We start from the raw sequence: 72,089 nt of genomic DNA, 5'->3' as shown, positions 1-72,089 counted from the left end.
AGGCAATTTGGCAAACGCTGCGTCTAACTTCACAGAGGATATAACAGTACCACCTCCAGGCTGGCTCTCAGTTACCCCTTGATATAGCAAGTCCCGTTCTTCGGTCCTCTTGCCATCCAAATCTAAACATGTAAGCTTTAACTACAATTCATTAACCAAAGACCCAATTCGACAGTTAGTTTTTATGATGATCTTCCAAACCTAACATGCCTAAATCCGCTATCTGATTAGTTAAATGCACTAACTGTGCCCGCACCCTATCCAATTGACTATCAGTAGGTTGAGTGCCTTCCAAAACACAAATGGTGTCCTCCAGGCCCCTAACGGCCTTAAACAAAAATTCCAAGGGTGCATCTGTCTCACCCACCACCGCCGGTGTGACGTCAACCGGGTGAAGAACGGTAGCACGAAGACGGGCCACTAAGCCCGGAACACTGCCCTCAATAGGCTGGCGCCTTATCGACAACTCATAAACAAGGTGGTCCTTCCTCAACAGGCCGATCTCTGGGCACTACCTGACCGCAATTTCAATAGGCTCAATCAACAACCAAAACAATATGATGCAACACTAACAGAAATAAAATTCAAACTAACAGTAACTGGAATGGCACTATCACAAACGTATTCACGCTCTGCTACCAGTTGAAATCTGGATTTGCAGGACAGAGAGGATCAGGTTATAGTTGTGGAAAGGGGTTAAAATCAATTACTCTCAGCTGCACAAAACATACAAACTTTATTTTCCTAAAACACTTAATCACACATACCATTAAGAGCATTCAAAAACAATACGACTGAAGGCCGAACACAAGTTATTAAAATTGCATTAAGGAATTCACAGGGCTGAATGCTTTAGTTACAAAATTTTACATAAAATTTCGGCTTAAGGTCTAGATAACAAGAATTTCAGATAGAGAAGAAAATTTGAAAAGGTTTTAAACAAGTCATTTTTCAAATTTTAATTTAAGGTGGCTGAAGGCCTTATCTTAACATTAAAACAAACTAAATTAATATACAGCTGAAGGACTCGCACAGTACTTGAGACTAAAAGAAAATCGCAATCTAAAACAACAGAACAGTGGTGCTCAGGCGTGCTCCAAGGGTCGGCCTGAGGAGGTAACTCTAACATAAGTTTAGGTAAGACACGCAGCCAAGCATAATACTAAACAATCGTATGGCAACCCGATTCAGGGACAGCTGAAGATTCGACCAACAACCTAATCAATTCTCTTCCGCCCGACAAACAGCATGGCAACGGAAAAATCAGCGAGTACAAAGATACCAGCAGCACTACGTCTTGAAAATTGGCGTCTAAATACAGTTAAAACATAATAACCACTCAAGAAAAGGCTGTCGAAGTACTCGCCATGCCGGACAGCACCAACACGGTGAGGAAAAACACACAGCCGGAAAACGATGTTAATAACCAGGGCAGGTAACTGGAATGTTAACGGCCACAAGGTAGAAGATACCGTTGGTGCACTTTACTAATAAATATCAACCAATTCAATAGTTAAACACCATATAGGAAGACGGCTGCAAAATTTCGCCAACTCCAACACACTATACGTTGCTGCTTGCGGTAACGGCCCAGAAAGCAACAACCGGCAATGAACGAAGAGATGTCACAGCAGTTGAGGTTTCATAACAGGTTAACTGATCACTCAACTTCTGTGTCCAGGTTCGGTGGGCGACGAACTTTGTAGCTCTCGCAGCTAGCGCCTCACAAATCTGACCACGCGTGCACACCACCAGCGACCCCGGCCTGACCCCGCGTCGTGGGTACTTCCTCGCTGTTCTGTCCCAGCCGACCGACTGCCACACACACCACATATGGAAATATAACGGTCACACCAAAGATGGTACAGCAGTACTAGTATCGATAAGCGCTGCTTCTGTCACTGACAGAGCAAGTCAGCAACTCGTTATGGCAGTAACTCAGGGAGAAATAACGCTACTAGATTGTGACAAATGCCAAAGAACAAGGCATCAACACGAGCCGGCTACGGCTCACTCTGATGTAACATAATTGTTTGGGGAGCGAAGGCAGCATTGACTCACGTTTCCACTCTCGCTGAAAGCCAGATTTTTATCAGTTTTATGACAGCGATACAGACAGCCAGACCTAAAATCAATAACGAATCAAACTTATTTATTTATGAACTGACACATTTCTATACTACTTTAGAGTGACCCTATAGACTCTTCATTGAAAGAAGTATATAGGGAACTACAGGCAGTTTGTTCGAAACTGAATTCGTGGCTAATGTTGTTAGCGGACAAATGAGTAGATCTTGAGGTCACAATCATGTGTGCGCACTCTGAAATTAAACTTGCATTGTTTAAATGAGTGAGATTTGTAAATGGCAACGTTTAGAATCTTGGATCGAGCACGGTAGAAACTACATACAGGGTGTTCGGAAATTCCCGTTACAAATTTCTTAGGCTTGTAGAGGTGACTGAGTACATGATATTTGGTATAGGAATCCATGTCTGGAAACCTCATCCAACGACGCTACATAGTGTCAAAGTTATAGGCACTGACACCTGTAAATGTATGCATACACAGGGTGATTTGGTAATGATGAGTTTCAGAGGTGATAGTACAGTCCAAAACAAGAAGAAATGTACATGGGCTCTAAAAAGCATACCTTAAGAACTGCGAGCACTACTTCAATATAGGAGATGTGTTTCACACTAGCGAAGATCAAGTGCCCATAGCTCCTCAGGTATGCATCCTAGAGTCTATGTTTACTGGACATTTTTTTCTTCCTTTGGTCCATACTATAACCCCTGAATATGACCTACTCTACATTCTTAACAACAACAGTATCAGTACATGTACAGGGCTATTACAAATGTTTGAAGCGATTTCATAAATTCACTGTAGCTCCATTCATTGACATATGATCACGACACACTACAGATACGTAGAAAAACTCATAAAGTTTTTTTCGGCTGAAGCCACACTTCAGGTTTCTGCCGCCAGAGCGCTGGAGAGCGCAGTGAGACAAAATGGCGACAGGAGCCGAGAAAGCGTATGTCGTGCTTGAAATGCACTCACATCAGTCAGTCATAACAGTGCAACGACACTTCAGGACGAAGTTCAACAAAGATCCACCAACTGCTAACTCGATTCGGCGATGGTATGCGCAGTTTAAAGCTTCTGGATGCCTCTGTAAGGGGAAATCAACGGGTCGGCCTGCAGTGAAGGCCGGTTCCCACTAGAGCGCGGCAGCGCGGCGTGCGGCAACGGCAGCGGCAAGCGTTTTCCGCTTTGACGCGGCGGCTCGCGGAATTGGCGTTCCCACCTGGAAGCGGCAGACGCTAGCGGTAGCCAATGACGGACGGACAGTCACTGAGGTACGGGGCGGGACCCACGGAAACGCCCGGTGCGTTTGATTAACTGTATCTTACACCTACATGAAGGAAAGACAAAGTTGGGTGAAGACATACCATTTTTTAATTTCTGTACAATGTACTCTTTCACATATTTCATTATTCATGTTTTCTCATTTCAACATAAACAGATTTCATGACTACCGTTCATGATTGTTCACTATCCCCTAACACATTGAAAGAATGTACGATAAAAGAGATTATTCAGATAGTTAAGCGAGACAAAAATTTAAAATGTGATACGGTAGCAGGTACACGAAAACAGTAAGAACACAAAGGCTAGCTGGAAGGGATGAAAGTGGAAGCCACCTGATAGAATTTCCCACAGAGCATAATGTAATTGTCGCCAGCACCTTGCTTAAGAATCACGAAAGAATAATATAAATTTGGAACAGAGTTTTCGAAACCAGATTTTAAATTGTAAGATGTTTCCTGGTGCAGACGCAAACCTGACTGAAGACTGTCAATAGCAAGAAAAGCGTTCTGAAAAAGAAAATTTGTTCACATCGAATATAAATTCTAATGGTTGGATACTATTTTACAAAGGTATTTGTGTGGAGTGCAGCCTTGTATGTAAGTGAAATGTGGACGATGAACAGTTCTGTCAAGAAGACAATGGACGCTTTCAAAACGTGGTGATCAATAAGAATGCTGAAGATTAGATACGAGGATCGTGTGACTAAAGAAGAAGTACGGAACTAAATAGAGGAGGAACAGGAAATTACGGCACAACCTTGACAACAATAGGGGTTAGTTGACAGGGCGTATTATGGGGCGTCAAAGAGTGAGGACAAAGGGATTGGGTGATAGTATTCTGATAATAATCATCTGTTGAAATGCTATTCTACTATTTTATCTATTACTGTAAGCAGTGAACTTACTCTTCCATGCACTCCTCCACAAAACATTTAAACCAAAACTGAAATCAGCTGAACACCAAATCTTTCAACCACTGTCTGACAACTACTGGATTTACTTTCAACGTTCTATAATTATCACTGGCTAGCCACACATACATACAGATATAAAGAGAACAAAAATAAACAAACATTAGTTTTCAGCATATAATTCTGCAGATTGGCAACATGTACATAAACAAACCAGACAGGAAGGGACATGAAGTGAACACACTGTAGTTACGACTTCAAATCAGAGTTTTCGGTAAAACGTCTACAGCTAGTGACAGAAGAAAAAAGAGCGAACATGAAAATGTGCTTATGTTCCATAATCTAAGTTTTAGTTCAACCTCCAGCATGTGACCAGGTGAGGCGAAACGTATATGTCCGCCAAAAACTCGATTCACTGTAAGTAATCAGTTATTCACGTAAAAAAAGATGTGAACTGTTTTATAATCTGCAAGTATCACAGATCAAAACAAAACTGAGTCATTCTAGATTCCACCGAAGATGCCTTAAAATAAAAGGCGAAACGCGCGTTGAATCAGTAAAGTTCACTGGATAAAGAAAAAAAAGTTTGTTACTTACCAAAGGAAATAATCAATAGCTGTAGATATTTAGTAAATTATATTTTATGACATACCAGCAAATTAGTTTCAGTTTAACTTCTCATTCCACATGCTATTAAATGCTGTTTAAAACAATTCATCTATCCCTTCTGAAAAACTGTGGTTACTTTCATATCTCGGTAGATAAACAGATTTAGGATATTTATCATGCGACGAAATACATGACTTTTCACAAGTTATCGTTTGCAAAAAAAACACGTTTCGATTTCTTGAACCGTTTACGAAATTTGCGGTTGATACAACCACACGGTTTACGACAAGCAGGACGAAGTACCGGTCGCGCCGCGAGCAACCCTTGCGCGGTCACGGTACAGCCCGTCCACCGACATATCATTCAATATCTCGAGAACGGTGATAGCTATCGATCTGCTCTCACCTTTAAAAACAATTTCGATATGTTGACTAAATTTCATACGCAATAATGTATTACCTAAAATGAACTGTACGCAAAGTCCACGCAATGCGTTTTTACCTCTGCACACTCATTCAAATTTCGTGTAAACGTTTACGTAAATGCGATACAGCAAGTAACCACGACGAATAACGAAAAGAAATTCGGTCCTTTATCGAGAGAAGATATCAGGCTGTAACATGACCAAGAATCAAATTTTTCTACCGAATAGTTTCCTTGGAATCGGATGATAAGTATTTCATAGCTGCCGCCGCGTCCGCGCCAGCGGTTCGGCGAAAGTTCGTGTGGCCCGGGGTTCCGTACCTGACGTCACGCTCAGCGCGTTCTGTGATTGGCGGCGCGCACCTGGAGCGCGGCACGCGGCAGCGGAAGCGGTTCGACATGGTCAAACCGCGACGCAGAGCCCGCCGCGCCTTGCCGCTGACGCCATTTCCGTGGCAACCATGCCGCTGACGCGCCGTTTTGACGCGCGGCAGCCCTAGTGGGAACCGGCCTTGAGCGAAGAAACGGTTGAACGCGAGCGGGCAAGTTTCACGCGTAGCCCGCGGAAGTCGACGAATAAAGCAAGCAGGGAGCTAAACGTACCACAGCCGACGGTTTGGAAAATCTTACGGAAAAGGCTAAAGCAGAAGACTTACCGTTTACAATTGCTACAAGCCCTGACACCCGATGACAAAGTCAAACGCTTTGAATTTTCGGCGCAGTTGCAACAGCTCATGGAAGAGGATGCGTTCAGTGCGAAACTTGTTTTCAGTGATGAAGCAACATTTTTTCTTAATGATGAAGTGAACAGACACAATGTGCGAATCTGGGCGGTAGAGAATCCTCACGCATTCGTGCAGCAAATTCGCAATTCACCAAAAGTTAACGTGTTTTGTGCAATCTCACGGTTTAAATTTTACGGCCCCTTTTTCTTCTGCGAAAAAAACGTTACAGGACACGTGTATCTGGACATGCTGGAAAATTGGCTCATGCCACAACTGGAGACCGACAGCGCCGACTTCATCTTTCAACAGGATGGTGCTCCACCACACTTCGATCATGATGTTCGGCATTTCTTAAACAGGAGATTGGAAAACCGATGGATCGGTCGTGGTGAAGATCATGATCAGCAATTCATGTCATGGCCTCCACGCTCTCCCGACTTAACCCCATGCGATTTCTTTCTGTGGGGTTATGTGAAAGATTCAGCGTTTAAACCTCCTCTACCAAGAAACGTGGCAGAACTGCGAGCTTGCATCAACGATGCTTTCGAACTCATTGATGGGGACACGCTGCGCCGAGTGTGGGAGGAACTTGATTATCGGCTTGATGTCTGCCGAATCACTAAAGGGGCACATATCGAACATTTGTGAATGCCTAAAAAAACTTTTTGAGTTTTTGTATGTGTGTGCAAAGCATTGTGAAAATATCTCAAATAATAAAGTTATTGTAGAGCTGTGAAATCGCTTCAATCATTTGTAATAACCCTGTATTCCACTGTCAGAGGTATCAGAACGATTTTCGCTTATAACTTTCGACTCTTTCGTTTCCGGTACAGTAACGTTTACCTCAAATTGATACATTTATCCTTCTTCATCATCTTTGAAAGTCTGTAACATCATCACGAATGTCCCTGTGTATACACACATCAAAAAAAGTTTTACAGCACCCCAGTTCCCAGAACTCCTGAAGATAGATGTTGACTGTGGATGTTGTATAACAGACACAGCCCCTTTGACTGTTCAGAGATGTCACTAAACCCGCCCAAACATGTAAACAACCATGCATGAGTAGCGACTATTAGATGGAGGGGGTCCGACAGCCGATCAGTTCCAATCATTCCACCACGAAGGAGGTACACGGCTCTTTTTGTCTGTAGTTCAACCATGCTTGGACGGTCAATACTGCGGTTCGATCGCGTACGCATTTGTGCCAGGAAGGGCTCTCAACAAGGGAAGTGTCCAGGCGTCTCGTAGAGAACCAAAGCGATATTGTTCGGACATGGAGGAGATTCAGAGAGAGAGTAACTGCCGATGACATGCCTCGCTCAGGCCGCCCAAGGCTCGGAAGAACCCTGACAGCAATGCCACCATGTTGAATAATGCTTTTCGTGCAACCACGGGAGGTCGTTTAATGACTCAAACTGTGCCCAATACGCTGCATGATGCACAACTTCACTCCTGATGTCCATAGCAAGGTCCACCTTTGCAACCACGACACCATGCAGAGGGGCCCAATAACATGCCGAAGGGGCCGATGAGGATTGGCATGACGTTCTCTTCACCGATGAGTGTCGCATATGTCTTCAACCAGGCAATCATCGGAGACGTGTTTGGCAACCTGAACGCCATAGGCACACTGTACAGCGAGTGCAGCAAGGTGGAGGTTCCCTGCTGTTTTGGGGTGGCATTATGTGGGGCCGACGTACGCCACTGGTGGTCACGGAAGGCGCCGTAACGGCTGTACGATACGTGAATGCCATCCTCCGACCGATAGTGCAACAATATCTGCAGCACATTAGCGAGGCATTTGTCTTCATAGAGGACAATTCACGCTCCCATCGTGCACATCTTGTGAATGACTTCCTTCAGGATAACGACATCGCTCGACTAGAGTGGCCAGCATGAATTCCAGACATGAAACCTATCGAACATTCCTGGGATAGACTGAAAAGGGCTCTTTATGGACGACGTGACCCACGAACCACTCTGAGGGATCTACGCCGAATCGCTGTTGAGGAGTGGGACAATATGGACCAACAGTGCCTTGATGAACTTGCGGATAGTATGCCACGACGGATACAGGCATGCATCAATGCGAGAGGACGTGCTACTAGGTCTTAGCTGCCGGTGTGTACAGCAATCTGGATCACCACCTCTGAAGGTCTCGCCGTATGGTGGTAAAACATGCCATGTGTGGTTTTCATCAGCGAAAAAAGGGCGGAAATGATGTTTATGGCCGGCCGAGGTAGCCGAGCGGTTCTAGGCGCTACAGTCTGGAACTGCGCGACCGCTACGGTTGCAGGTTCGAATCTTGCCTCTGGTGTGGATGTTTGTGATGTCCTTGGGTTAGTTAGGTTTAAGTAGTTCTAAGTTCTAGGGGACTGATGACCTGAGAAGTTAAGTCCCATGGTGCTCAGAGCCAATTTTTTTTATGCTTATGTTGATCTCTATACCAATTTTCTGTACAGGTTCCGGAACTCTCGGTACCGAGGTGATGCAAAACTTTTTTTGATATATGTACATACACTCATAGGCGTCGGCACCTGTCGCTCTGTGGTGTCGTTTGATGGCGTTTCCGGACATGTGTTCCTATTCAAAATATTATGTACTCACTCCCCTCTATAAGTCCTAGAAGTTTGTAATGGGAATTTCCGAATACCTTGTATGTTCTGTCAGTTAGTCGTGTGGATGTTGGCGTAGCTCTTGCGCTATCGTGGTAGCCCACTTACCTTTGCATAAGGTTAGGGTTAACTGTCTGATTATTGAAAAAGCTGTAGAAAGATAGGCAAAAGTCTCAGTTGAGATTTCACATGCTACCAATTCAAAAGACTCCAGTACACTTAAACACTCGTTCAGAATTCGTTAATCGTTAGCTGTGAAATTCTGAACACCTGAATACAAAGATAACAATCAGACTGCAATGTATTCCTTTAGCTCCAGAAGGTACTATAGCGTATAAAATGTATTTTTCCATCGGGTTTCGGTTTCCTGAATTTTCTTTAGATCCTGGATCTCGAGGAGGTTTTCATTAGCATTGCAACTAGTTTTAAAATAACTGAAAAATTTTCTTCCCTTTTCCCGCATAATGCAGGTTCACCGTTGCTGCTAAAAGAACGTTTCACAACTAATTAATAGTGCATGCTAAGTAAGAAACCTGCTGCATATCTATGACGTCACTGTGAATAAGCTGTACGGCTGCCGTCGTGTTACTGGCATTGTCGGTTGTGACGCTTATAAATTTGTTTCCGATATTCCATTTTGAAACTACTATATCTAACGCCTCACTAATATTTAGCACTGAATGCTTTTATGGGAAATGGACTTTCTCGGTAGCTAAAGCTTTCAGGCGCCAGTTACTGTTAATGAAATTACCAGTTACAGCCATACATGGTTCACAATTCAGTGAGATCCAAATATCGGTCATTAAAGAAACACAGGTAGAGTCGTTCACTTCCAAGTTTACGGTCTCTTTCTCTTTCTGGTAATTTTCTTCAGTCATGTGGTGCAATGTTTTTTTCGATTTGGTATCGAGTATTTAGTGTCCAACAGTGCATCAAAATTTCCGAAACCAGTGTCCTCTACGAAAACGAGAGGTTAAAAATCGTCTGTTATCATGGCTACTAGTGCTGCACCTACTACTGCCTCTATGAAGCGAAACGTAAGATTTAGATCAGTGCTCCTGCAAGGAGGTACGTTTTTCTCGAAAGCTGGTCTACTGATATTATGTATATCGTACCGTGAAATAGCTTGGATAGTTTTGATTTTGGGGTAAGCTGTCTGTTATCGGAGTTTGAGTTCAAAATCCGACTTTGGCGGACTGCTTCGGACACTACCCGACCATTTGCAAGGAATTGCCTTTTTGTGTGATTTGAATGGATAACATACAATGAGGTGCCAAAAATCATGGGATAACAATATGCACATATGCAGATGGCGACATTATCACGTACAAAAGATGTAAAATGGCAGTACATTGGCGGAGCTGTCATTTATACTCAGGTGATCCACGTAAAAAGGTTTCCGACTTCATTACGGTCGCACGACGTGAATGAACAGACTTCGTGCGCGGAATGGTAACTGGAGCCGAACGCATTGGGAATTCCATTTCGGAAATCGTTAGGGAATTCAATATTCCGAGAGCCACTGTGCCAAGACTACGAAATTTCAGACATTACCTCTCACTACGGAAACGCAGTAGCTGACGGCCTTCACTTAACGACCGAGAACAGTGGCGCTTGCGAGGAGTTGTCAGTGCTAACAGGCAACCACTTCTGCGTGGAATAACCGCAGAAATCAATGTGGGACGTACGACGAACGCATCCGTTAGGATGGTTCAAATGGCTCTGAGCACTATGGGACTCAACTGCTGTGGTCATAAGTCCCCTAGAACTTAGAACTACTTAAACCTAACTAACCTAAGGACTTCACACACATCCATGCCCGAGGCAGGATTCGAACCTGCGACCGTAGCGCATCCGTTAGGACAGTACGGAATTTGTGGTAAATGTGCTATGGCAGACAGCTGACGCGATTGCCTTTTCTAATAGCAGGATATCGCCTCCAGCGCCTCTCCTGGACTCTTGATCATATCTGTTGGATCCTAGACAACTGGAAAATCGTTACTTGGTCAGATGAGACACGATTTCAGTTGGTAAGAGCTGATGGTAAGGTTCGAGTGTGGTGCAGACCCCACGAAGCCACGGACCCAAGTTGTCAACAAGGCACTGTGCATGCTGGTGGTGGCTTCATAATGGTGTGGGCTGTGTTTGCATGGAATGGACTGGGCCCTCTGGTCGAAATGAACTGGTCTTTGACTGGAAATGGTTGTGTTCGGCTACTTGAAGACCATTCAAAACTTCATGTTCCCACATAACGATGGATTTTTTATGGATGACAATGCGCCAAGGCCCCGGGAGTAGACAACATTCCATTAGAACTACTGACGGCCTTGGGAGAGCCATTCCTCACAAAACTCTACCATCTGGTGAGCAAGATGTATGAGACAGACGAAATACTCTCAGACTTCAAGAAGAATATAATAATTCCAATCCCAAAGAAATCAAGTGTTGACAGATGTGAAAATTACCGAACTATCAGTTTAATAAGACACAGCTGCAAAATACTAATGCGAATTCCTTACAGACGAATGGAAAAACTGGTAGAAGCCGACCTCGGGATTCCGTAGAAATATTGGAACACGTGAGACAATACTGACCTTACGACTTGTCTTACAAGAAAGATTAAGGAAAGGCAAACCTACGTTCCTAGCATTTGTAGACTTAGAGAAAGCTTTTGACAATGTTGACTGGAACACTCTCAAATTCTGAAGGTGGCAGGGGTAAAACACAGGGAGCGAAAGGCTATTTACAATTTGTACAGAAACCAGATGGCAGTTGTAAGAGTCGAGGGTCATAAAAGGGGAAGCAGTGGTTGGGAAGGGAGTGAGACAGGGTTGTAGCCTCTCCCCGATGTTATTCAATCTGTATACTGAGCAAGCAGTAAAGGAAACAAAAGAAAACTCCGGAGTAGGTATTAAAATCCATGGAGAAGAAATAAAAACTTTGAGGTTCGCCGATGACATTGTAATTCTGTCAGAGACAGCAAAGGACTTGGAAGAGCAGTTGAACGGAATGGACAGTGTCTTGAAAGGCGGATCTAAGATGTACATAAAAAAAAGGCAAAACGAGGATAATGCAATGTAGTCGAATTAAGTCGGATGATGCTGAGGGAATTAGATTAGGAAATGAGACACTTAAAGTAGTAAAGGGGTTTTGCTATTTGGGGAGCAAAATAACTGATGATGGTCGAAGTAGAGAGAATATAAAATGTAGACTGACAATGGCATTGAAAGCCTTTCTGAAGAAGAGAAATTTGTTAACATCGAGTATAGATGTGTCAGGAAGTCACTTCTGAAAGTATTTGTATGGAGTGTTGTCATGTATGGAAGTGAAACGTGGACGATAAATAGTTTGGACAAGAAGAGAATAGAAGCTTTCGAAATGTGGTGCTACAGAAGAATGCCGAAGATTAGATGGGTAGATCACATAACTAATGACGGGGTATTGAATAGAATTGGGGAGAAAATGAGTTTGTGGCACAACTTGACAAGAAGAAGGGATTGGTTGGTAGGACATGTTCTGAGGCATCAAGGGATCACAAATTTAGCGTTGGAGGGCAGCGTGGAGGGTAAAAATCGTAGAGGGAGACCAAGAGATGAATACACTGAGCAGATTCAGAAGGATGTAGGCTGCAGTAGGTACTGGGAGATGGAGAAACTTGCACAGGATAGAGTAGCATCGAGAGCTGCATCAAACCAGTCTCAGGACTGAAGACCACAACAACAACAACAACAACAACAGTGCGTCATGCCACTGGGTCACAGTTGTTCGCGATTGGTTTGGAGGAAAGCGAATGGTTTGGCTACCAGATAGCCTGACATGAATCTCGTCGGACGTTTATGGGACGCAGTTGTGAGGCCAGTTCGTGCGCAAAATCTTGCACTGGCAACACTTAGCCAAGATGTCCTCCGCCTTCCAAACTGCTACCCGTCGCTGTAAGTTGCCGACCTTCGAAGCACTGATGTGAAGGCTTGGAGACTTCTACCTCCGGCTTGCTGAGCCGAACTGATGGCGTTTGTCGCACCGTTCTCATCGACATTCCCGGCCTTCCTCGATGGAAAGGCTATGCTCTTGTCCATCTCCACACCGTGCAGAGCTGCTGAGAGTTTACCTGAGCATACCCCTTCGATACAGGGATGTGACAGCAAGGCGCGGTGACTCGAGCGCACTGAGAGTTCCCGAGCTTCTGATTCTCAAGCAATTCTCGAGAAGCTCGCAAGAAGCGGCGCGGCAGCGCGCGTGTCTGCGCGCTAGCTGACTGCGAGAACATGCGCTTATCTGAAGTGTATACTGACACTAGACTAAACGCTGGCGGCTCGTACTCGTAACTCGTATGTCTCACGGTTTATTGGTATACAGTTGTGATTCAAATCAATATGGGTACGAGGAGACGAAAGTCGTGGAATGGTAATAGTTTACTGAGGTTTGAGATAACGTTTTCTGCAACATTTGTTTTATAAATCTCCGTAATGTTTCAAAAAATACAACGATCACAATTAGACATCTTACGAGTTTATCGAGCAATGATACAACGATGTCCATGGATACGGAGACTCAGTCTTCTGCCGGCCGCGGTGGTCTAGCGGTTCTAGGCGCTCAGTCCGGAACCGCACGACTACTACGGTCGCAGGTTCGAATCCTGCCTCGGGCATGGATGTGTGTGATGTCCTTAGGTTAGTTAGGTTTAAGTAGTTCTAAGTTCTAGGGGACTGATGACCACAGATGTTATGTCCCATAGTGCTCAGAGCCATTTGAACCTTTGAACTCAGTCTTCTAATAATACGACTCAGACAACATACCTAGGTATGTACATTGAGGTGACAGAAGTCATTGGATACCTCCTAATATCTTGTCAGGCATCCTTTTGCCCGGCTAGTGCAGCAACCCTACGTGGCATGGACTCAACAAGACGTTGGAAATTCCCTCCAGAAATTTTGAGCCGTGCTGCCTCTATAGCCAGTAAGGTGCAATATTTGTGGTTTAGTTCAAATGGTGCAAATGGCTCTGATCAGTCACCTAGAACTTAGAACTACTTAAACCTAACTAACCTAAGGACATCACACACGTCCACGCCCGAGGCAGGATTCGAACCTGCGACCGCAGCGGTCGCGCGGTTCCAGACTGTAGCGCCTAGAACCGCTCGGCCACTCCGGGTGGCTGTGGTTTAGTTATTCTAGGATTGAAGACAACTGTGTAAGTTGAAATGACATGTTTAATGTCATAATATTAGCACAAAAATACACGCTTTTGCACAGTTTTCAATGTGACAACAAAAGACAGTTGTCAGGATAACGCATCTCGTCATCATCAAAAAGTGAATTAATCCTAAACACAACAATATTATATCTTACCCCTCAGAAAGTTAAATAATTCTCAACACAACAACATTAAAGTTTAACTAGAAGTTTCTTTACAAAACTGTTCCTACACTTACGTTATGATGTTGGTCAGTACCACGAAAATCGTCCGATTCCGGTTCAAAATTTGGTACTATTTTTAGGATGACAATCAAGTCTATGGTGGATGGTTAGTGATGTGACAAATTGAGCAAAATATTACCCAAGGTCCCTCGAGTTAACAGTGGACACAAGCTGGTGAACCAACAAGTTTACATGGTGAACAAACAAGTTTACGCCTCTGCACGCGACTGCGATGAGCTGTCGCCTGCTAGGCGGCTCTCTTCCGCTGAAATTCCTATAAAATTAATTACACCTTTGCTGAATTTTCCAGAAGAAACTTTCCCTATGTTTCTCGTCATGGCCGGCCGGAGTGGCCGTATGGTTCTAGGCGCTACAGTCTGGAACCGCGTGACCGCTACGGTCGCAGGTTCGAATCCTGCCTCGGGCATGGATGTTTGTGATGTCCTTAGGTTAGTTAGGTTTAAGTAGTTCTAAGTTCTAGGGGACTGATGAGCAGAAAGTCCCATAGTGCTCAGAGCCATTTGAACCACTTTTTCTCGTCATGCGACAGAACATGTACTCATCCCTAGTCTTAGAATGTGGCAATATACACGTGCATGGTTGGAGCAGCGTGTCTATTACAATGCCCTCTCAGTTCTCACAAGGACAATTAACTAATTGGCTGGTTCGTTTATCCAAAGTTGGAGCTAAACGATGCTACAGCTAATTTCTAGCTGGATATCAACCGCTGTGAACACAGTGTTCACACAAATTACTCCTCTGCGTCGTACAGAGCATTATGCGCTCCATTCTGCACTTGACGCCAATTCAGAGAAGAGTTCCCTGAGATTTGTCTTGTCTTACTCATAGCTGATCTGTCTCCCCACCTGGGTTCTTTCGTTCTTCACGTCACGGCTTTTTTCGACTAATAGGAGCGTTCCTCTTATTTTGTGGGAACTCTCTCTACCAATCGCAAGGTCCCTACCATTAAATTGCGTCGAAACTTTGGCTCTTTTCTCCTTCCTAGCGCGTTTCCGCCAATCGGACGTTTCGTGCCCATTCCAGACGCCTAAATGCATACGTTGACTCTCTCACGTGTGTACCACTCGCTGGACATGCGATCAAAAATGCGTCACTGGTCTTGTTTCGTATCCACTTGGGATTCCAAACCGCAGTTTTCTAAAAGCTTTCTTTCTTGTGCTCCCTTAGATGGGCCGTTATACTCGCTCTGCCAGTCTGAGTCACCTGACTGGTCGCTGACCTTCTTCCTGGGACTCCCCTTTACGTGGTTTCTATGGTACCCTCTGTAGTGCGGCCTTACCTCTGCCCCCCCCCCCCCCCCCGCCCTCCTCTGAAATTCCAAACTAAAACGCGTCTCGCTGCTTGTTGGACCGTCTGCTCATAGACATGCGTTGTATAGGAAAGGTGTGTTAATTACTGAATTATTGTCGATTGAGTGTCATCCCTGTTTTGCATTATATACTGATAGACAAATTTGCTCGTAACCGCCGAATTAAGTTAGGTGTCTTATTCACCTTCCCGATGCGATGTATAAAGCTCTCATGTAAGGTGCGAATCTGACCTTCAGTTATTCTGCCACCGTACAAGCCATATATAATTTCGGAAGTGTTGCCAGACTCTTCTGAACAGAGCACGGTTTTCCCGTCGTGTAGGGTCCACCCGATACAGCCCACGAGAGGCGCTGCAGGAAATACCGTGCTGTTAGCAAAGGCACTTACGTCGGTAGTCTGCTACCATAGCCTATTAACGCCAAATCTCACCTCGCTGTCCTAACAGATACGTTCGTCGTACGTTCCCACATTGATCTCTGCGGTTATTTCACGCCTTGTTGCCTGTCTCTTATCACTGACAACTCTACGCAAATGCCGCTGTTCTTGGTCGTTAAGTAAAAGCCGTCGACCATTGCGTTGTCGTTTGTGAGAGGTAATGCCTGAAATATGGTATTATCGGCACACTCTTGACACTGTGAATCTCGGAATACTGAATTCTCTAACGGTTTCCGCAATGGGATGTCCCATGCGTGTAGTTCCAACTACCATCCCGCGTTCGAAGTCTGTTAATTCGCGTTGTGTGGCCATAACCACGTCGCAACCCTTTTCACATGAATCACCTGAGTGCAAATGACAGCTCCGCCAATGCACTGCCCTTCTGTACCTTTTGTACGTGATACTACGGCTTATATGTGCATTTCGTATCACATGAGTATTGCCACTTCAGTTTCTACTCGCAGACCGATGTAGATTCCTCTTCAAGACAGCAGACTGCGATACTTTTGACTAAAAATGATATGTATTTATATGGTCTTGGTTCGTTCCTCCTTCACCTCTGGCTTGATCCAGTGGCCGAGGGCAGCGGGGTATTTAAAACGGGGGTTGGACGGCTTCCGAGATAAGCCCCCCCCCCCTCCTCTCACCTGAAGTTTGAAATAATAGACAAATTTTTCTTGCACTCCTGCACACAGTATCTTAATGCTATGGGTAGAAAACAAGGGGAAACAATATGCCTGCTTCAGTATGTGAAGAACAGCATATTACAGTGCTCGTAAATGAAAGTCATGAGTGCAGAAACCTAATCTACGTTATAGAGTTGGTGGACACATTGTCGGACCGGACAATTCGCTGTTCAGAAAATGTTCTATTCTGTTTCACAGACGATTTTCTGCGTTACCAGCTGTTACATTTTTGATACGATAGTGTTCCGAAAACCTGTGTTACTGAAGTTTTGTTGACGAAATCTTGATTTTGAGAGCTAAGACAATGCATCGCAAAACAAAGAGTGGAAACATTTTGAACTACTTCTCCAAACACGACGCCTAGAAGAAACTATAGCCTCTCAGGCCGGGAAATTGGATCATCAACCACAGTTGCAGCCTCTGCTGTTTTCAAACAACAGAAGCGTTATTGCTAATTCAAAATCACCTTTGTCGGCTCCTGAAACAAAATCATCTTTCATCTACACATCAGACTCTGAAAATCGACTGCTAGTCTCTAAGTATGATTTAAGAGATTGATTTCTATCACATAACGAAACAGTTGACGACTACATGAAGCTACAACATTTCCAAAACCTTATTATGCCCCACGCAACTTACAAATTTAAACTCACTTTGCAAAGTGACCAGTACCTTGAATTGAGCCTAAGCTGGATGGAGAAATACCTTTTGTTAGTACAGGCTCCCAAAAATGATGGTTCTTTCTGTAAGTACTGCGCGTTTTTCGCTAAGAAAAGTTCGGGTAAAGATAGTCATCAAAATGTTGGAGCTTTGGTAGCCTCCAAGTCTTCTAAGTGGAAGCATGCTGTTCAATATTTCAACATTCATGCGAGCAACGCTTACCATAAGGCTGCTGTAATCAATAGTGACAATTTTGTTCACTTGATGATGAACAAGAAAAGAGATATACAACACTGCCTGGAGCGAGGCTTGGTGGTGCAGGTGGAAAAAAACAGAAAACGCAAAGTCCCTACGTTGAGATGGTGATTCTCCATTGATGTCAGGAGATTGCATTAAGGGGCACGAGGACTTCAGGCCTATTGAAGTTAACAAACTAGATGACAAGAACATGGGTAACTTTCGCTCTATTTTAAAATTTCGTCCGAAAGGTAACGAAGACCTTTGTGCAAGTTCAGAAGGCGCTGGTAGACACGACAAGTGCATTAGTGTCCCAGTCCAAAACCAGATCATCAGTTGCATCAATAACCAACTCTTGGGAACGATATTTCAGCGCATTGGCGATGCCAAAGACTTCACCGTTCTTGCTTATGAAACTGCTACCATTGCTGTAATAGTGCAAATCTCTGTTTGTACCCACTATACTTTCCGGATCTCAAGATTCGTGAAGATTTGCTGCATTTTATTCCAGTGTTTTATATGACTGTCAAAGGATTAGCTGTATCTGTAATTGAAAACTTGGTAAAATTTGATCTTGATGTGTCATTTTTACGAGGACAGGCTATGATGGTGCTGCATCCATTTCGGGAAAAGCCCATGAGGCTCTTGCATTCATACAACTGTACTACCCTCTATGTGCATATTCTCATTGTGCACCTCATAATTTCAATTTGATATTCACCAACACATTTAACATTCCTCTTTGTCAGAAGTTCACTAGGAACATTGAAAATGGTATATAATTTCTTCGGACCACAAAGTCATAGGCAAATATTAAATGCTGCCCTTGAGTCACTAACCGATGTTCGAGGTGGGTGTTTGAGACGTACCATACTCACTAGATGGATTAAGCGTCTTCGCAGCGCACAAGACTTCAACGAAATACACTGAAGAGCCCAAGGAACTGCTACAAATGCCTAATATCGTGTAGGGCAGCAGCGAGCACGCAACACGACGTGGTATGGACTCGACTAATGTCTGTAGTAGTGCTGGAGGGAACTGACACCATGAATCCTGCAAGGCTGTCCATAAATCCGTAAGAGTACGAAGGGATGGAGGTCTCTTCTAAACAGCACATTACAAGGCATCCCAGATATGCTCAATAATGTTCGCGTGTGGGGAGTCTGGTGAACAGCGGAAGTGTTGAAACTCAGAATTGTGTTCCTGGAGCCACTCTGTAGCAATTCTCGAGGTGTGGGGTATCGCATTGTCCTGCTGGAATTACCCATGTCCGTCGGAATGCACAATGGCCATGAATGGATGCAGGTGATCAAATAGGATGCTTATGTACGTGTCACCTGCAAGAGTCGTATCTAGGTGTATCAGGGGTACCGTATCACTCCTACTGCACACGCCCCACACCATTATAGACCCTCCACCAGACCCTCCACCGTCCCCTGCTAACATGCAGGGTTCATGGATTCATGATGTTGTCTCCATACCCGTACACGTTCATCCGTTCGATACAGTTCGAAACGAGACATGTTTCCAGTCATCAACAGTACAATGTCGGTGTTGACGGGCCCAGGCGAAGCGTAAAGCTTGTGTCGTGCAGTCATCAAGGTCACACGATTGGGCCTTCGGCTCCGAAAGCCCATGTCGATGATGTTTCATTGATGGCCCAGCATTGAAATCTGCAGCAATTTGAGGACGGGTTGCATTTCTGTCACGCTGAACGATTCTCTTCAGTCGTCGTTGGTCCCGTTCTTGCAGGAGCTGTTTCCGGTCACAGTGATGTTGAAGATTTGATGTTTTACCGGATTCCAGATATTCACAGAACACTCATGCAATCGTCGTACAGAAAAGCCCCCACTTCATCGCTACGTAGTAGATTCTGTGTCCCATCTCTCGTGCCACGACTATAACACCACGTTCAAACTCACTTAAATCTTGATAACCTGCCTTTTCAGTTAACAACTGCGCCAAACACTTGTTGTCTTATATAGGAGTTCCCGACCGAGGCCGTAATCTTCCTGTTTACATATCTCTGTATTCGAATACGCATGCTTATACCAGTTTCTTTGGAACATCAGTGTATATGGTTGTGTTGTTTCGGCCTTGGGGAGGATTCGAGAATTTGACAACAAGACCACATACCACGATGACACAATTGTGTTAGCAGCCATCACCAAGGGAGAGAATATCGTCTGTTCTTTCGTACTTTCTGAACCGTTTGCGCTGGATGAGTCCATTTGTCGCCAACTTCGGAGCGAAGATATAGATTTTGCGGAGTTAAATCAACATTGACAGGGATCTCAAAAGGGAATTGCTGGCAATGAGAGAAAATATTGCTGATATTCTCAGGCGGCTTTTCATAGAAGCCAAGGACTTAGCTTCGGCCAATGGAGCTCAAATTAAGCAACCACGCATTTCTACTAAGCAAGCACATCGTGCAAATCAGGAGACCGGTGATGACGTTGTGGCTTACTAAAAAGTCTCTTTGTTCATATCCTTTCTTGATATCATCATTAGTTCCCTGCAGGATCGGTCTTAAACGTTATTAACTTTTTAACGGCTTTAATTGTCTTCTACCAAGAAAAAGTGAAGACATAGGTATCATTGATGGAGTTATGAAATTCTATCGATTTTATGCTTGAGATCTATTAGTCACCAATTTAATAGCGACAGCGGCTGAGTTGAGACTTTTTCATCAATGTCTGAGAGGATGGAGCAGTTGCCTCAAAACGCAATGGAAGCTTCGTCTGTCTACGACCGTCATATCTATCGTAATGTGTTTCGGTTTGTACAGCTCTTGATAGCTCGGTCAGTGGCAACGGCCATGAATAAGCGCCGTTTCTTCACTCATTAGAGAATCAAGAAATACTTAAGGAATACAACTAGCGAGGCACGTCTGCATGGGCTTGCCATAAAAAAAATTCGTCGAGAAGAAAGGATTGATGCCCAGACTGTGGTAAGTGATATGGCAAAACAAAGAGACTCCCATCTTCCTTTTGTAATTTAAATTTCTACTTAATGGTTTAACCATTTGTTCTATTTATGTGTATTAAATTGTGTAGATATAGATTTCCAGAAGGCTTTCGACACCGTTCCTCAGAAGCGTCTTCTAACCAAACTGCGTGCCTACGGAGTATCGCCTCAGTTGTGCGATTGGATTCGTGATTTCTTGTCAGAAAGGTCACAGTTGGTAATAATAGACGGAAAGTCGTCGAATAAAACAGAATTAATATCCGGCGTTCTCCAAGGAAGTGTTATAGGCCGTCTATTGTTCCTGATCTATATTAACGACATAGAAGACAATCTGAGTAGCCGTCTTAGATTGTTTGCAGATGATGCTGTCATTTACCGTCTTGTGAAGTCATCAGATGATCAAAACGACTTGCAGAATGATTTAGATAAGATATCTGTATGGTGCCAAAGTGGCAGTTGACCCTGAATAAGGGAAAGTGTGAAGTTATTCACACGAGTACTAAATGAAATCAGCTTAATTTCGATTACGCGATAAGTCACACAAATCTAAAAGCTGTAAATTCAACTAAATACTCAGGGATTACAAATTCAAATGGTTCAAATGGCTCTGAGCACTAGGGGACTTAACTTCTAAGGTCATCAGTCCCCTAGAACTTAGAACTACTTAAACCTAACTGACCTAAGGACATCACACACATCCATGCCCGAGGCAGGATTCGAACCTGCGACCGTAGCGATCTCCCGGTTCCAGACTGTAGCGCCTTTAACCGCTTGGCCACCCCGGCCGGCAGGGATTACAATTACAAATAATCTAAACTGGAACGATCACATAAATAATATTGTGGCTTGAGCAAACCAAAGACTGCGATTCATTGGCAGAACGCTTAGAAGGTGCAACAGATCTATTAAAGAGACTGCTTACACCACGCTTGTCCGCCCTATTCTGGAGTACTGCTGTGCGGTGTGGAATCCGCATCAGGTGGGACTGACGGATGACATCGAAAAAGTTCAAAGAAGGACAGCTCGTTTTGTATTATCGAGAAACAGGGGAGATAGTGTCACAGACATGATACGTGAATTGGAGTGGCAACCATTAAAACAAAGGTGTTTTTCGTTGCGACGGGAACTTCTCCGATTGCGAAAACATTCTGTTGGCACCCACCTACATAGGGAGAAATGATCATCACGATAAAATAAGAGAGATGAGGGCTCGCACATAAAATTTAAGTGCTCTTATTTCCCGAGTGCCGTTCGAGAGTGGAACAGTAGAGAGACAGCTTGAAGGTGGTTCATTGAACCCTCTACCAGGCACTTTATTGTGAATAGCAGAGTAATCACGTAGATGTAGAAAGTATCAAACAAAGTCAGATTTTATACACTTCGAAGTAAATTAACAGGGACCTAGAATATAAAAATAGGCAATTAGTAGAATCGCTGCAGAAAATTCGCTTAGCAACTGGGTTATGTTTCATTAACGGTATTCAGAATTCATAACCTTCTAAAATTGATTTCATGACGTAATTCACACCCTCAATAAACCGTTTTCGTAATATAATTAGTGTTCTAATTAAACAAATGCACACCAAGGACACCCTTAAAAATTCCAGTTCACTATGGAGGAGAAAAAAGACAGTGCATTGCCTTCCTCGACGTCCTCGTCCGCCGCAAGCGAAATGGATGACTTGACCACAGCGTCTATAGAAAACCAATCCACACCGATCTGCACTTCCTCGCCATCAGCCATGATCAGCTGACACAGCAGTGCACTGTCTTACAGACACTGCTGCATCGTGCAAGAATGTTATCAGAAGTTGATAACCTACCTCATGAGCTGAGCCACCTACGCAACGTCTTCAAGAACAACGGCTATAACGTTCGTCGAATAAATGCTTTCAATCAAGGCTCACAATAAGACCACCGACGAAGAGCAGGAAAAGAAACTTCCTTTCTTTCCATTCTGTAGCTAGGTCTCGGGCAAGATAAGTCGTCTGCTGAGAAGACGCAAGATGAGATAGAACTTCTGGCCTCTGACAAAAATCTACCAGTTAATGTGACCAATTAAAGACGTAGCAGACCTCATGACACCATGTGCGTACAAGATACTTCGTGAGTGTGGCCAGTTTTAACGTCTGACCAACAGTACACACTGTGGAACAACGCAGGAAGGAGCATGAGAGGTGGCGCGTAAACTACGACCAAGACGAAACACATATGTTGGTCGCAGTGGCATTGTGACCTCCTGCAAGATGCCTTAGCATACATCATGACCATCTTTTAATAAATGAGTCGTACAGAAACCGTAGAATAAGCAGATGATGCGTTACGAATGGAGTACTGCCTTTGCTGCCAGGCAGCCCAACAAACAGCACAGTATGCTCCGATAGAGCCACCAGGTAGGTTCGAGTCGGCGACTATAACCAGACCGCCGCCGCGCTGCTGGACCCTCCAGCATCCGCTGGACAGCCGTCGACATCATCAGCTCGCTACTCGTACACCAAGTCCAGGGTTCAGGTCACAGTGCCGCTTTGCCTTCACACCGCAGTCGTCGCTGACGCACCACTGGCGGTGCTGTGTTAGTCGATCACACGGTTATTGTACATGGAAGTGAGGGCGCTTTGGTCGGCTTATCGTGGGATTATCATGGGGACACGCCAAAACATTTGATACTGTATGCACAGCTGCCTTGAAATCATTCACAGTGCGATGCGTTTTCCGCAGTCTACAGTGTGCTTGTTTACTGTAACATCACAGCATGTTTCCAGTATCAGCCACAGGAGGCCAAGTGCAATAATATCGTGGTCGGATAGTAAGGCCTGAAGTAATGCTGTGCTAGCCCCAGATGGCCTCCGGTGGGCTCAGCGTCCTGCCGGTAAGCTGGCTCCCAGCAGCGTGCCTAGCTTTCAGGGGCAACTATAGCCTCTACTGTACCAACACGAAGACACCACCTGCTTAGCTGGGTGGTGACGTGCTCGCCTCCCATGCAAGTGGGCCCGGCTTCGATTCCCGGCGAGGTCGGAGATTTTCTCCGTTCGGGGACTGGATGTTGTGTTATCATCATTTCATACTCATCACCGGCGCGCAGGTCGCCCAATGTGGTGTCGAATGAAATAAGACTGGCACTTGGCGGCCGAACTTCCCCGTATAGGGGCCTCCCGGTTAACGTTGCCATACACTCATTTCCATTTACCGTGGGTCAACGTGAAGGTTCGCCACCAGACGAGAGCGCGCACCTGTATCTCCTCTAGGTTGCTGGAACAATAAAGGGTTTTTATGAACGGTGTCTGTCTTGAGTCAGTCACCTTCATTTCCAGAGGATTCGTGTAGTCCCATGCCAAAATATCGAACCCACAATGCCCAGGTGGAAGAACCTAACGTCATCCTGACAGATCCAAAGAACGCCTCCTCCACCGTCCAGCGTAGAGTTCGCTACACCGCAGGACTCTACTCACCACTCGTGGAGATGTGTTGTTCATTAATGATGTTACTAGGTCCACTGTGTCTTTCGTCCTTAAGCTTGCATGGGATGCGAGCACGTTACTACCCAGCTAAACAGGCGGACGACGCACGGTGTCTTCGTGTTGGTACAGTAGAGGATCAAATGGCTCGGAGCACTGTGGGACTTAACTGCTGAAGTCATCAGTCCTCTAGAACTTAGAATTACTTAAACCTAACTAACCTAAGGACATCACACACATCCTTGCCCGAGGCAGGATTCGAACATGCGACGTAGCGGTCGCGCGGGTCCAGACTGTAGCGCCTAGAACCGCTCGGCCACCACGGCCGGCGGTACAGTAGAGGCTATAGTTGCTCCTGTAGGCTAGTCACGCTGAAACTGAGTAAAAGTAAATTACCTATGGGTGTTCTGGACTATGTCTTGACATGTGGAGTAGTCGAACTGTCGATCTTTACATCCTCTCTTGTGCTGAGGAATGGTGGTGAGGGAAGAAGGTGGAGACGGGAGATGATTGAGCATGCATACAACTGTCTGTGATGTGGCACACGGCGCGCACACACACACACACACACACACACACACACACACACACACACACACAAAGGTAGACAACGGCGCGTTGTGTGTGAGGGGCCACCATTGAACTGAATACCAGTTTTGCATAATATACAACCAGACTTCACTAATTTAGGCAGAAAGTATATTTCAACTGCCTTAATGGCCATTGTTGAACATAAATAATTTTTATTTTGTATTATTTTCTAAATAAAGTTGGAGTTGGGAATTTTCAGAGTTTTGATGTTAAGATCCTACAACAGAACCTTGCTTGACGTTTTTATGCAATCAGACACAGGAGTCATGTACCTTGTTGAATACTATCCACTTTGCAGCTGTTTTTCCTTCATTCTGTATAATCTTCTCAATCAGATGGATGATTGTTTTTCAGTTCTGCTTCTGCATAGGAAGCTTCAGGATTGGGGTGTGATTGCAACGGGACAAAATTGTCCGTTACATCAAAAATGAAAACGTTGACAAAAATGATTGCCTGTTTGTTTTAAGATTATATTTAACTGCAAATTCCTGAATTTTTTCTACATCATTTCCTGTAAATTGTCTCACTGTACTTTGATAACTAACGAGCTGAAACTGTTTATCGGTGACTAGGACTTTTAAAATGAAGCTGTTTTCAACTATGCGAAACAATAAAAGCTGAGAAGCCAAAATTGTCACACATCTCTTATGGTAAAATAACAAAAATTTTACAAACTTAGGGTAATGGCCGGGGCTAAATCAAGTTTTCAATGGTAATTAATTAACCATACTGCATTTCCCCTCCAGATATTTCATTAGAAAACTAATGGTCACATACACGTAAAATATGTTGAGCCCGATTAATTTGCTTATGAGCTACACAGCATCTACATCTGTCTTTTCTTTCTGTCCTGTTTTAATATTCCTTCTCTTACAATCATGCATTTGAAATCAGTGTACTGAATACCATAGACCACTGCTAGAAACAGTTATATATGGCATTTTAACGAAGTGTATATGCTTCTGTGCGGTTGGCAATGGTGCGTTAGTAAAGTAACGTAAGGTAAGGTAGACAGTTAAAACGCGAATTGAATTATCTTTGGCAAATAATCAGATAAATTTTGTCGTTTGAAACAAATATTATTGCACTGAATATTTGCACAATTTTTTCTTGCAGTCGTTTTGGGTAGTTTTGCGTATAGCCCTATGTAAATTCCTTTGTACGGGGATATACTGTGATGATGTTACAAACTTTCAGGGATGACGGGGAAGGGTAAGTGTATCATTCTAAAGTAAGGGACCCTGCCGCGGAAACGACTGAGTCGTAAGTCATAAGCGAAAATCGCTCTGATAGCTATGAGAGTGGACCTTGTAACATCATAGTTAAGATACCAAATATTTTTTCTGATTAATTATGCTTTGTATAAAGTATGTTTTCTTTGATGTGTAATGTTTGATATGCTGGAAAGATGTATAATATGTCTTCTCTTCACCGTTTAAACACTATGCCTCATTTGGAGGAGGATGACTTTAATAATCTGTATTTTTTTTGTTTAATTTCTAATATGTAGCTATGAAAGAATTTTGCAAGAGAAATGAATATGTAACTATGTACACGCTGATCCACACTTAGCGATTTTGGTTTATATCGAGTGAAAACTTGGAGTGCTCTCCCTCTGAAACGAAAGTGAGTTAGCGCGCGCAAAATGCGTTGATGCAAGGAAAAAGGTGGAACAATAGTCAGTCGGAGACTAGCAACCGTACAGTCGGCAGATAGTAATTGGAAGGTGCATTGTGCAGGTGCCGAGTGAGGCTTTCAGTGCTTGGAGACATTATGGAAAAGCCTCGGGTGGAAGAATGGCTCTAATACATTGCTCTGTTGCTGGAAAATACCGTAAAAGCTGATGATCGTCGCCATGAAGAAAATAACAGAGCATATTACTTCCAATGGAAAGTCCACCTGTCGTCATGTACTCGCCACCAACATTGCGCAATCACTTAAGCAGAGAGGAGAAGTCTAACTTTTGTAAAGTGTTGGATCAGCACATTTAGTATGTGTAAATATAAGGTTCAAAATGGTTCAAATGGCTCTGAGCACTATGGGACTCAACTTCTAAGATCAACAGTCCCCTAGAACTTAGAACTACTTAAACCTAACTAACCTAAGTACATCACACACATCCATGCCCGAGGCAGGATTCGAACCTGCGACCGTAGCGGTCACGCGGTTCCAGACTGTAGCGCCTTTAAGCGCTTGGCCACACCGGCCGGCAAATATAAGGTAACTCATGGTAAATTCGTGTACCTGCCTTGAATTGTTTCATATCTTAATACATCTTAGGATCTTCTCCTTTTGAACAATGACCTCCGAATGCCTTGAGTCTGAGAACTGATAATCAAAAACAAGTGTTTGATTACTTTTGCTTGAAACTGAGTGCAAAAAGTTGCCTAAAATTACAGCGGATTTTGTTGAAGTTTAGGGAGGAAGTAAGTGTTGCTTTTATGAAAGCCTCCGTAGAGTTTAAAGTTTTGTGGTTTTAAAGATTACTTGCTTAAATTCTGGCTATAAAAGCAAATGAGTGTGCTGATGACGAACAGTTAATAAGTCATGTTGAGGTTAGTTAAAGTAAATGTTCTCAAAGGTAGATTTGAAATACAATACCTGTTAAAAATATATGCTGCATTAACTATTGATAAGGCATATAAGGTGAGTAAAATTTATGAAAGTGTTACCAAAGTTTACTGATTTTAATTTGCTTCCGAAAAGTGTGTCCAGTTTGCTTTATAATAGCAGTCAAGATTAAGGACCCCCATTGTAAGTTGTTCACCGTTGACGACCGTATTCCTTTTCATTTGAGTAAATTTGATAAGTTAAAAATTATGTACATTGGATCTGACACTTTCTGTGTTTTACGTAACTTTAATTTCAAGTCTGATAAGCAAAATCCTTTAGGCATTTCACGGTTAAATCTGTACAAATCCTCCAAGACTGCATGCATAGTTACTTGATTAATAAATATACTAACTGCTTTTGAAGTTTATGTTGAGTTCTGTGCACATTGTGTGATAAAAAGTGTAATATCAGATTGGGAGCCCCCTACTTACTGTTTCTATTACTGAAGGTAAAGATACTATGAGTGCCCTTAATCACAAAAACAGTTACAACATTGCTTACTAAGGAATGTGTGAATTTTAATGTAAGTGAATTTTAATTGAATTTGTGCTGTGTAGAAAGTATCTGATGAAAGAAGACTAGGCCCATGTCCATTTCTAGTTGCAATTGTTGTGATGATGAAATAACTCAGGTTTGGCAAAGTATTTACTGTTGATGAGTGTTAAAGTGTAATTTGTGTTTGTGAAAACTTGAATATCTTACAATAACTGCTTTTATCCACTAGGGTTCATTGCACATTCGTAAGAAAGGAGTATAGGTGGTGTTTTTCCACCAAAACTATTTACCTTTTCTTTAAAAGAAATGTTTCACATATCTATGCCTAATTAGGCTGACGACCGTATTCCTTTTCATTTGAGTAAATTTGATAAGTTAAAAATTATGTACATTGGATCTGACACTTTCTGTGTTTTACGTAACTTTAATTTTAAGTCTGATAAGCAAAATCCTTTAGGCATTTCACGGTTAAATCTGTACAAATCCTCCCAGACTGCATGCAAACACGAAAATCGAGTATTATCTATATGCTGACATAACAAAACGGTGCAATGATAGTGTTATAACCTCTTCAACAGCAAGCTCATTGCTTTACATATTTTGGCAGGAAGTAGTATGGACCAAAACAAAACAAAAAAAGTCGAGTAGGCATGGTCTCTAAAGTGCATGCCTTAAGAGTTATGAGGACTTGTTCATACTACGCAGATGCAGATCTTTCCATAACATACTTCGAACATGAAGCAATCTCCATTTTCATTAAAATACCATTTCTAATTAACTTACCACTTTCTCATTTAATTCTGTAAATGCAGCTACAGTGTCAGAAAAGCCCACGGTTTTTTGTTCAAGCCGTAGAGTGTTTTCAACAGTATGGAACTGTCCAATACAGTGATCTTCTCTGAAAGAGAATAAATAGACTTCTCTTACGAAGCTTCCTGACATATCACAACTGTGAGCCGAATCGGGACAATGCAGTTATGTATAGGAATATTGATTGATTAGAAAATTTTTGCGAAATGCAGGAAGATCGGGAGATGGTCAACGCAGGGTATAAATAAGAAATCATATAAATATACTTACCATTTTGAGTGCCATGCCCCGTAATACTACATTGTCTTCAATATTGGAAACAATGCCATGCCCATAATATTACGGGCACTACGTATTAGTGAAGACTACCACGATTGTAATATTATGGACACGGCATTCTTTCCAACATTGGGCCGGACGAAGTGGCCGAGCGGTTCTAGGCGCTACAGTCTGGAACCGCGCCACTGTTACGATCGCAGGTTCGAATCCTGCCTCGGGCATGGCTGTGTGTGATGTCCTTAGGTTAGTTAGGTTTAAGTAGTTCTAAGTTCTAGGGGACTGATGACCTCAGCAGTTAAGTCCCATAGTGCTGAGAGCCATTTTTCCAACATTGAAGACAACGTAATATTATGGGCATGACACGCATAATCTTAAGGAAGAACAATAACAAAGCGAGATTCATGAGAAAAATCTGAAACAAATATTTTTAGTCGCGAAGGTGGTTGCTAACAAAACTCTCGTCCATTGATTTATTGTTTAGCCTGAAATTTGTACCAAATCGGATGAACGAAAGAGATAGAACAGACATAGAGATAAGCTTCTCTTCCCTCAGTCCATGCTGATTATAAATGGTTCAAATGGCTCTGAGCACTATGGGACTTAACATCTGAGGTCATCAGTCCCCTAGGCTTAGAACTACTTAAATCTAACTAACCTAAGGACATCACATACATCCATGCCCGAGGCAGGATTCGAACCTGCGACAGTAGCAGCAGCTCGGTTCCGGTCTGAAGCGCCTAGAACCGCTCGCCCACAGCGGCCACACCTCTAGTTCGCATTGACGGCACTTTGAACAGTGGACGTTACATTTCAGATGTGTTACGGCCCGTGGCTCTACCCTTCGTTCGATCCCTGCGAAACCCTACATTTCAGCAGGATAATGCACGACCGCATGTTGCAGGTCCTGTACGGGCCTTTCTGGATATAGAAAATGTTCGACTGCTGCCCAGGCCAACACATTCTCCAGATCTCTCACCAATTGAAAACGTCTGGTCGATGGTGGCTGAGCAACTGGCTCGTCACAATACGCCAGTCACTACTCTTGATGAACTGTGGTATCGTGTTGAAGCTGTCCAGTCACATTAATGTGAATACCTGCAAAAAATCTGAATAACCATCTTTTGCAGCGCGTACTGCTGCGAGGCGGGCAACAAGGGTGTCAGTGATGTTCTGCTGTGGCCAGCTGCGATAGGTTTATCGACTAAGGATCCATGGCGCGAACAGCCCGATAGAGGTGATCCCACAGATTCTCGATTGGGCTTCAATTCGGGGAGTTTGGTAGCCAGAGTACGGCCAACTCATCCTGGTGTTCTTCGAACCAAGCACTTTCACTGCGAGCTGTCTGACAATTTGCAGTGTCCTGGCAGATGCCAACGTGCTGAGGAAAAGCAAACTGCACTAAGATGTGGACATGGTCCCCAAGGATAGACGCAAACTTGTGATGATCTATTGTGCCTTCCACGATAAGTACACTACTGGCCATTAAAATTGCTACACCACGAAGATGACGTGCTACAGACGCGAAATTTAACCGACAGGAAGAAGATGCTGTGATAAGCAAATGATTAGCTTTTCAAAGCATTCACACAAGGTTGGCTCCCGTGGCGACACCTACAACATTCTGACATGAAGAAAGTTTCCAACCGATTTCTCATACACAAACAGCAGTTGACCGGCGTTGCCTGGTGAAACGTTGTCGTGATGCCTCGTGTAAGGAGGAGAAATGCGTACCATCATGTTTCCGACTTTGATAAAGATCGGATTGTAGCCTATCGCGATTGCGGTTTATCGTGTCGCGACATTGCTGCTCACGTTGGTCGAGATCCGATGACTGTTAGCACAATATGGAATCGGTGGGTTCAGGAGGGTAATACGGAACACCGTGCTGGATCCCAACGACGTCGTATCACTAGCAGTCGAAATGACAGGCATCTTATTAGCATGGCTGTAACGGATCGTGCAGCCACGTCTCTATCCCTGAGTCAACAGATGGGGACGTTTGCAAGACAACAACCATCTGCACGAACAGTTCGACGACGCTTGCAGCAGCATGGACTATCAGCTCGGAGACCATGGCTGCGGTTATCCTTGACGCTACATCACACACAGGAGCGCCTGCGATGGTGTACTCAACGACGAACCTGGGTGCACGAATGGCAAAAAGTCATTTTTTCAGATGAATCCAGGTTCTGTTTACAGCATCATAATGGTTGCATCCGTGTTTGGCGACATCGCCGTGAACGCACATTGGAAGCGTGTATTCGTCATCACCATACTGGCGTATCACCCGACGTTTTGGTATGGGGTGCCAATGCTTACACGTCTCGGTCACCTCTAGTTCGCATTGACGGCACTTTGAACAGTGGACGTTACATTTCAGATGTGTTACGGCCCGTGGCTCTACCCTTCGTTCGATCCCTGCGAAACCCTACATTTCAGCAGGATAATGCACGACCGCATGTTGCAGGTCCTGTACGGGCCTTTCTGGATATAGAAAATGTTCGACTGCTGCCCAGGCCAACACATTCTCCAGATCTCTCACCAATTGAAAACGTCTGGTCGATGGTGGCTGAGCAACTGGCTCGTCACAATACGCCAGTCACTACTCTTGATGAACTGTGGTATCGTGTTGAAGCTGCATAGACAGCTGTACCTGTACACGCCATCCAAGCCCTGTTTGACTCAATGCCCAGGCGTATCAAGGCCGTTATTGCGGCGAGAGGTGGTTGTTCTGGGTACTGATTTCTCAGGATCTATGCACCCTAATTGCATAAAAATGTAATCACATGTCAGTTCTAGTATAATGTATTTGTCCAATGAATACCCGTTCATCATCTGCATTTCTTCTTGGTGTAGCAATTGTAATGGCCAGTAGTGTATTTGCTAAAGAAATACAGTAACTGAAGTTGGAATAACTGTTGAGTTTTGTGTAATTTCACAGAATTAATAATGAACAAACTCGCTTAATCAATGAACATAGGGACTAAATGTGAAGTAAATCTGGAATGTTGTGTAATTTGTGTGAAGGAAAGTGCCATAACAGTTTTTGGGTCTCACCTTTTTTCTTGCTCTTAAGGAAATTAAAGTTGCTATGAGTTATTTATTTATGGAAGTAGTTACAACTTTAATAATTAATGAATCTGTTCATCTTATTGCAAGTGAATGTTAATCTATAAATATTAACTGAAAAGAATTAGCTGAAATCAGGTCAGGTCCAGGCCCATATTTTGTTTAACATTGACTGTCACTGCCTGTAATGATGAAATAACCTAAACAAGGTAAAGTATTTATGAGTGGTGATTACTAAGGTGTCTTTTATGTGTGAAAGCTTACATTGTTAGTGAAACTGTGCATATCCGTTATACTATATGTCTGCTTGTGTAAGGGGTCATTGCAGTTCTGTGGGATAGTAAGACAAGTTAAGTTTCAATAAGATAAAAGTTTACAGATTAATTAAATGAAAGGTGTTTTTAATTCTATGCCTTGTTAGGCTGGCGACCGTTATTATTTCACTTAATTAACTTAATTGTTTAAATCATTCATCACAAATTTCGATACGTAACTTTCTGTTCTTTTGTGCCAAATTCATTTTCGAGTCCGATAGGCAAACATCTTTAGGCTTTTCATGGTCAAATCTATAAAAATCCTCCCAGGGGGTAACACTTCCTGCATCTAAACACCGCATTTGGTAAACAAACTTTAAGCTAGTATAGCTGAAAGGTGCAGCTGTAGTGTTATAACCCCTCTGCGACGCATTAATGACAGCGTCCGGCAAATACGTTTTCTGTAATTAACAGATCATCATTTTTATGACAAGCTCTATAATAGCATCAAAATTTCAGCAACATATTGTGGAACCTGTCACTTTTGTACGCCTTTAAACACAACTAGATGGACCACTTTAATGCCAGTGTGACTTTGAATGATTCAAAGGCTCCACCATAAAAGGATGCGGATGTGCCCAGGAGGGCCATTGCGAAACCCCCAGCGGTTTGCTCCACCCACTTGTTGCAGGTGTAAAAGACGAGGAGCATACATACCACTTTTGCCTTGCTTTACCTCAGCTCGGTCAAGAGGCTGATTAATATCCAACACCTGAAAGAGAATTCCCTCGGCTGTCATGGAAGATTCTGCGATCTCAGTGTTACTTCATGCGACATGAAGTATTTCTCGTAGTGATCCAGAACGGGGAAATAATTGATTAGTTTTTTGAGAATTCAACAAGAAAAATTATCAGTGCTCCATGCACTACGGACATAATTGACAAGCGCTCCGCCATGAGTTGTAGCAGGGCATAACACACATTCCTCTAGTAGTGGCAGATGACACAGGTATTTTGTCATTGTAGATTTAGTCAGCTACTGGAACTTGATCCTAAATTCTAATCTGATTCAAAAGGTAATTGGGTATATTTTCCATTTTAAAAATTCTGTGTCTTCCTGTATAAATACAGTTTTACTCTTATATTTGCATTCAAGCTCGTGTTCGTGATAGTGTCATATTACACAGCATTAAATGTAGTACAAAGGTACAGATACTACCCGCTATTGTTATCTAGCTGGTAGCTTTAAACCAAAGGATAACGTAAATAAAAAATAAATAAGAAATATATTATTTTGTTCAAACAGACATCCAAGGCACCAGCCATATGAGTAACAATATATGGCGTCTTTTTGCTGCTACAAGTTTAAACGAGAGAGGAAGATTTTCATTACATTTTCATACTCTTAAGGTGGCAGTTATTGGAGCTGCAGTTTTGGACGAACTGATCTAGTACTCAAGCAACGATCTAGTTGATGCAAAAGATGTGCCACGTAGTTCACGCCAGAACACTGAGCATTTAATGACAACAGATCCATCTGATTTTTTTCTATGTATAATGAAATGGACGTTGATTAGTGGAGATTAGTAGTATTATGATGATATCTAAAAGTGAGCTTCGGGGTTAAACATTTCCATTCTACTGATGAGTCAACATCAACATCGTCACTGCATGTAACATTATAAAGATGTCCGGGATTTAATCCAAAACACGGGAACACAATCTGGTAATTAGGTAGGGGAGAACGAGGCACATTTTGGCGGATTTCTTTTCGGATATTTTAAAATTTTTTGGTTAGATTAATGATGTTTAAAGTTGTTTAGTCTTACAACACGATTTTAAATTATAGCTTGGCATATATGCTTCTAACTCAATCTTACATTTAAGAGTGCAAAATAATTATATATAGGCTCAAGCCGAGTGTACAAACGTGCCTCGTGTATGGGGTAAGTTTACGCACCTATGGGGGCGCGTTTGCGCATATCATAGAACACAATAACGAGTAAACAAAACACACTACTAAAATTTTTAAACATGCTTTATTTGCAGCAGACAGAATTACATTTTTACTTCCACCAATTAGCATGGTTAAAATGCAAAAATTTTACTGTCAGTAAACGAATTTTTTACTCACTTCAACCTGTTAGCATAATACAGCCTACATGCAGGTTTGAATGTTAATTAAAACCCCATTCATCATTGAGAGAGCTACAATTTATGCACACACAAAATGCGTTTCCTATGGTTAAACCGTTGTGAGCCCACCTTTTACATTCAGGCACTTGACCCATTCTTGACTTCTTTTCGGTTGGTTGGATCGTTTCAGGCAGTAACTACAAAAGAAATTTTCGTCTCTTCATCAATCTGCCGCAGGTTCTAAGAGAAAGGAGGAAGAACTGGTTGGGATATTTGTTGAGATGGAAGTGCTTTCTAGCAGACGCTTTGGAAGGACTAATATGTGAGAGGAAATGGAGCTCAAGGAGGACATACGAGATTATAGACGACATAAAGGGAAGCGGGAATTACGTGGACCTGAAGAGGATGGCAGAAGACGGGGAATTATGGGGAGTGATCACATGAAAGCAGCCGTTGGACAGAACACTTATGGTGACATCAGAAGTGGGCTTACCCACATGTTATTTTGTTCTTGCTATTAGAAATTTCTTCCCCTTATCAGTCTTTGCTTTCACAGAATTAATTCATTTTGCTTGAGATTCATCAGATTCAATCAGCTTTTTGTGACAGTTTCTACCTTTTACTCTCCCATGCCTTCATTTTTTTAGACTGTGTTTCCAACTGACGTCGTCTTAAAGTTTCCTTGACTGAGGTTCTATTTAGGGTGGCAGTGCAAAATAATGCTTATACGTGCCCCAACAGAACTGCATAAACGTGCCCCATCACCATGTTTAAATTAGTTTCGAAGCTATAGTAGTAATTTCCAAGCTATCAGTTTATACAAACGTACTTTGCGAAGTAGGATGATCTCCTGTAAACGGACATACAGGGTGAATCAGCTAAAACTTGCACCGCATATATGGCGGAAATGGAAAGTGCTATTGATGTTCTAATACTTAGAAAGTGTGTTTTTTGTGCAAACATGCACTTTTTAAATGGAACAATGCCTATTGACATTAACGAACTAAAAGAAGTACATATTAGAATGTCAGTGGTGTTTGTTGCAGAATTCTAGTGTGAGTCATTTACCTGATATCGTATTTTGAAAACTTTCCACACCGACGCTTGTTTATGTCTTTCAACCTGCGCAATTGCTAGGTACGGTGTTGTTATGTTTGTTCATAGTGTGCTTGTGTATGTTTCTTGAGTGCACTGCGACTAGCTAGTCAGTTAATGTGTGACAGTCCAAGTAGTAGGTCGTGAGTGGACGATGGGATTTACGAAAGCAGAAAAAGCCGACATGTTCATGGTGTATGGAGAGTGTAGGGAGACTGTATTTCGTTGTTGTACCTTATATGCGGCAAGATGTTCCAACAGACGTCAACCATCTCGGCAAATATTTATTAAACTCTTCAACCCGTTACGCGAAATGGTTCTGTAGCACCTATACAACGTAACAGAAGGGAACAAGTGACGACAGAATAGTGGGAAATTAATGCTCTTGTTGTTGTTGCAATTGATCCGCTCGTTAGCTCCTGCGCAATAGCACGAGGAAGTGCAGAAGTCAGGCAAGTGTCCTACACATTTTTCATATTTTTCCCTATCACGTTTTTCCACATCATATCTCTCTCCATCAAGAGCTGCACGAAAACGATTATCAGAATCGTGTTAACTTCTGTACATGGGCATTAAGACTGAATATTCCAGATGTTTCATGTATCTTGTTTATTGATGAAGTCACATTTACCAATCATGGCCAGATAAACCGCCGAAACATACACTATTGGTCTGTTGATAATCCCCGTTGGCTTCGTCAGAAGGGACGCGAGAGTCCATGGAGTGTAAACATGTGACGTGGATAGAGAACCATTAACTCATAAGCCTGTTTTTCATAGAGGGAACAGTGAGCGTGCACAAATATCGCAGTCTTCTAACAGACTATCTTCCACGGACGCTAAAAGACGTTCCTCTGCTGACTAGGAGGAACCTATGGTATCATTACGATGGCTGTCCAGCCGTCAGTGTGCAAAGTACTACAGTACATCTTCACGAATTGTTCCCAAATCATTGGATTGGGTATTGAGAAACTGTACCTTGGCCGGCCCGTTCCTCGAATTTCACACCTGTAGACTTTCTTTTTGTTGGGAGTACTGAAAAACGATGTGTACAAGGATATACCAGCTACACCCGATGACATGCAACGAGGTATTACTGAAACCTTCTGGGATCTCCGCTTAAATGCTAGCACGTATGCAGCAGTCGTTCCATACCAGACTGGAAATACGAGACGGTGGATAAATTAGGTGTATAAGCTTCACTGTTTACAAGATACTGAAAACTATTTCTGTGGTCAGCCAGAAAGCGATGGAGAACATACTGGCCATACTTTCGTCAGCAAGTCCAAATTACTCTTGTACTCATGGAAAGAAACTGTTCCTACTTGCTATTTACTCAGTGGGTCCAGGAACTGTGACTGTAAATAAAAGTTTTGAGTTGTAACTGATTAATATATTCAGTAAAAGTTCACATGCACAAACATAATAATTTTCCTGATAATGATAATAATGTCCCTATCGGAGACAGCAGTATTAGCAGTTCAGAGGCGAACTCTACGGTAAGCTCCAAGTAAAATGGTCATCACCCTGACTTCTAATCATTGAAATTAATTGCTCGCCTTAAAAGTGGAAAATAAAATGAAATTGTCGTGTAGCATTGATGTTCGGGACGCTCGATCCGGGTAAGTTCAGCCGCCGATTTACAAGCCTTATTTCAGGTGACACCACAGTGGACGCCTTGCATGTTGATAAATATGGAATGATGAGGACAACACAACAGCGAGTCCACAAGCGGAGAAAATCTCCAACCCGGCCGGGAATTGACCCTGGGCCTGCTGCATGATAGGCAAACACGCAACCACGCAGCTAAGCAGGTGCACAAAGTGGAAAATAACCTCTCCACTTGCCACGAGATTTTGTCAACATTACGGGCGGCACCAAACAGCTACTTCTGTGAAAACTAAACGGTCCAGGACGGTGTGCAGTCCTCGCAAGTTCACTTCCTACTTTTACGGAAAACATGTTTGGTAGCTACTTGGCTGTGACGTCATCCGAGGCACAGCGCATACAGGCGTTTGACTAACGCGGACAGATTGATATCTTGGTGGGGAATGTCTCCTCCGACTACCTCTCTGCCTGTATTTATATATGGGCGCAATGGACGGCCTAACGCAACATCTACTATCATCTGCTCTAAGCACAGGTAGCAGCATCTACATGCACCTTTCTTGGACATGTAATGATTAATATCTCTGACGTTTAATAATTTACAATCTTTTTAATTTTTGCATGAATGTAGTAAAATTGTCTGTAGTTCTTGAAAAAGTTTTAGCGCAACTGCATTTTAACTTTACCGGCTAGAATTTTTAGAACGGAACCAACAGCAGAACTTGACCTCTGAACTGCCTCTTTTAGATTCGTTGTAATGATTGTTATTTACAGTAAAGTCTTGAAACTCGGTACCGTTGTATTGTTTCATCAATGTAATCTAGTAATGTAATTAGAACTTTCTATCACAAATACAAATGATACTTAATCAATTATGAATAGGGACATTTTTATATGAGTATATGAAGATGGTATCTGTTCTTCCGGACATGTCCGAAAGAACAGATACCATCTTCATATAGTTAAGGCTAACCGGCCATTGACCTTCTTCTGTGCGGATGCACAAGCATTGCCCGAACTCTTAAGACTGTCTGCCGCAAGTAATGAGTGTAATGGGCAGGGGCACTACGAATGTAGTGTGTGGACATTAAGTTGGGAATGTGGATCTCACGGGGAGCTTGTAAGAGATAAATCACTGCAGTCGCACTATCCTCTGTGCCGTCGGTGGCTCAGATGGACAGAGCGTCTGCCTTGTAAGCAGGAGAGCCCGGGTTCGAGTCCCGGTCGAGGCACGCATTTTCAACAGTCCCCGTTGATGTATATCAACGCCTGTCGGCAGCTTGGTGTCAGGGACATTTTTGTTCCAAATTTAGTTTTTAGTAAATAACTTGAAAGCTAATAGAGGTAGCTTAATGGAGTCACATAGTTAATGTTTTTATATGAAACTGAAGCTGCACACGAATTTTTATCTTTCTGATTCTATAATTTAACGCCTTCACTTTTTCGTAAAAACACCGATTTTGACCAAAATATTGCCCGATCAAGTTGAGACTTGTAACGTTTGATTGTGACATATTTGCACGTTCAGAACAATATTTTACTTTCTAGCTTTATTATTTAGTGCCACTTATTTTTTTCTTAAAATAATATATTTAGCGAAACATATTCATTACATCATTCTGGGGCTCCACAATGTTAGTATTATTATACTGAAGCATACACTAACAGCGTCTGGAAAAGTTATTTTAATTTCAATCTCGGATTATGACACAATACTTTGTATGCTACAGACTGGCGCGTTACGCTGACGTGGCGCTAGTAGTAGTGAACTGGGTTGACTCCCGGCACTCGATTGCTTCTGTATCTTTCACAATGATACAATGCTTGTTCCGCCACAAAGCGAATACCGCCACTGCCCATGGTAATTCTGAGCACAATCTGTGATGGTCAGTTGTCTCGTTCAAATGGCTCTGAGCACTATGCGACTTAACTTCTGAGGTCATCAGTCGCCTAGAACTTAGAACTAATTAAACCTAACTAACCTAAGGACATCACACACATCCATGCCGGAGGCAGGATTCGAATCTGCGACCGTAGCGGTCACGCGGTTCCAGACTGAAGCGCCTTTAACCGCACGGCCACACCGGCCGGCAGTTGTCTCGTTACTGGTGAGAATCCACATAGCTAGCGTGCTATCACAGGCATTGTACAAGTGTCGGTGTGGGAACTTTTCAAAATATGATATCTCGTAAACTGTTCGCACTAGAATCCTGCAACAAACACCACTGACATTCTAACTTACCTACTTTTAGTTTCTTAATGTTAACAGGCATTGTTCCATATAAAAAGTGACTATAGCGAGCCCGGGTGTGAATCGGACGTTCAACAAAGCTCCGATTCCCCTTGAAAATATCCTCCGCAGATGGGGATGAAACGTCGGTTTTTCAAGTAAAAGCCCGAAATATTTTATTAATATGATGTAGCAGTTCTCAGCGGTGAACGGTTGTCTCCGATGTGCAGCGGCCGGCCTCACCCGCGGCTTAGTGAGTCTGTGCGCTTTGCAGCTTACAGCTGTCAGTATTAGGAACCGTTTGAATAATAGAAAACGCCGTGATGTCTCAGGCATGTAGGAAAGAAACTTCGAATTTCACTTTAGATGGAAATTATATTAGACCTGCTTCCTTTGATGTTGAAAAGTTGTTAGAAGAAAAATTAAAATTGAATTTTGACGATATTTTTGCAATGGCGATGTCAGCAGCGTTTGTTTTTTTCAAATTGAAGACCCAGAACTTTGTGAGAAAGTAGTAGAATCGTGTGGAGTTAGTCTAAATTTTAAACTTCGTGATGGCAATACTGGTGATGTTATTGTTTCACATTTTGGATTCGATATCAGAGCTGTCAGAGTTTTTGAGTTGCCGTTTGAAGTGCCTGCCGAATATATTAATCAAGCAGTCTCGAGCTGTGGGAAACAATGGGGTAGAACGGGTCACGTGCGCGCCCAAGTCATACCGAAGGAGACTATAGATACTGCGGAGTTGTCCCTGACCTCAGCGAAATCTACACAACGTGTGACGAATGTTCCAAAAGCCAATGTTCCAGAAAACACTAAGGTAGCTGCTGTCACTGGGCAGGAACTACCCACCCCGATATCTGTAACACTCACGAATGGCAATGTTAATGCAAGTCACATTCCAATGGAGACCACTGAAATCACGGGGACGTTCTTGAGCAGACCACAACTCACAGAACCTATGGCGAAAGCCCCAGTCACCAACATCCCAAATCACTCGAATGTTTCTGAAGCAGCATCTGCTGACGATAACATTTCTATGAGGACCAGGAAACTGCAGCGGACCCTTCAGGAACTCCACCAAAAAGCCGTTCCCCTTAAAAACACTAAAAGCAAAGGCTTGTACATGAAGGGACTGAGCAAATTGTTCAGATAATGCGTGCAAAGGCTAAACAAGCAGCTAAAAAAGTCAATGAAGGGTCTGCAGGGACCTCTGCCCAAAATCCTTCAGTACCATTCATCAAAAGTGCCTCCACCCGTATTACACTACTGGCCATTAGAATTGCTACACCACGAAGATGACGTGCTACAGACGTCAAATTTAACCGACAGGAAGAAGATGTTGGGATATGCAAATGATTAGCTTTTCAGAGCATTCACACAAGGCTGGCGCCGGTGGCGACACCTACAACGTGCTGACATGAGGAAAGTTTCCAACCAATATCTCATACACAAACAGCACTTGACCGGCGTTGCCTGGTGAAACGATGTTGTGATGCCTCGTGTAAGGAAGAGATATGCGTACCATCACGTTTCCGACTTTGATAAAGGTCGGATTGCCGTTTATCGTATCGCGACATTGCTGCTCGCGTTGGTCGAGATCCAATGACTGTTTGCAGAATATGGAATCGGTGGGTTCAGGAGGGTAATACGGAACGCCGTGCTGGATCCCAATGGCTTCGAATCACTTGCAGTCGAGATGACAGGCATCTTATCCACATGGCTGTAACGGATTGTGCAGCCACGTCTCGATCCCTGAGTCAACAGATGGGGACGTTTGCAAGACAATAACCATCTGCACGAACAGTTCGACGACGTTTGCAGCAGCATGGACTGTCAGCTCGGAGACCACGGGTGCGGTTACCCTTGACGCAGCATCATAGACAGGAGCGCCTGCGATGGTGTACTCAACGACGAACCTGGGTGCACGAATGGCTAAACGTCATTCTTTCGGATGAATCCAGGTTCTGTTTACAGCATCATGATGGTCGCATCCGCGTTTGGCGACATCACGGTGAATGCACATTGGAAGCGTGTATTCGTCATCGCCATACTGGCGTACCACCCGGCGTGATGGTATGGGGTGCCATTGGTTACACGTCTCGGTCACCTCTTGTTCGCATTGACGGCACTTTAAACAGTGGACGTTACATTTCAGATGTGTTACGACCCGTGGTTCTACCCTTCATTCGATCCCTGCGAAACCCTACATTGCAGCAGGATAATGCACGGCCGCATGTTGCAGGTCCTGTACGGGCCTTTCTGGATACAAAAAATGTTCGAATGCTGCCCTGGCCAACACATTCTCCAGATCTCTCACCAACTGAAAATGTCTGGTCAATGGCGACCGAGTACGGGCTCGTCACAATACGCTAGTCACTACTCTTGATGAACTGTGGTATCGTGTTGAAGCTGCATGGGCAGTTGTACCTGTACACGCCATCCAAGCTCTGTATGACTGAATGCCCAGGCGTATCAAGGCCGTTATTACGGCCAGAGGTGGTTGTTCTGAGTACTGATTTCTCAGGATCTATGCACCCAAATTTCGTGAAAATGTAATCACATGTCAGTTCTTGTAAAATATATTTGTCCAATGAATACCCGTTTATCATCTTCATTTCTTCTTGGTGTAGCAAATTTAATGGCCAGCAGTGTAAACTGAGCCACATCACAGGTGCACACTTTCACTGCCTAAGTGAAAGTGTGCCCGCATCTCGTGGTCGTGCGGTAGCGTTCTCGCTTCCCACGCCCGGGTTCCCGGGTTCGATTCCCGGCGGGGTCAGGGATTTTCTCTGCCTCGTGATGGCTGGGTGTTGTGTGCTGTCCTTAGGTTAGTTAGGTTTAAGTAGTTCTAAGTTCTAGGGGACTTATGACCACAGCAGTTGAGTCCCATAGTGCTCAGAGCCATTTGAACCATTTTTTTTAAGTGAAAGTGTGACTCAAGCGGATCAGACAGTGAGATGCGGCTGTGTGTCAGATACATATTTTAAATGCCAACGCATGCCTGGCATTGAGAAGAGCTCTTAAATCAACAATGCTCGAAATACTGTGCTTCACCTTCAAGCCTACAGAATTGCAACCTTGAATATAAACATTAAGCGCAGTTGTCTGAAGTAGTATAGTCTGTATGTTTTTTATATGCCGCCGATATCGACTTTGCCTTACTTCAAGAAGTAAAAGACATTGAATTAAATGACATAAATTGGTATAATACTGTTTTTAAAATCTGTAGATGGAAATGAAACAGGGACAGCGATGGTAATAAAAGAGGGCACTGTCGTTAACGACATTGAGTCTCTTCCTAATGCTAGAGGCATTGCTTGCACATTCTATAAGACGCGGATCATCAAAATATACGGACCATCAGGAGGTAGCAATCGGCGTAATAGAGCAGAGGTTTTCAAACACAAAATTGCTCCCCTATTTGTTATGTGCCATGACAATATCATATTGCGAGACACTTTAACTGCGTTTTTTGATCCCAAAGAGCAAGGCCCCAATTTCAGAACGTCCATAGAGTTAGCATACATAGTGATAGAGTGTAGGCTGACACGAGTGGGAGATTAAAAACGGCGACGCGCCTGGCTTTACTTTCATTGCGAACACTTCAGCGAGCCGTTTACACTGGATATACATCTGTTACAACTTGAAGAACAGAATATTGCAGACCGATGTGTGGCCTACAAGCTTTCCCGACCTGCTGTCTACACTGATGAGCAAGAACATTACGATCATCTACATAATAGTAAGTCGAAACGAGGCCCCCGGAAGTAGACAACATTCCATTAGAACTACTGACAGCCTTGGGACAGCCAGGCCTAACAAAACTCTACCATCTAGTGAGCAACATGTGTAAGATACGCTAAATACCCTCAGAATTCAAGAAGAATATAATAATTCCAATCCCAAAGAAAGCAGGTGTTGACAGATGTGAAAATTACCGAAATATCAGTTTAATAAGCCACGGCTGCAAAATACTAACACGAATTCTTTACAGACGAATGGAAAAACTGGTAGAAGCCGAGCTCGGGGAAGATCAGTTTGGATTCGGTAGAAATGTTGGTACACGTGAGGCAATACTGACCCTACGACTTGTCTTAGAAAATAGACTAAGGAAAGGAAAACCTACGTTTCTAGCATTTGTAGACTTAGAGAAAGCTTTTGACAATGTTGACTGGAATACTCTCTTTCAAATTCTGAAGGTGGCAGGGATAAAATACAGGGAGCGAAAGGCTATTTACAATTTGTACAGAAACTAGATGGTAGTTATAAGAGTCGAGGGACATGAAATGGTAGCAGTGGTTGGGATGGGAGTGAGACAGTGTTGTAGCCTATCCCTGATGTTATTCAATCTGTATATTGAGCAAGCAGTAAAGGAAACACAATAAAAATTAGGAGTAGGAATTGTAATCCACGGAGAAGAAATAAAAACTTTGAGGTTCGCCGATGACATTGTAATTCTGTCAGAAACAGCAGAGGACCTGGAAGAGCAGCTGAACGGAGTGGACAGTGTCTTGAAAGGAGGATATAAGATGAACCTCAACGAAAGCAAAACGAGGATAATGGAATGTAATCGAATTAAATCGGGTGATACTGCGGGAATTATATTAGAAAATGAGACGCTTAAAGTAGTAAATGAGTTTTGCTATTTGGGGAGCAAAATAACTCATGATGGTCGAAGTAGAGAGGATATAAAATGTAGACTGGCAATGGCAAGGAAAGCGTTTCTGAAGAAGAGAAATTTGTTAATATCTAGTATAGATTTAAGTGTCAGGAAGTCGTTTCTGAACGTGTTTGTATGGAATGTAGCCATGTATGGAAGTGAAACGTTCACGATAAATAGTTTAGACAAGAAGAGAATAGAAGCTTTCGAAATGTGGTGCTACAGAAGAATGCTGAAGATCAGATGGGTAGATCACATAACTAATGAGGAGACATTGAATAGAATTGGAGAGAAGAGAAATTTGTGGCACAACTTGACTAGAAGAAGGGATCGGTTGGTAGGGCATATTCTGAGGCATCAAAGGATCATCAATTTAGTATTGGAGGGCAGCGTGGAGGGTAAAAATCGTAGAGGGAGACCAAGAGATCAATACACTAAACAGATTCAGAAGGTTGTAGGTTGCAATAGGTACTGGGAGTTGAAGAAGTTTGCACAGGATAGAGTTGCATGGAGAGCTACATCAAACCAGACTCTGGACTGAAGACCACAACAACAACATAGTAGCTGATATGTTCACCTTTGGCAAAGATAACATGGAAGCAATAAGACCTTGGTAGGTTGCTGGAGGGAGTTGACACCTCATCTGCACAAAGAAGTCACCTAATTCCCGTAAATTCCATGGAGGGAGGCGATGAGGCCTGACGCCACGTGCAGTCGCGTCCCCGATGTGTTCGATCGGGTTCAGATCTGGCTAGTTGGAGCGCTTTCAGAGCAACTGGAACTCGCCACTGTGTTCCTCGAACCACTCCATCACACTCCTGGCCTTGTGACATAGCGCACTGTCTTGTTAAAAATGCCACTGCCGTCTGGAAACATGGTCGTCATGAAGGGGTGTACGTGATTTGCAACAAGTGTACAATACTCCTTCGCCGTCATGATGCCTTGCACGTACTGCACTGGATCCATGGATGCCCACGTGAATGTTCCCCATAGCATAATGGAGCCTAGACGCTGCAAACTTGTCTCTGCCCCTTAGCACATGTGTCAAAGGGCTGTTCACCTGGAAGATGACGGATTCGCACTCTCCCATCGCTATGATGAAGAACGTATCAGGATTCATCAGGCTATGCAACGCTCTGCCACTGCGTCAATGTCCATTGCCGGTAGTCACCTGTCTATTTTGATCGTAGTTGTCGATGTCGTGGTGTTAAGATTGGCACATACACTATGTGATCATAAGTACCATGACTTACAAGTTCGTGGCGCCTTCCATCGGTAATGCTGGAATTCAGTATGGTGTTGGCCCACCCTTAGCCTTGATGACAGCTTCCACTCTCGTAGGCATACGTTCAACCAGGTGCTGGAAGGTTTCTTGGGGAATGGCAGTCCATCTTTCACGGAGTGCTGCACTGAGGAGAGATATCGATGTCGGTCGGTAAGGCCTGGCACGAAATCGGCGTTCCAAAACATCCCAAAGGTATGCTGTAGGATTCAGATTATGACTCTGTGCAGGCCAGTCCATTACAGGCATGTTATTTTTGTGTAACCACTCCACCACAGGCCGTGCACTATGAACAGGGGCTCGATCGTGTTGAAAGATGCAATCGCCATTCCGGAATTGCTCTTCAACAGTGGGAAGCAAGAAGGGGCTAAAAACATCAATGTAGGCCTGTGCTGTGATAGTGCCACGCAAAACAACACGGGGTGTAGGCCCCCTCCATGAAAAACACTACCACACCATAACAACATCGCCTCCGAATTTTACTGTTGGCACTACAAATGCTGGCAGATTACGTTCCCCGAGCATTCGCCATACCCACACCCTGCCATAGGGTCACCACATTGTGTACCGTGATTCGTTACTCCACACGACGTTTCTTCAGTCGTCCAATGTTTACGCTCCTAACACCAAGCGATACGTCGTTTGGCCTCTACCGGTGTGATGTGTGCCTCATGAGAAGCCACTCGACCATGAAATCCAATTTTTCTCACTAAATAATATGTCATCAAGAACTATGATTAACGGTTAGTTATCGAGGAGTTTTGATTTCAGTAGTTCAGCGAAGCAGGGCTGCCAAATGTCGATGGTCTTGTTTTCCATCGTTATTGAAACTCTGCTCACCACTTTACAACAAACGCATCGATGATTACACATACATGGCCAACTGCCTGCAAAGCGTACGTCGACGATTTAGGTCTCTTGCTAAAAAACTAAAATGACGAACAGATCGCACTACAAATTATACGCAGTATGCGAATTGGCGTCGCGTGCAAAACCGAACAAGACGTAATTCACGTATAATGAACGTAGGATGAGGACTTCCTATGCAAAACATCGGGGAAATAAAAGTGGTCTCCCACATGCATACGTTAGGCACTGAGAATAGATGTAACATAAAACACACCATCGCTGCCAACTACATACGCAAATGTGCTCCAGTCCAGGCACACGGCATTAGGAAGCTGGATAAAGTTCAGACAACAGGAGTTGCAAATACGCCCATAATATTCAAATTGAAATGTGGCCCACGTGTTACCAATACCTAAAGACGCAGCCACGAAAATAATGTCGACAATAGGACACTACATACACCGTAAACATATTTTCTAAGTGAAATTTGACATTCTCTCTCTTTCAGCAGAAAATGGAGGATTAAACCTCACTGACGCCAGTTTTAAATCGCAAGCTTTATACCTGCGTAACACCTTCAAGCTGTGGACAAAATTGCCCATTAGTTTACCGTCCATTTGATGAATGAGATCACACCTGTATATCTGAACCCGCCCGCAGATGTGCAGCACATTCCAAACGGGTTTTATCATTTTAAGCAATTATTAATAGACTTTAGTTACAGCTAACTGAAACTCACCGCTAAAAGTATGGCAAAAGTGATAGATATATATCAGAAATTAAGAGAAGACAAAGATGGAAATACGATAGAAGAGAAATACCCACATTACGACTGGAAGGAGATTTGGAGAAACATTAGCCACCAGACTTTACTTTCGGATGGGAAAGCGACGTAGTACGAGACCGTCAACAGAAAAGTACCGGCCAACTCCAAACTTTACACTATTCACCTAACAGAGTCCCTGCTGTGTGCTTCTTATGGCTTAACGGGTACTGAGGAACACGGATTAGTGTGTGCAAAGGTATAAGACGTCTGGCAAACGATTAGGCGGAAGTTAGCTTACATATCCACGACAGCACCAAAAAGATCACACAAGTAGAATTTTTGTAGCCAGATGGAGTTGCATACCCCGTCACGAGGACAAATGCCGTCAGTTGGCTCAAGAGACATTCTATCCATTACATCCTGACAGCAGATACCACATGCAAGGAAGATTTGGCTATATCTTACAACGTAGCATCACAAAAAAAAAAAAAAGAAATGATCTTATGGCATTGCTGATCAGAAGGACCCATTCGGGGAATTTCGGCCGCCGAGTGCGAGTCTTATTACAGTCGACGCCACATTGGGCGACTCGCGTGCTGGTGATGAGGATGAAATGATGACGAAGACAACACAACACCCAGTCCACGAGCGGAGAAAACCTCCAACCCAGCCGGCAACCGAACCCGGGCCCGCTGCGTGGGAGGCAAGCACGTTACCATTCAGCTAAGCAGACGGACGCAGCATCACAAACTACCCAAGACAAAGAAATATAAGGATAAATATCCAATTTTTTTGAAATATACATTTGTGTAAGGCTGAATCACTATTTGTGTTGCATTACGGAACAGTGTGTTTATCGTTTATTTATTATTTAATTTTCCACCTTAATCTTGATCGTTATAGTCTTCAGAAAGAACATAGACAAGTTAATAGTAACAGAATGAAAGTTAGTGCGTTTAGTATTACACCATGCAGTACACCTAAAATACGTAAATAACATAAGAAATATTCAGTCCTATTCATTTTATAACGTGTACTTCATTCTCAAAAAAGTTTTAGTCAAGAGAATGACATTTATTTGTAATATGTGAAGAGTTTTCAGTTATAATGTATGTGTCTCCTACACTCGTTATTAACTTCCTAATGTGAGGATTGCCAGAAGAATAATAGAAAATACGCTGCCTCATGAAAGGTGAAGAAAACACTGTATGGTAACGGAATGCCAAATAAGTTATTTTCATTTCAAAGGCACTAAATCCTAAGCCGTAGAAGGGGCATTTGAAGAGGGCAAGGAGGGGCTGAAGGGGAGGAAGGAGACCCTACAAAAATAGATAAAAATAGTGGATAACACATCTACCCAGTAAGAAGGAGACCGCAGATGAAGTCCCGACCTTGGCACAAATTTTAATTCATTACCTCAGCTTCTATCCTTATAGAAGATAAAGTTGAGACTCAATATGTCTCCTAGGAGTGAACATTCGAGGCACCAACAGTGCACATAGTTTTCTGTACCGAAGTTCTGTAATGATGGCCTGTACACACTCTCGTAATATGCCACACTTACCTGACAGCTCTGTCTGTGTTATCCAACGATTTTCTCTTATGAGTTCAGCTACCCGATTTAGATTACTCTCCTCGTCGGCTGCCACACGCGGTCATCCACTTCACACACGTTGAGGTTAGCAACACCGTTTCCTTCATTATGACCAAGAACAACCAAGCGTCGCACATTACTGATGTCGATACAATCATCACCATACGCAGCTTTAATTCTTCTATGGATTTCAAGTGGAGGCGCGTTTTCTCTCGATTGCAGCACTCTGTTTCTCTCGCACCGACATACGTCACACACCGCTATGTTACGCGCTACAATTCGGAGCTCTCCAGCGGTAGAGGGTTATAACTTGCGTCATCTAAGCGGGAGATTCGACGACTGATATACGTGACATGCAATACCTCAACCGATATTGAGAACAGAACAAAAAATTCGGAGGCATTACTTTTCAGCACGCCCTCGTACATTTTAAAGAAATGATATTTGTGAAAAGTTAAAAGTGCGCAAAGATATTTAAAATATTTTCATTTTTCCTTACTTGTGTCCAGAACTTATAAAGGAATGGGTGCGCGCAGTACGAAGGGAATACTGGACTGTATCGAAATAAAGTGTCATTTAAAGCGATCATTTTGCAAAAGACAGCTGCACGTTTCGACAAGGGGCAGCTTAAAGATGACGTTGCACCAAGTTTACTCGAAGAAGGCTACTTGTTCGGAATTCAACACTCGTTTCTAAGGTAAAACCATGTATTTAACTAGCTACAAGGATACGCGTTAACGTTCGTGCGTCTTTATGTACTTGCAGTAGCTCATAATTCAAAAATGAATCAAATGGCTCTAAGCACTATGGGACTTTACATCTAAGGTCATCAGTCCCCTAGAACTTAGAACTACTTAAACCTAACTAACCTAAGGACATCACACACATCCATGCCCGAGGCAGGATTCGAACCTGCGACCGTAGCAGCAGCGCGGTTCAGGACTGAAGCGCCTAGAACCGCTCGGCCACAACGACCGGCGCTCATAATTGTTACTGACGGACTGTTTTAATTTAGTTTCAGGAAATGAATAAGATTCAGACAATATATACTTGTGTGAATCTGACAGTAGTCACGACAAATATGATGTAAGTGTTCAGACTGAAGTATCTCACAAAACTGTGGCCCTTAGGAAATAAGTGAGAAGATTTTAGATGATACTTAAGTGACGTGAGAAAAAAGGTAGACACGTTGGCAGAATTGATTACAATGCCGAAGAAAAGAAATTGTGTAAATGAGGATCTGGAAAATGTAATTCAAGAACGTTTTAGTGGTTTTGTTTTAGATGTTATAGTTACCCAAATGAAAAGAAGCAATCAAGGCGATATAGTGAATTAACTAAACAATTTGCCCTCAGTCTGCATTTCTGTTCGCCTAGGGCATATAGATTTTTGCGCTCTATGTTTCTTTTGCCCTACTCCAGTATTATTCGTGGTTGGGTATCATATACAAATTGTGAATCCGGCTATCTAAAGGAAGTTCTAAAATGGTTCAAATGGCTCTGAGCACTATGGGACTTAAAGTCTGAGGTAATCAGTCCCCTAGAACTTATAGCTACTTAAACCTAACTAACCTAAGGACATCATACACATCCATGCCCAAGGCAGAATTCGAACCTGCGACCGTAGCGGTCGCGCAGTACCAGACTGTAGCGCCTAGAACCGCTCGGCCACCTCGGCCTGCTAAAGGAAGTTTTCTACTATCTAAAACAATCATGCGAAGTACTTTTGAACACGTTTTCTGAAAACTGTCTTGCGCAGCTAGTTCGGCAACCGATACGCAGTGGAAATATCTTACACCTTATAGCTACAAATACGCCGGACTTCATCGACAAGGTCAGTATATAAACGGGGATTAGCGATCATGACGTCATTATAGCAACTACGGTTACGGAAGTTAATAAATCAGTTAAGAAGGCTAGGGGAGTGTTTTTGCCAGAAAGAGAAGATAAGCAGTTGTTAACATCTCACTTGGACAGTGAATTACATCTACATCTACATCCATACTCCACAAGCCACCTGACAGTGTGTGGCGCAGGGTACTTTGAGTACCTCTATCGGTTCTCCCTTCTATTCCAGTCTCGTATTGTTCGTGGAAAGAAAGATTGTCGGTATGCGTCTGTGTGGGCTCTACTCTGTCTGATTTTATCCTCATGGTCTCTTCGCGAGATATACGTAGGAAGGAGCAATATACTGCTTGACTCCTCGGTGAAGGTGTGTTCTCGAAAACCGTACCGAGCTACTGAGCGTCTCTCCTGCAAAGTCTTCCACTGGAGTTTTATCTATCATCTCCGTAACGCTTTCGCGATTACTAAATGATCCTGTAACGAAGCGCGCTGCGCTCTGTTGGATCTTCTCTATCTCTTCTATCAACCCCATCTGGTACGGATCCCACACTGGTGAGCAATACTCAAGCAGTGGGCGAACAAGTGTACTGTAACCTACTTCCTTTGTTTTCGGATTGCATTTCCTTAGGATTCTTCCAATGAATCTCAGTCTGGTATCTGCTTTACCAACGACCAAGTTTATATGATCATTCCATTTTAAATACTCATAATGCCTACTCCCAGATAATTTGTTGAATTAACTGCTTCCAGTTGCTGACCTGCTATATTGTTTGTGCTGTTTAGTTCCAGTAACATGCACGTGGAGGAATTATGGGCAAAGTTTAAGCAGACTGTATATTGTGGTCTGCAGACCTATGTGTCTAGTAAGTAGATTAAACAAGCAAAAGACCATAATGGTTCAATAATATATTCGCAAAATCCTGAGGAAGCAGAGGCTCTTGCACTCTCAAGTCAAAAGAGAACCCACAAATGATGAAAACGAAAGGTTAGTAGAGATACATGAGTTTGTGAAAGGGTCAATGCGCGAAGCATACAACAACTACCACTGTCATACCTTAGCTAAAGAGCTGACAGAGAACCCGACAAAATTTTGATTCTATGTAAAATCGCTAAGTTGGTCTGTGTCTTCCATCCAGCTACTTGTTGACTTGTCTGGTATGGCAATCGAAAATAGCAAAACGCAAGCCGAAATTCTAAATTTCACGTCTAAGAAGTCACTCACGCAGGAGAATCATACAAACACATTGTCGTTTGTCCACCGAACAGACTCCGGTATGGATGTCATAGAGAAACAACTGAAACAGATGAAAACAAATATGTCATCAGGTCCGGATGGAATCCTAATTTAGTTTTTCTAAAAGTACTCTACAGCATTGGCTCCTTACATTTATCTCGAATCTCTCGCACAAAGTGTCAAGCGACTGGAAAAAAAGCGCAGGTGACTCCTGTATACAAAAAGGGAAAAAAAACTGACCCGCATAATTACAGACCAATATACCCAACATCGATTTGCAGCAGAATCCTCGAACACATTCTCAGTTCGAATATTATCAATTTTCTTGACACCGAGAATTTTATGCCCACGAATCAGTACGGTTTCAGAAAGTTCTTTCCTCACATTGTATACTGCGAACTATGGATGAAGAGCAACATACAGATTTCGTATTTCTAGACTTCCGAAAAGCGTTTGAAACAGTGTCCCATTGCAGGCTGTTAAAGAAGGTACGACCATATGGAATACGCTCACAAATGTGAAGTTATAGAACCCAGTACGTTGTCCTCGAAGGCGAGCGTTCATCAGAGACAAGGATACTGTCAAGAGTGCCCCAGTGAAGTGTGATAGGACCGCTATTATTCTCTATGTGCATAAAATATTTGGCGGACAGGGTGGGCGGGAGTCTGCGGTTGTTTGCTGATTATGCTGTGGTGTGCGGTAAGGTGTGGAAATTGAGTGACTCTAAATGTAGAAAACTGGAAGTTAATGGGGATAAGTAGCAAAAACAAAAAAAAAACCTTAATGTTCGGATACAGCATTAGTAATGTCCCGCTCGACACAGTTGTGCTGGGCTGGGCGTAATGGTGAAAAACCATATGAAATGAAACGAGTCTGTGAGGACTGTGATAGGGAAGGCGAATGGTCGATTCCTGTTTGTTGCGAGGATTCCAGGAAAGTATTGTTCATCTGTAGAGGTGACTGCATATAGGACGCAAGTGCGACCGATTCTTGAGTACTGCTCGAGTGTTTGGGATCCGTACCAGGTCGGATTAAAGGAAGTCAGCGAAGCATTTCCGGAGTGGGCTGCTAGATTTGTTACTGGTAGTAACAACAAGCAAGTGTCAAGAAAATGCTTCGGGAAAAGAAATGGAAATCGCTGGAGGGAAGGCAACATTCTTTTCGAGGAACACTTGAGAAAATTTAGAGAACCGGCATTTGAAGCTGACTACAAAACGATTATACTGAATCCAACATACATAGCGCGTAAGGATCACAAAGATGAGGTACGAGAAATTAGGGCTCATACGGAGGCATATAGATAGCCTTTTCCCTCGCTGTGTTTGCGGTGGAACAGGAAAGGAAACGACTATTAGTGGTATGGGGCACCCTCGAACACGCGCCAATCGGTGGATTGTAGAGTATCTACGTAGATGTAGATGTAAATAAAACTGCGACAAACGGTGTCTTAAAGAGTGTGCCTTAATTTCTGATAATATGCCAATTAGGAAGCACCTCGTGTGGATAACAATTTGTCCATTTTATTTGGACTGTTGAGCTCCGTGGCCGTGGATAATGATATTTCACTGTAAAAATACAGCAACCAGCCACTTTTTAATGCGTTTTATTTATGCCAATATGCATTTCGGGTTTGCACCCATCTTCAGCTGGCAAATTACATGGATCTTCAGTTTCTACAGTAGTACAATCTCGACAGCAGTTTGGATGCTGCAGCAGACCTGTGCAAAAGCAACGATTCCAATCATTTACTTCAATTTCGCGAGTTTAAAGTTACGCATTATCAGTTGTTCATTTTACTTACATTCTCCTCTCCTTGTTTTTTCTTGGCTTTTCTTCTTTTTTGCAACAACACAAACACTTTTTATCACGTATTTTACACAGGCGCACTGCGTTATCCGCCATGTTGTCGACTGACAGTTTTTGTTCACATACAAACGGTTAATCTGTGGACAGAGTTATATTTTACGAAAATTTTGAGGTTCTAAGATAAGCTACAGTTTTCTAAACCTTGACTTGGGTGATAGAAGTATTCTAAGTACGATGTATACAATTTTTTTTGTTTTTTTTTTTTTGCAGTATTGAAGATAGTAAACTAACATAACACATTTATAGAAAGCAGTAATTCATACATTTACAATATAAAAAAGATAGAATTAAGATTTTAGAATTAAGATTTTTATGTTTTATATTATTACATGCATTTGTTGGGTTTATATTAGATTAAGTTATTTCTTGATTGTGCTAGTAAGTGGTTTGATAAGTAGAGTGTGGAAGTTGTTCAGAAATATTTGGTTTGGTAGCTCTGTTTGGTCGTTAAGTATGTCAGAAGGGGATGCATGTTTATGTGAATAAATTTCGATTTCTTCTAGGAGGTTCATTCTTTTTCCTTTGTTGGCTAGGTGGAGAACTTGTAGGTTATGGGATATGTCTGTTACTTGATGTTCTTCTTCTGCTACATGTTGGGCGAATGTGGATTTATTTAAGTTTTTGAAACGAAGAGCTTCCATGTGTTCTCGATACCGTATGTTGAAGTTTCTCCTTGTTTGGCCTATGTATGTTTTTGGACATGAGTTGCAGTTAAGTTTGTATATTCCTGATTGATTGTACGCTTTGGTATTATTTTTAATGTTATGGATAGCTTTGTCCTTTATTTTGTTATTTGTATAGTAGCTGATTTTGATATCTGTTCCTCGGAACAGGTTTGCTATTTTATATGACAGCTTTCCTACAAATGGCAAGCTTACGTATTTTTCTTTTGGCTGTGTTGTGGTATTGTTTAATGCTGCTTTGTTATTGTATTTGTTTATGTGGGGATTTATCTTGTGTGGAACAAGAGAAAGTGTATTCAGGCTAATCTGACCTCGGTATAGTGTCATATACCGAAAAATTTTAATGCTGATTTTCATATTTCCTAGTGAATAAACTAATTAACTATGTTCAAAAATAAGAAAATGAATGTTTTCTTAGCAGTTCAAACAGTGAGCTCAGGTGTTACTGATGCCACTGAATTTCTAGAGAGTTCTCAGCACCCAGATTTTCAGGATGTCTCTGCCACTACAGAATTCATCAGAATTATTGGATATAGTGTTTGACATATTCGGCTCTCAGAATGTGTATACTAAAGGCTTCAAACAATCATTGTGAGCTGAAAATATAAATTATTGGAGAGAATCAATCGAACAATGAAGTTTGATGGTGTGCATGCGTTAGTACATCATCGAAAAACATTTGTGTTGGGATTTTTAACATGCTTACATGGTGTTAGAAGGCACTCTCAGGAGTCTCTGTATCGGGACAGTGAACGTCTGAAGTATTTCTCAACACGCAATTTCTCTCAAGATCATCTAGAAATCCTTCTTTTTTTTATTGCGTAAGTTCTAGGTATGGTTGGAACAATAATCCAAACATATCAGTGTTTCAGTCTGCTCTAAGAACAATGCTACTCAAAACATTGTTACTGCAGGTGCTAACAGTAATGTAGATGACATTGAAAAAGTGAGCTCTCCCTGTATTAGTGAATTCATGAGGCATAAGAAGTAAAGTGATGAGCACAGTTATGACAGTGTAGATCTTAGTTACTTTGAGGCTGTTGTACCATCAACACTTAGTGAATCAACACTTACTATATATCAGGATATGTTCTCCAAAAGCTTCCTCTGATCTTAAGATTTGGAGAGTGTAAAGAATTTATTACTGTACCCTACATGTGCGCAGACGATCACATATATTGCAAGACGCCTGTGGCAAATCCATCTGCTTTTATTACCAAGGATGACGGAGGTGGTTTGCTACATACATCTGAAGCAATATTTAAAAAAGTACAGAACACAGAAAACACTTTCGTTCTGCTCTGGTGACATTTACTTTGAAAGCAGTTTTATGACAGGCTTATTAATTTTTGTTTTGTAAATAAAACTGCCTTTCCCTGGTGCTAGTTACTTTATGTATCCCATACGCGTTTCGCCTTTTACTTTTCTAAGGCATTATCAGTGGGATCTACAATGATACAGTTTTGTTAGTTTTAGATTATTAAACAGTTCACGGCGCGATTTTTTGTAAAAAAGTAGTTACTTACGATTTGCTGATCTGCGTTTCCTCACAACTGGTCTGGAGGTCGCACTATCACTTTTATTACTGCCATATAATCACAACTTTGTATTCTGGCCTTCCTCACACTGTTCGCCATGTTTCTCACTCGTTTTTGTGGAGTATTATTGTTCTGTCACTCGACACAACAATTTCGCCGGACACCGCTTTTCACAACGTAAATATTGCGCCTCCATTACGTGTTTTCTCCTTTTTGGTATGTTTACCTATTTGTTGCCAACCTAAAGACGTATATGTTCGAGACTAACTTCTATTCATAATGTTTATGCCGTCTTTGTGTATGAGCGCGCGCGCGAGAGAGAGAGGGATAGAGCCGACGAGATTTTTTTTTTTTGTGACAGCTGATTTGACTTTTCGTTTCAATCTTCTGTGGAGGAGTTCATGAATGAGTGAGTGTAAAGATGTTGGGTGCTATTATTATTATATTGGACAGTATTATCATATTAATCCTTTTTGGGAGCGTTATTCTATTATTTTATCTATTAGTGTAAATAATGAATTGCTTGGCATGTGTACTTGGTCATTCAACATGATTTTCCCTTCTGCTTTGGTTTTCTGTATGTGGTAATTTTCTTGCATGGTTAGGAGATTTTTTTTTTTTTGTTGATTCTAATTATTTTCATGTCATCTTCTCTAATTGTTGGATTGTGGTCATTTTCTATTAGTTGTTCTGCAAATGTGGATTGGTTTGTCCCATACTTCCTGGCTCTCATGTGTTCTTTGTATCTGACATCAAATGTTCTACCTGTTTGTCCTCAGTATCTGCCTTCACAAGTGTTACACAGTAGTTGATATATACCTGCTTTCTGGTATGTCTTTGTTTTTTGTCAGTTTTGGGGTGTATTTTTTGTATAGAATTGTCTGTTGTGTATGCTATGTTTATTCCCTGTCTTTTGAAAATGTTGGTGATTTTATGGGTGAGTTTTTGATGTATGACATTGTGTACCATCTTGTGCTTGCTTCCATCTTTTTCTGATTACCCTGCGTAGTCGTTATGGGATTGCATGTTTGTGTTTGGTTCTGTTGTGTTGTTGTCTGTGGCTTGGAGCTTTCTGCTTTTATTTTACTTTTAACTTTGTTGTGACTGTGTTTGTGACTGTGTTATTATTGTAACCATTATTTTGTGCTATCTGCATTATTATGTCCATTTCTTTTTGGTAGCTTTCTTTGGTGAGTGGTACTGTGTTGAGTCTATGGAACATGTGTCGAAGTGCTGCTTGCTTTTGCGAGTGTGGATAGTTCAAGGATTTGGGAATGATAATGCCTGTTGCTGTTCTCTTTCAATTGTGACAACACAAACAAGCTTGTTATTAATTCTGTATGTTGTTCCTGTGATCAACAAGCCAATGCACAAAACAGAGCACATACGCTGGTCTCTGCAGTTGATTGTGAAGACATGCATGAATCACGGTTAATACGACGTATTGCTGCTGTTATCGTCAAATTAAGTTAAAAGTAGAAACAAAGAAAGGAACAGCTGCTGCACGGGGCAGCTCCTCTGGCATAAGACAAAGGTTGGGAAAGCTTATTATATATGTCAGTGTGAGACATGTAAACGTAGCCTATACTGAGTGAAACAAAATAATAAATGCAAAACAAAATTTAATGCTTACACATGTTACTAATTCGACCAACTCCTTCCTTTCGTGTCCGAAAATTGCTAACATAGCGGCCTTCTAAGTGATTCATATTAATTTTAAAGTTTTTTTACTCTGTTTGTATCTAAATGGTTAAGCAGTCTGTCGCCTAATGATGTGAACACAACTTTCTCTCATTTTAGATATAGAGCGAGAAACACTTTCCATCACACGAGTTATCGCCTGAAAGTTGGTTACCCATCTGGAGAGATAACTATAATAATAAATTACTCACGTCAATATTTTGGTCATTTTGTGATGCCACACAGTCTTTCGATCAGGAAATAAAACTAGAAAACTGAAAATAAAATATTTCTCGCACTAAAACACGATTTTTGAGGAGATCTTAAACATGGCTGCGATCCAGCAAATGTATACATTTGCAGAGGTTGAAAAAAATCAGTCAACCAGTTGCAAACCAAAGGTTTATTTAACTCTTGACATATGTTTCAATATTTCTAAATAATATCTTCTTCTGAAGGAGTGTACTCTAAAAATGTATATAAAGGGTTACAAATTATTTTTAAATACATTAAAAATATTAATAACAGAAAAATATTTGTGAGGTACGCTTACTCATTTGTTACATCACATGGTGGTAAATTACATAAGCTGACGCCGAGCGGCTCTTGTCATATATAAAATTGGTATAAAAACCAGAACGTCACATGGCATGGCTTAAGACAGCAGCTAGATTGCATTCAGTGTACGTCAAAACACACTGATGCGCCACAGAAACTGGTACAGGCATGCGTATTCAAATACAGAGATATGTGTACGGGGAGAATACGGCGCTGCGGTCGGCAATGCCTATATGTATAAGACAACAAGCGTCTGGCGCAGTTGTTTGATCCGTTACTGCTGCTACAATAGCAGGTTATGAAGATTTAAGTGAGTATGAACGTGCTGTTATAGTTGGCGCACGAGCAATACGACACAGCATCTCCGAGGTAGCGATGAACGGAGGATTTTCCCGCGAATATCAGGGGTCCGGTAAAACGTCAAACTTCCGACATCGCTGCGGCTGGAGAAAGATCCTGCATGAACGGGACCAACGACGACCGAGGAGAACCGTTCAACGTGACGGAAGTGCAATCCTTCCGCAAATTGCTGCAGATTTCAATGCTGGGCCATCAACAAGTGTCAGCGTGCAAACCATTCAACATCATAGATATGGGCTTTCGGGGCCGAAGGTCCACTCGTGTACCCTTGATGACTGCACGACACAGAGTTTTACGCGTCGCCTGGGCCCATCAACACCGACATTGTACTGTTAATGACTGGAAACATGTTGCCTGTTCGGACGAGTCTCGTTTCAGATTGTATCGAGCGAATGTACGTGCACGGGTAATGGAGACGTTATCATGAATCCATGGACCCTGCATGTTTGCATGGGACGGTTCAAACTTTTGGAGGCTCTGTAATGGTGTGGGGCGTGTGCAGTTGGAGTGATACGTCTAGATACGACTCTGACAGGTGACACGTACGTAAGCATCCTATCTGATCACTTGCGTCCATTCATGCCAATTGTGCATTGCGACGGACTTGGGCAATTCCAGCAGGACAATGCGACAGGCCACACGTCCAGAATTGCTACAGGGTGGCCCCAGGAACACTCTTCTGAGTTTAAACTCTTCCGCTGCCACCAAACTCCTGAGGCATGAACATTATTGAGTATATCTGGGATTCCTTTCAATGTGCTTGTCAGAAGAGATCTCCACCCCCTCGTACTCTTATGAATTTATGGACAGCGCTGCAGGATTCATGGTGTCAGTTCCCTCCAGCACTACTTCACTGATTAGTCGAGTCCATACCACGTTGTGTTGCGGCTCTTCTGCGTGCTGGGAGGGGTCCTACACGATATTAGGCAGGTGTATCAATTTCTTTGGCTCTTCATTGTAAATACACAAATGTATTCGCCCACTGGTAAAGACTCTTGTCTACATAAAATTATAACTGGCGTCCAAAGGATAAAATATTTGCATAAACTAAGTATTCACCATGCCAGAGACAAAGGCCAACTGTTCAAAGGTACAGGCTCAAGGGATAAGGAAAAATTTGGATGCAGAGGGCGCTAAATACATGGGCGTAAGAACTACGTCTTGCTTGTGTTCAGTAACAGCATTTTACATTAAAGTAAGAATGTAAATTCAATAAAAAATGGTTCAAATGGCTCTGAGCACTACGGGGCTCAACTGCTGTGGTCATAAGTTCCCTAGAACTTAGAACTACTTAAACCTAACTAACCTAAGGACATCACACACATCCATGCCCGTGGCAGGATTCGAACCTGCGACCGTAGTGGTCGTGCGGTTCCAGACTGTAGCGCCTGTAACCGCTCGGCCAACTCGGCCGGAGTAAATTCAATAAATTTACAGGTATACATTACGTACAAAATCTCTAATACATTTGCTGACAGAGTAATACTGTACGTTAATTCAGCGTGCAGAAGATAGAGTTCTATTTACAAGGGACCGTTTTACAGATGCATGGGAAAAGTAGAGCAAATATGAACTAAAACAATGTCACTAAAAGAAGAAACTTCCACTTAACACTACGGAAGCTTAAGTGATAAGGAAAACTTGGAATGCAGTGAGCGTTATACACATACGAGTAAGCACTGCGTCTTGCTGGTGTTAAGTAATGTAATTTTACACTGAAATATTTTTAGACGCTCGTCCCATCCGGTCGACACGTACCTGAGAGTGAGTGGCGAACAGGACCGGGGTCGTGAATTTCTGGGCGGAAGGCCAAAGTGGTTATTGGCCACACGGCTGTCACCCTGTGCCTTAAAAACACGTTTGAAGTATTTCCCACAGCTGAAGGTACATCTGAGCCAGCACTGGGAGCCTCGTCTGTTGGGACTGGGGCCGAATCTTTCAGAGAGCTCTGAAAAAGCGCAGAGGGTGGGGTTGCTAATCATCGGGAGCTCCAACGTTAGACGGGTGACGGACCCCTTAGGGAAACAGCAGGCAGATCTTGAAAGAAAGCTAGTGTCCATTCTGTTTGCTTGCCTTGGATGACGTCAAAGATGTGGAGAAGGCTCTGCCGACAGCGAGTGAGAGCAGTGAGTGCACCCGGCTGCATATCGTGGCTTATGGCGACAAGAATGGTGCATGCCACCTGGGTCCAGAGGCCATCCTTGGTTCCTATAGGTGGCTTGCTTCTTTGCTGAAGATAGCTCGTGGGTTGGCAGACGAGCTAGCGATTTGCATCATTGTTACCAGAACCGATTGCAGTCCTTTGGTTTGGAGACTACTGGAAAGCTGAAACCAGAGGCTCGGGCGATTCTGCGACGATATTGGATTTGAATTTTGGAGTTCTCTGCCACCGATATCGAGTGGAGAAGAGAGGGTCCTCATTAACTGAGTAGTGGCACACTTCACGCAGGAAAGGGATTCTAGGGTAACAGAGTATGTTTTGAGTGCGTAATTTTTTTTTCTTTTAGGAAATAGAGATCCATCCACAGGCCCGATAACATGAGTACTGATTTCAGACAGGGAAGAGTACTATCCCCATCAATTAAAGAGAGCAGTATTCGTCGTGTAGATCAGAGAAAGAGTACAGGGTAACTCTGTCATGACGTTATAAGCACTCTGAGTGCTTATAACATTGTGACGGATCATGGAGAATGGTATATGCATCAATTTGATGTAAGGGACTCTGTTGCGGAAACGACCGAGTAGGAAGTTATAAGAGCAAATCGTTCTGATACCTCTGACAATGGAATACTTATATCGGTACTGTTGTTGCTAAGACTGTAGTGTAGGCGATTGAGGTATAGTAAGGATCAAGACAAGAAAAAATATCTAGTAAACGTGGGCTTTAAAATGCATACCTGAAGAGCTATGATCATTTTTTCATCTTCGCTATTGTGAAACACGGCTCTTCTACTGGACAAGTGCTCATAGTTCTCAAGGTAGGCGTTTAAGAGCCCCTATTTACTGGACATTTTTTCTGGTTTTGGTCCATACTACCACCTTTCGGCGTTGCCAGCCGTACAGTCTTAGAGACAATAGTACTGGTCCTTGTATTCCAGTGTTAGAGGTACCACAACGATTTTCACAATTTTCACTCGGTCATTTCCGGGCCAAGGGCCCTTACCACAAATTGATACATATATCCTCCTCCACCGTTCCTGTAATTTTGTAACATCATCCCGGAGTAATCCTGTATATTAGTATACCGGGTGATTTAAAAAGAAGGAACAGATTTTACTTGTTTATTACAACCTACACACATCAAAAAACGTTTTGCATCGCCCTGGTTTCCAGAACTCCTGCAGATAGACGTTGACTATGGATGTTGTATCACAGATACAGTCCCTTTGATTGTTCATAGATGTCACTAAACCCGCCCAAAGATGTAAACAACTATGCATGAGCAGAGCCGATTAGACGGAGGGGGCCGAGGGTCGATCAGTTCAAATCATTCCTCTAGGAAGGAGGTACACGGCTCGTGTTGTCTGTAGTTCAAACATGTCTAGACGGTCAATACTGCGTTTCGATCGCGTCCGCATTGTTACTTTGTGCCAGGAAGGGCTTCAACAAGGGAAGTGTCCAGGCGTCTCGGAATGAACCAAAGCGATATTGTTCGGACATGGAGGAGATACAGAGAGACAGGAACTGTCGATGACCTGCCTCGCTCAGGTCGCCCAAGGGCTACTACTGCAGTGGATGACCGCTACCTACACATTATAGCTCGGAGGAACCCTGGCAGCAACGCCATCACGTTGAATAATGCTTTTCGTACAGCCACAGGACGTCGTGTTATGACTCAAACTGTGCGCAACATGCTGCATGATGCGCAACTTCACTCCCGACGTCCATGGCGAGGTCCATCTTGGCAACCACGACACCATGCAGCGCGCTACAGATGGGGCCAACAACATGCCGAATGGACCGCTCAGGATTGGCATCACGTTCTATTCACCGATGAGTGTCGCATATGCCTTCAACCAGACAATCGTCTTTTTTACGCTCGCGTATTATGACATTGCTTTAGATCGAAAATCTTCACTGTAGAAATCAACATGGGTTCCGGAAACAATGATCGTGTGAAACCCAGCTCGCTCTGTTCGTCCCCGAGACCCACAAAGCAGTAGATACCGGAGCCCAGATTGATGCGCTGTTTCTAGACTTCCCGATGACGTTTGATAAAGTTCCATACTTTCGACTAATGAATGAAAAACGAGCGTACGGATCAGCTATGTGATTGTATTGAAGTTGTTCTAGCAAACAGAGCACAGCACTTCATTTTCAACGGAGAGAAATCTTCAGACGTTTCGGCGTACTTCAGGGTAGTTTCATAGGATCTTTCCAACTCTCAGTACATATAAATGACCTAAGGGTTAACGTCGGGCAGTGCGGGATTGGCTGAGCGGTCTCAGGCTCTGCAGTCATGGACTGTGCGGCTGGTCCCGGCGGAGGTTCGAGTCCTCCCTCGGGCATGGGTAAGCGTGTTTGTCCTTAGGATAATTTAGGTTAAGTAGTGTGGAAGCTTAGGGACTGATGACCTTAGCAGTTAAGTCCCATAAGATTTCACACACATTTGAACATTTTTTTGATAACGTCGGAAGTTCTACCAAAATTTTTCGCAGATGATGCTGTTCAACGCTAGAAAATTGTAGCAAAATGCAGGAAGGCCTGCAGAGGATCAACGCTTGCTATAGGGAGTGGCAATTGACCTTAAACGTAAACAAATGTAAAGTATTTGCATAAATAGGCAGAAAGGCCCATTATTGTATGATTATACGTTTGCAAACCAATCACCGCCAGCAGTCAAATTAATAAAATATCTGCGAGTACACGAACGGAGCGATATAAAGTGGAACGACCACATAAAACTAATCACAAGCAAGGCTGGGATTGATCGGTACAATTATCAGGAAGTGTAGACCATCCCCAAAGAACCAGCTCTACCAATACTTGAATATTGCTTTTCAGTGAGAGAGGGTATGTTTGACATGGGAAATAGAGAAGATCCAGAGAAGAGCAGCGTGTTTCGTTACTGGTTCATTTAGTTTGCGCATAAGGGTCACGGAGATGATCAGTCAACTCTAGTGGCAGACGCTGCAAGAGAGGCATTGTGCACCACGTTTTGGCTTACTGTTATTGTTCCGTGTGCCCACGTTCCTAGCGGAGTCAACCATATGTTGCTTCCTCCTGAGTGTACCTCGAGATAAGACCATGGAGGTAAAATCAGAGAGATTCGATCTCACATGAAAGCTTACCATCACTCGTTCTGAAAATGGGGAAGTGACACCGGTACACTAGGTACAATCTGTAACACGGTAAGGTAGCTTCCAGAGTATAAACAAGGTCTCCTTGGCTGCTATGTCAGCTTGCTCGTTTCCTTTTATTCCCAAGTGCCCCGGTAGCCGACAGAAAACCACTACATTCCCATTTTGTTGCAGTAAGAGCTGTATACTTTTCCTGTTGGTTACATTTGTTGAAGGACCAATAGAGCATAGAATGAAAAAAAAGTTCAAATGTGTGTGAAACCTTATGGGACTTAACTGCTAAGGTCATCAGTCCCTAAGCTTCCACACTACTTAACCTAAATTATCCTAAGGACAAACACACACACATCCATGCCCGAGGGACGACTCGAACCTCCGCAGGGACCAGCCGCTCAGTCCATGACTGCAGCGCCTCAGACCGCTCGGCTAATCCCGCGCAGCACACAGAGTGAATTGGCGCATATAAAATTCATCTTCCCTTAGTTTCACCTCATCTGCCGCAGTGCCTCAAAAATCACACACAACTCAGAGTGGCTCAGTATAAACATATCTGGTAGGCTAATCCTGAAGACGCAATCAGCGATAACTACTGAACCGTCAAGGGAGTCTGTCTGTTTGGATCCGTCTGCGAACACTTCTTTAAAACTGTGATGATTATCTAAAATATTACTAAACAAATATCTAAAAACCACAACTGCAGTGCTTTCTTTTCTAAAATTAGGTATATGTGAAACAATTCTGGACCTCTTAAAAGGCCAATGAAGTAATTTACATTACCCTTAGCATAAAAGAGTAATATTCCGCACGGCAATTTCTAAAATGTTGCTCTTTGCACCGATACCAAATGGCCCCGTTGCTCGAAGATGTCTACTGGAGTTGTAGGTGAGCAATGATATGGTATGTAGGCGTCTGGGGAACCGATTACAAGGTGAACCCAAAAGCCATCGACAAAATTTCGGAGATTTAGCAGGGATATTTTCTATGCATTTTGGTATAAGAAATCCATGCTCTCTGGTGGCTCGTCACTGACAAATAATGTAATAATGTTATGATTTATTCGATTTGTTATCTCAGTTTCCTTTCTTTCTGTGGATGTATTTTTCTTACAGTGAAAAAGCCTGTAGTATGCAATGACCGAAACGTACAATGTAAAACACAGAGCAATGAAACAACCTTCAAACGATACACGCGTGGGTGCTGTAAATGCAAGAACAGTTCAACATAGCGTCGTTGTGTCGTGAATACAGTGAATCCATACACAGGAGGTAGACAAAAATATGGAAACATCAAAAACACAACACATTACCATACCTAACACGGTGTAGGAAAACCGTTGATGTTCAACACTACAAACACAACACATTACTATACCTAATATGGTATAGGAGTCCGCCCTGATAGCTGAGTGGTCATCGTGACGGATTGCCGTCCTACGGGCCGGGGTTCGGGGATTTTCTCTGATCAGGGACTGGCTGTTGTGCTGTCTTCATCATCATTTCATCCCCATCCGGCGCACAGGTCGCCCAATGTGGCGTCGAATGTAAAAAGACCTGCACCAAGGCAGCCGGACCGGCCCCCCCAAGGGGCCTCCCGGCCAATGACACCAAACGCTCATTTGCATTCCATATGGTATAGGAAAAGCGTTGGCATTCAAAACAGCTTCCAGTCATCTCGGAATGGATAAATACAGGTCCTGTATTGTTTTCAAAGGAATCTTGTACCATTCTTGCTGCTAAATTGTAGCAATTTCAGGTAACAAAAATGAAAATGGATGGCGATCACGCGCCCTTCTCTCCAAAGTAAAAAAAAAAAAAAAAGGACTCCATCAGAACGGACCATGAAGGCCCAACGGTACCGACCGGTCGCCGTGTCATCCTCAGTCCATAGGCGTCACTGGATGCGGATATGGATGGGCATGTGGTCAGCACACCGCTCTCCTGCCCATATGTCAGTTTCCGAGACCGGAGCCGCTACTGCTCAATCAAGTAGCTCTTCAGTTTGCCTCACAAGGGCTGAGTACACCCCGCTTGCCAACAGCGCTTGGCAGACTGGATGGTCACCCATCCAAGTGCTAGCCTAGCCCGACAGTGCTTATCTTCGGTAATCTGACCACTGCGGCAAGGCCGTTGGCCGTTGGCTCACTAATATTGGTATCTGGTGACTACGGTGGCCAGGGGAGATGCAAAAATTTATCCTCGTGTTCACAAGGCCAGTCCTGGCCGATTTGAGCTGTGGGAACAGGGTCCCTGTCGCCTTCGAACGCAGCAGCACCATACTTTGGTTCAGTCCTTCTGTGTTGTTGATATCGACCAAGTCTTCATCCATACGTGTGTCACTGTTAACGTACCACTAACACTGTCGGAGAAACAAAGCAGAGACGGAACGAAATATTCCGAGCCGGCCGCTGGTGGCCGAGCGGTTCTGGCGCTACAGTCTGGAACCGCGCGAACGCTACAGTCGCAGGTTCGAATCCTGCCTCGGGCATGGATGTGTGTGTTGTCCTTAGGTTAGTTAGGTTTAAGTAGTTCTGAGTTCTAGGGGACTTATGACCTCAGCAGTTGAGTCCCATAGTGCTCAGAGCCATTTGAAATATTCCGAACGCTAGCTTGAGGGCGAAGAATAAAGTAGGAATAACTGTTGTCAAATGCAAGTTCCGTGACTTGAATGGATCACGAACACGTTTGTATCCCATCAAGACACACGGCGCATACCGTCGAACTTTGGCTGTTGAATAGGTACTTTCAATGTAATACGAATTCGAATATAAATGGGAACATACATTTATCCTGTAACAATTACTCCGAAAACGTCGCTAAAAAACGTCATAAATTTTGTAGTAGGAGTTTGGTTTCAGCTTCCACATTTTTTATGTTGTCGCAGTATGAGTAGTAGCCCCCTGGTATGAAGTCATGTCTCACCATGTTTGGAGCAGAGGCTGGGTATGGAGTTCGTTGCAAATGCCACTGAGACAAAGCAACTTCCTTTATGGTGTGCCCAATATCTTAAGCTATGATGGCGTCGCAGATCCATACAACATACATCCATAATCAAGTTGGGGCGGCACAAATCACTACAAAAATGGAGCAGGCAGGCTTCGTGTGCTCCCCACGTCCAGAGTGCACAACATCTCAAAATATGAAGGCATGTAAGGGTCACATTCGTCATTGCATACCGGAGAAAGAAAAAGTTAATATAATGTTAGTTAACTGCAGGAGTGAGTATGGGAAGGGCCCACAACTAGACTGGCTCATAAACAGTAACAGCGGTCACATAGCACCAAGAAAAAAAACCTGACTGGAATTAGAAGTGAATAGAGACGAAATATTAAATTCCGATCGGAGTATGTACCGGAAAGAAAGTCTGTACGCCGCTGGTGGAGGTGTGGTTATAGCTGTAAACAATGTAACAATATAAGGGTGGACTTGAAGTCTTTCGAGGTGGCATGATTCAATAAATCCTTCTCGGTTTACAAACCGTGACACTTCGAATAAAACACTAGACCTTTCGATAGCTGTCCCTGCCATCGTCATCAGGAGCTAAATGAACTAATTCCCGGAGCTGGCACGATTTTCTGATTATATCCACTACTGGCCATTAAAATTGCTACACCACGAAGATGATGTGCTACAGACGTGAAATTTAACCGACGGGAAGAAGATGCTGTGATATGCAAATGATTAGCTTTTCAGAGCATTCACACAAGGTTGGCGCCGGTGGCGACACCTACAACGTGCTGACATGAGGAAAGCTTCCAACCGACTTCTCATACACAAACAGCAGTTCACCAACGTTGCCGCATGAAACGTTGTTGTGATGCCTCGTGTAAGGAGGAGAAATGCGTACCGTCACGTTTCCGACTTTGATAAACGTCGGATTGTAGCCTATTGCGATTGCGGTTTATCATATTGCGACATTGCTGATCGCGTTGGTCGAGATCCAATGACTGTTTGCAGAATATGGAATCGGTGGGTTCAGGAGGGTAATACGGAACGCCGTGCTGGATGCCAACGGCCTCGTATCACTAGCAGTCGAGATGACAGGCATGTTATCCGCATGGCTGTAACGGATCGTGCAGCCACGTCTCGATCCCTGAGTCAACAGGTGGGGACATTTGCAAGACAACAACCGTCTGCACGAACAGTTCGACGACGTTTGCAGCAGCATGGACTATCAGCTCGGAGACCATGGCTGCGATTACCCTTGACGCAGCATCATAGACAGGAGCGCCTGCGATGGTGTACTCAACGACGAACCTGGGTGCACGAATGGCTAAACGTGATTCTTTCGGATGAATCCAGGTTCTGTTTACAGCATCATGATGGTCGCATCCGTGTTTGGCGACATCACGGTGAACGCACATTGGAAGCGTGTATTCGTCATCGCCATACTGGCGTACCACCCGGCGTGATGGTATGGGGTGCCATTGGTTACACGTCTCGGTCACCTCTTGTTCGCATTGACGGCACTTTAAACAGTGGACGTTACATTTCAGATGTGTTACGACCCGTGGTTCTACCCTTCATTCGATCCCTGCGAAACCCTACATTGCAGCAGGATAATGCACGGCCGCATGTTGCAGGTCCTGTACGGGCCTTTCTGGATACAAAAAATGTTCGAATGCTGCCCTGGCCAACACATTCTCCAGATCTCTCACCAACTGAAAATGTCTGGTCAATGGCGACCGAGTACGGGCTCGTCACAATACGCTAGTCACTACTCTTGATGAACTGTGGTATCGTGTTGATGCTGCATGGGCAGTTGTACCTGTACACGCCATCCAAGCTCTGTATGACTGAATGCCCAGGCGTATCAAGGCCGTTATTACGGCCAGAGGTGGTTGTTCTGAGTACTGATTTCTCAGGATCTATGCACCCAAATTTCGTGAAAATGTAATCACATGTCAGTTCTTGTAAAATATATTTGTCCAATGAATACCCGTTTATCATCTTCATTTCTTCTTGGTGTAGCAAATTTAATGGCCAGCAGTGTAAACTGAGCCACATCACAGGTGCACACTTTCACTGCCTAAGTGAAAGTGTGACTCAAGCGGATCAGACAGTGAGATGCGGCTGTGTGACAGATACATATTTTAAATGCCAACGCATGCCTGGCATTGAGAAGAGCTCTTAAATCAACAATGCTCGAAATACTGTGCTTCACCTTCAAGCCTACAGAATTGCAACCTTGAATATAAACATTAAGCGCAGTTGTCTGAAGTAGTATAGTCTGTATGTTTTTTATATGCCGCCGATATCGACTTTGCCTTACTTCAAGAAGTAAAAGACATTGAATTAAATGACATAAATTGGTATAATACTGTTTTTAAAATCTGTAGATGGAAATGAAACAGGGACGGCGATGGTAATAAAAGAGGGCACTGTCGTTAACGACATTGAGTCTCTTTCTAATGCTAGAGGCATTGCTTGCACATTCTATAAGACGCGGATCATCAAAATATACGGACCATCAGGAGGTAGCAATCGGCGTAATAGAGCAGAGGTTTTCAAACACAAAATTGCTCCCCTATTTGTTATGTGCCATGACAATATCATATTGCGAGACACTTTAACTGCGTTTTTTGATCCCAAAGAGCAAGGCCCCAATTTCAGTACGTCCATAGAGTTAGCATACATAGTGATAGAGTGTAGGCTGACACGAGTGGGAGATTAAAAACGGCGACGCGCCTGGCTTTACTTTCATTGCGAACACTTCAGCGAGCCGTTTACACTGGATATACATCTGTTACAACTTGAAGAACAGAATATTGCAGACCGAAGTGTGGCCTACAAGCTTTTCCGACCTGCTGTCTACACTGATGAGCAAGAACATTACGATCATCTACATAATAGTAAGTCGAAACGAGGCCCCCGGAAGTAGACAACATTCCATTAGAACTACTGACAGCCTTGGGACAGCCAGGCCTAACAAAACTCTACCATCTAGTGAGCAACATGTGTAAGATACGCTAAATACCCTCAGAATTCAAGAAGAATATAATAATTCCAATCCCAAAGAAAGCAGGTGTTGACAGATGTGAAAATTACCGAAATATCAGTTTAATAAGCCACGGCTGCAAAATACTAACACGAATTCTTTACAGACGAATGGAAAAACTGGTAGAAGCCGAGCTCGGGGAAGATCAGTTTGGATTCGGTAGAAATGTTGGTACACGTGAGGCAATACTGACCCTACGACTTGTCTTAGAAAATAGACTAAGGAAAGGAAAACCTACGTTTCTAGCATTTGTAGACTTAGAGAAAGCTTTTGACAATGTTGACTGGAATACTCTCTTTCAAATTCTGAAGGTGGCAGGGATAAAATACAGGGAGCGAAAGGCTATTTACAATTTGTACAGAAACTAGATGGTAGTTATAAGAGTCGAGGGACATGAAATGGTAGCAGTGGTTGGGATGGGAGTGAGACAGTGTTGTAGCCTATCCCTGATGTTATTCAATCTGTATATTGAGCAAGCAGTAAAGGAAACACAATAAAAATTAGGAGTAGGAATTGTAATCCACGGAGAAGAAATAAAAACTTTGAGGTTCGCCGATGACATTGTAATTCTGTCAGAAACAGCAGAGGACCTGGAAGAGCAGCTGAACGGAGTGGACAGTGTTTTGAAAGGAGGATATAAGATGAACCTCAACGAAAGCAAAACGAGGATAATGGAATGTAATCGAATTAAATCGGGTGATGCTGCGGGAATTATATTAGAAAATGAGACGCTTAAAGTAGTAAATGAGCTTTGCTATTTGGGGAGCAAAATAACTCATGATGGTCGAAGTAGAGAGGATATAAAATGTAGACTGGCAATGGCAAGGAAAGCGTTTCTGAAGAAGAGAAATTTGTTAATATCTAGTATAGATTTAAGTGTCAGGAAGTCGTTTCTGAACGTGTTTGTATGGAGTGTAGCCATGTATGGAAGTGAAACGTTCACGATAAATAGTTTAGACAAGAAGAGAATAGAAGCTTTCGAAATGTGGTGCTACAGAAGAATGCTGAAGATCAGATGGGTAGATCACATAACTAATGAGGAGACATTGAATAGAATTGGAGAGAAGAGAAATTTGTGGCACAACTTGACTAGAAGAAGGGATCGGTTGGTAGGGCATATTCTGAGGCATCAAAGGATCATCAATTTAGTATTGGAGGGCTGCGTGGAGGGTAAAAATCGTAGAGGGAGACCAAGAGATCAATACACTAAACAGATTCAGAAGGTTGTAGGTTGCAATAGGTACTGGGAGTTGAAGAAGTTTGCACAGGATAGAGTTGCATGGAGAGCTACATCAAACCAGACTCTGGACTGAAGACCACAACAACAACATAGTAGCTGATATGTTCACCTTTGGCAAAGATAACATGGAAGCAATAAGACCTTGGTAGGTTGCTGGAGGGAGTTGACACCTCATCTGCACAAAGAAGTCACCTAATTCCCGTAAATTCCATGGAGGGAGGCGATGAGGCCTGACGCCACGTGCAGTCGCGTCCCCGATGTGTTCGATCGGGTTCAGATCTGGCTAGTTGGAGCGCTTTCAGAGCAACTGGAACTCGCCACTGTGTTCCTCGAACCACTCCATCACACTCCTGGCCTTGTGACATAGCGCACTGTCTTGTTAAAAATGCCACTGCCGTCTGGAAACATGGTCGTCATGAAGGGGTGTACGTGATTTGCAACAAGTGTACAATACTCCTTCGCCGTCATGATGCCTTGCACGTACTGCACTGGATCCATGGATGCCCACGTGAATGTTCCCCATAGCATAATGGAGCCTAGACGCTGCAAACTTGTCTCTGCCCCTTAGCACATGTGTCAAAGGGCTGTTCACCTGGAAGATGACGGATTCGCACTCTCCCATCGCTATGATGAAGAACGTATCAGGATTCATCAGGCTATGCAACGCTCTGCCACTGCGTCGATGTCCATTGCCGGTCGTCACCTGTCTATTTTGATCGTAGTTGTCGATGTCGTGGTGTTAAGATTGGCACATACACTATGTGATCATAAGTACCATGACTTACAAGTTCGTGGCGCCTTCCATCGGTAATGCTGGAATTCAGTATGGTGTTGGCCCACCCTTAGCCTTGATGACAGCTTCCACTCTCGTAGGCATACGTTCAACCAGGTGCTGGAAGGTTTCTTGGGGAATGGCAGTCCATCTTTCACGGAGTGCTGCATTGAGGAGAGATATCGATGTCGGTCGGTAAGGCCTGGCACGAAATCGGCGTTCCAAAACATCCCAAAGGTATGCTGTAGGATTCAGATTATGACTCTGTGCAGGCCAGTCCATTACAGGCATGTTATTTTTGTGTAACCACTCCGCCACAGGCCGTGCATTATGAACAGGGGCTCGATCGTGTTGAAAGATGCAATCGCCATTCCGGAATTGCTCTTCAACAGTGGGAAGCAAGAAGGGGCTAAAAACATCAATGTAGGCCTGTGCTGTGATAGTGCCACGCAAAACAACACGGGGTGTAGGCCCCCTCCATGAAAAACACTACCACACCATAACAACATCGCCTCCGAATTTTACTGTTGGCACTACAAATGCTGGCAGATTACGTTCCCCGAGCATTCGCCATACCCACGCCCTGCCATAGGGTCACCACATTGTGTACCGTGATTCGTTACTCCACACGACGTTTCTTCAGTCGTCCAATGTTTACGCTCCTAACACCAAGCGATACGTCGTTTGGCCTCTACCGGTGTGATGTGTGCCTCATGAGAACCCACTCGACCATGAAATCCAATTTTTCTCACCTCCCGCCTAACTGCCATAGTACTTGCAGTGGATCCTGATGCAGTTTCGAATTCCTGTGTGATGGTCTGGATAGATGTCTACCTATT

At 43.2% G+C, this 72,089-nt stretch overlaps 1 non-coding gene across 1 annotated transcript; it reads left to right on the top strand.

Annotated features, from left to right (window-relative positions):
* Positions 1 to 37,954: 37,954 nt before the first annotated feature.
* Trnat-ugu (transfer RNA threonine (anticodon UGU)) lies at positions 37,955 to 38,029 on the top strand. Its single transcript has one exon. It is a non-coding gene; the product is annotated as a tRNA-Thr (tRNA).
* The last annotated feature ends 34,060 nt before the right edge of the window (positions 38,030 to 72,089 follow it).

This window comes from Schistocerca serialis, chromosome 3 (assembly GCF_023864345.2).
Source record: "Schistocerca serialis cubense isolate TAMUIC-IGC-003099 chromosome 3, iqSchSeri2.2, whole genome shotgun sequence".
Taxonomy (NCBI): Eukaryota; Metazoa; Arthropoda; class Insecta; order Orthoptera; family Acrididae; genus Schistocerca; species Schistocerca serialis.
Note: the sequence above shows the minus strand (reverse complement) of the source record. Positions and strands in the feature narration are given on the sequence as shown.